The sequence below is a fragment of the Taudactylus pleione genome, unplaced genomic scaffold (genome assembly GCF_031769625.1).
Source record: "Taudactylus pleione unplaced genomic scaffold, aTauple2 ptg000085l, whole genome shotgun sequence".
NCBI lineage: Eukaryota > Metazoa > Chordata > Amphibia > Anura > Myobatrachidae > Taudactylus > Taudactylus pleione.
The window spans coordinates 6,867,124-6,924,658 of NW_028284487.1; the positions used below are offsets into that span (position 1 = coordinate 6,867,124).

A 57,535-nucleotide genomic window follows, 5' to 3' on the forward strand; every position below is an offset into this window, starting at 1 on the left:
ATGACGCTGCTTTGTTAATTATGCACACCCTTAAAACGCCCGTTTTGACCGTTTGGCACGCCTGCGTTCGGATCTCCACTCCCCGTTTTCAAGCACCTTCCCCTGTTACCACCCACAAACGCCTCATTCTGTCACTCAAATTAGCAGGCATTCGCTATTTTGCGAGCACACAATTTCAGACCGCAATGACTGGTTCGTGCATGCGTATTACAACCCATACGCATGCGCAGTTGTGCGAACATCGCTCGGAGCGAACGAGCGGCTCTGAATCAGGCCCTTGATTTCCACAGAAAGTTGTGTCCCTGACAATGTTACCTAGTTCAGCACAGGTGACGGCAATCATACATTAGGTAGGAAGTCCAAGAGCACAGTGTTTTTTACCTAATGGAACAGCTCATGTTGGAGGGTAGGGGGTCTGTGTATGTATGTAACATACATATGTATAGCAGAAGATATTTTCCAACAAACTATGGTAAATATAATCAGACTGTAGAGGGTAAATACATTCCATTGTCAGATTCTTCCTTGTTAATAAAGATTCCGATTAGTTGGCGGAAAAAAAAGTCTACTCTCAGCTTTGTTGTTTCTGAGCGTCCAATCACAATACGGCAGTGGGCGGGTACACATAGGCTAGGGATCTGGAGGTTGCCGTGACAACAGGACAGCGGCCTATCCCTATCTCATTCGCTATATGTATTATTACAGCGTGATGTGAGTGATAAGCCGGAATCATAGGGAAATGCACCTGTAGAATATCACAGAGCCTGCACCATGTCCTCCGCATCAGACAGCGTCCGAGAGGGGTGAGCGGCCGCTCTGTATAGTCAGCGCAGTGTGTGACGTGTGCAGGGGGGGCATACAGTCCTCTCTATCCATGTAGTGTGCCCATCTCTGGCTGCTTAGTAGCTAAATGCAATAAGAACATTATAAGAGGATGGTATATATAACAATTAGGGTGGCTCAGGAACACAGAACACCTTGCACAGACTGATAGACATGCAGTACATCATGCATAATCATTTACATTGTAACAACTGTTATTTGAATTATTAGACCTATGTTACACTATAGATTGGGTATTTTAACTTGCTTGGAATATCTACTAAACTAACTGGGAAGTAAACCCGACAAGCAGTAGAAATCTGCACTGTACGTGATAAATGGTCATCTACCAACAAGCATCTGTCGTGCTCAAAATGTGTCCTATATTACCGATGCACAAGACTGTTTCAGCACTATACAGATAGCTGACATTGGCCCTCATTCAGAGCCGCTCGTTAGCGGCAGTACGCTCGTTCCGAGCGATGTTTGCACATCTGCGCATGCGTACGCGTTTTAGTACGCATGCGCGAACCAGTCAGTGCGGCCGAAAATCCTTTGTACGCTATATAGCGAGTGCCTGCTATTTTGAGTGACAGAATGAGGCGTATGTGGGTGGTAACAGGGGAAGGTGCTTGAAAATGGGGAGTGGAGATCCGAACGCAGGCGTGCTTAAAGGTCAAAACGGGCGTTTTATGGGTGTGTATATTTAAAACAGCAGCGTCATTGACCACGTCACTGGGTTATTTTATAGCCAGAACTGCACGCAAATTTGTGGTAGCAAACACCAACCACAAGAATAGCGAGCAGTTCATACGCTGGTCGATGTACTCGATTAATCTAATAAATAGCGGACATGACGTAGGATGCGAGCGGCCAGGGGGCGTTTTTAAGAAATAAACGAGCGTATGTTTTGCACGCTCGTTCAGACTTAGAGGCGGGAACAGACAGCAATGTGCGTACGGATCATTTGAATAGCCACCCCTTGTTTTTAAACGAACGACCGCAAATAGCGAACGGCTCTGAATGAGGGCCATTATCCATTACATGTATAATATTATATTGTGTGTGTGTGATAATCTAGTACAGATATCTGACATTATCCATTACATGTATAATATAATTAGTGTGTGTGTGTGTGTGTGTGTGTGTGTGTGTGTGTGTGTGTGTGTGTGTGATCTAGTACAGATATCTTGCATTATCCATTACATGTATAAATATAATTATATTGTGTGTATTATAATCTAGCACATATATCTGACATTATCCATTACATGTATAATATAATTATATTGTTGTGTGTGTTATAATCTACTACAGATATCTGACATTATCCATGACATGTATAATATAATTATAGTGTGTGTGATAATCTAGTACAGATATCTGACATTATCCATACATGTATAATATAATTATAGTGTGTGTGATAATCTAGTACAGATATCTGACATTATCCATACATGTATAATATAATTATAGTGTGTGTGATAATTTAGTACAGATATCTGACATTATCCATGACATGTATAATATAATTATAGTGTGTGTGATAATTTAGTACAGATATCTGACATTATCCATGACATGTATAATATAATTATAGTGTGTGTGATAATTTAGTACAGATATCTGACATTATCCATGACATGTATAATATAATTATAGTGTGTGTGTGATAATCTAGTACAGATATCTGACATTATCCATACATGTATAATATAATTATAGTGTGTGTGATAATCTAGTACAGATATCTGACATTATCCATGACATGTATAATATAATTATAGTGTGTGTATGTGATAATCTAGTACAGATAGCTGACATTATCTATTACATGTATAATATAATTATATTGTTGTGTGTTATAATCTAGTACAGATATCTTGCATTATCCATTACATGTATAAATGTAATTATATTGTTGTGTGTGTGTGATAATCTAGTACAGATATCTGACATTATCCATTACATGTATAATATAATTAGTGTGTGTGTGTGTGTGTGATAATCTAGTACAGATATCTTGCATTATCCATTACATGTATAAATATAATTATATTGTGTGTATTAAAATCTAGCACATATATCTGACATTATCCATTACATGTATAATATAATTATATTGTTGTGTGTGTTATAATCTACTACAGATATCTGACATTATCCATGACATGTATAATATAATTATAGTGTGTGTGTGATAATCTAGTACAGATATCTGACATTATCCATACATGTATAATATAATTATAGTGTGTGTGATAATCTAGTACAGATATCTGACATTATCCATACATGTATAATATAATTATAGTGTGTGTGATAATTTAGTACAGATATCTGACATTATCCATGACATGTATAATATAATTATAGTGTGTGTGATAATTTAGTACAGATATCTGACATTATCCATGACATGTATAATATAATTATAGTGTGTGTGATAATTTAGTACAGATATCTGACATTATCCATGACATGTATAATATAATTATAGTGTGTGTGATAATTTAGTACAGATATCTGACATTATCCATGACATGTATAATATAATTATAGTGTGTGTGATAATTTAGTACAGATATCTGACATTATCCATGACATGTATAATATAATTATAGTGTGTGTGTGATAATCTAGTACAGATATCTGACATTATCCATACATGTATAATATAATTATAGTGTGTGTGATAATCTAGTACAGATATCTGACATTATCCATGACATGTATAATATAATTATAGTGTGTGTATGTGATAATCTAGTACAGATATCTGACATTATCCATACATGTATAATATAATTATAGTGTGTGTGATAATCTAGTACAGATATCTGACATTATCCATGACATGTATAATATAATTATAGTGTGTGTGTGATAATCTAGTACAGATATCTGACATTATCCATACATGTATAATATAATTATAGTGTGTGTGATAATCTAGTACAGATATCTGACATTATCCATGACATGTATAATATAATTATAGTGTTTGTATGTGATAATCTAGTACAGATAGCTGACATTATCCATGACATGTATAATATAATTATAGTGTGTGTGTGATAATCTAGTACAGATATCTGACATTATCCATACATGTATAATATAATTATAGTGTGTGATAATCTAGTACAGATATCTGACATTATCCATGACATGTATAATATAATTATAGTGTGTGTATGTGATAATCTAGTACAGATATCTGACATTATCCATACATGTATAATATAATTATAGTGTGTGTGATAATCTAGTACAGATATCTGACATTATCCATGACATGTATAATATAATTATAGTGTGTGTGTGATAATCTAGTACAGATATCTGACATTATCCATACATGTATAATATAATTATAGTGTGTGTGATAATCTAGTACAGATATCTGACATTATCCATGACATGTATAATATAATTATAGTGTGTGTATGTGATAATCTAGTACAGATATCTGACATTATCCATGACATGTATAATATAATTATAGTGTGTGTGTGATAATCTAGTACAGATATCTGACATTATCCATACATGTATAATATAATTATAGTGTGTGTGATAATCTAGTACAGATATCTGACATTATCCATGACATGTATAATATAATTATAGTGTGTGTATGTGATAATCTAGTACAGATATCTGACATTATCCATACATGTATAATATAATTATAGTGTGTGTGATAATCTAGTACAGATATCTGACATTATCCATGACATGTATAATATAATTATAGTGTGTGTGTGATAATCTAGTACAGATATCTGACATTATCCATACATGTATAATATAATTATAGTGTGTGTGATAATCTAGTACAGATATCTGACATTATCCATGACATGTATAATATAATTATAGTGTGTGTATGTGATAATCTAGTACAGATATCTGACATTATCCATGACATGTATAATATAATTATAGTGTGTGTGTGATAATCTAGTACAGATATCTGACATTATCCATACATGTATAATATAATTATAGTGTGTGTGATAATCTAGTACAGATATCTGACATTATCCATGACATGTATAATATAATTATAGTGTGTGTATGTGATAATCTAGTACAGATAGCTGACATTATCCATGACATGTATAATATAATTATAGTGTGTGTGTGATAATCTAGTACAGATATCTGACATTATCCATGACATGTATAATATAATTATAGTGTGTGTATGTGATAATCTAGTACAGATATCTGACATTATCCATGACATGTATAATATAATTATAGTGTGTGTATGTGATAATCTAGTACAGATATCTGACATTATCCATACATGTATAATATAATTATAGTGTGTGTGATAATCTAGTACAGATATCTGACATTATCCATGACATGTATAATATAATTATAGTGTGTGTATGTGATAATCTAGTACAGATATCTGACATTATCCATACATGTATAATATAATTATAGTGTGTGTGATAATCTAGTACAGATATCTGACATTATCCATGACATGTATAATATAATTATAGTGTGTGTGTGATAATCTAGTACAGATATCTGACATTATCCATACATGTATAATATAATTATAGTGTGTGTGATAATCTAGTACAGATATCTGACATTATCCATGACATGTATAATATAATTATAGTGTGTGTATGTGATAATCTAGTACAGATATCTGACATTATCCATGACATGTATAATATAATTATAGTGTGTGTGTGATAATCTAGTACAGATATCTGACATTATCCATACATGTATAATATAATTATAGTGTGTGTGATAATCTAGTACAGATATCTGACATTATCCATGACATGTATAATATAATTATAGTGTGTGTATGTGATAATCTAGTACAGATAGCTGACATTATCCATGACATGTATAATATAATTATAGTGTGTGTGTGATAATCTAGTACAGATATCTGACATTATCCATACATGTATAATATAATTATAGTGTGTGATAATCTAGTACAGATATCTGACATTATCCATGACATGTATAATATAATTATAGTGTGTGTGTGATAATCTAGTACAGATATCTGACATTATCCATACATGTATAATATAATTATAGTGTGTGTGATAATCTAGTACAGATATCTGACATTATCCATGACATGTATAATATAATTATAGTGTGTGTATGTGATAATCTAGTACAGATATCTGACATTATCCATACATGTATAATATAATTATAGTGTGTGTGATAATCTAGTACAGATATCTGACATTATCCATGACATGTATAATATAATTATAGTGTGTGTGTGATAATCTAGTACAGATATCTGACATTATCCATACATGTATAATATAATTATAGTGTGTGTGATAATCTAGTACAGATATCTGACATTATCCATGACATGTATAATATAATTATAGTGTGTGTATGTGATAATCTAGTACAGATATCTGACATTATCCATGACATGTATAATATAATTATAGTGTGTGTGTGATAATCTAGTACAGATATCTGACATTATCCATACATGTATAATATAATTATAGTGTGTGTGATAATCTAGTACAGATATCTGACATTATCCATGACATGTATAATATAATTATAGTGTGTGTATGTGATAATCTAGTACAGATATCTGACATTATCCATACATGTATAATATAATTATAGTGTGTGTGATAATCTAGTACAGATATCTGACATTATCCATGACATGTATAATATAATTATAGTGTGTGTATGTGATAATCTAGTACAGATAGCTGACATTATCTATTACATGTATAATATAATTATATTGTTGTGTGTTATAATCTAGTACAGATATCTTGCATTATCCATTACATGTATAAATGTAATTATATTGTTGTGTGTGTGTTATAATCTAGCACATATATCTGACATTATCCATTACATGTATAATATAATTATATTGTTGTGTGTGTTATAATCTAGTACAGATATCTGACATTATCCATGACATGTATAATATAATTTTAGTGTGTGTATGTGATAATCTAGTACAGATAGCTGACATTATCCATGACATGTATAATATAATTATAGTGTGTGTGATAATCTAGTACAGGTATCTGACATTATCCATACATGTATAATATAATTATAGTGTGTGTGATAATTTAGTACAGATATCTGACATTATCCATGACATGTATAATATAATTATAGTGTGTGTGATAATCTAGTACAGATATCTGACATTATCCATTACATGTATATATAATTATAGTGTGTGTGTGTGTGTGATAATCTAGTACAGATATCTGACATTATCCATGACATGTATAATATCATTATAGTGTGTGATAATCTAGTACAGATATCTGACATTATCCATGACATGTATAATATAATTAGTGTGTGTGATAATCTAGTACAGATATCTGACATTATCCATGACATGTATAATATAATTATAGTGTGTGTGATAATCTAGTACAGATATCTGACATTATCCATGACATGTATAACATAATTATAGTGTGTGTGATCATCTGTTTTATTTTTTATCATATTGAAGTATTGATGGGAAAGATTGCATGACAGTGTTTGACATTATGACTTATGTCTCTTTACTTAGAGAAACCTCAAAATGGTTGGATGCTCATTATGATCCTGTCGCAGGTCTAAATACAGCCTCCTCCTGCATTGGTAAGTACAGTACAGCACACCAAAGGAAAATGATTATTGCAACAATATAGACCAGTATAGGGAATGGATTAAATAGTTTGGAAAATACGTCTAAAATCTGCACTTTAGTAAATATACCCCTAACAGGGCCGGCGCTAGGTGTCTCTGCACCCATCGCCATCCCGTGCTTCCCTTCCGCCCACTCCTTCCCTATGTCTTCTCCTGACCATAATATTATACCTGCAGCAGGTGGGTGGACAGCGGGGGTTTTCTTCAGCCGGACCCTTTGCCCCTGTGTGGCCGCACTGACAAAACGTGTCAGGAGCCGGGCCTGACCCCTAAGCCTCAACCCAAAGAACAACCAGCCAGTGATGTTTTGGTTAAAAACATGGACCAAGATAGGCTGGCGGATTTTTATAGTGTAAGGGATATATATGCGATGTTGGTGGCCCGGAGGTGTCGGTGTCCCAACCATTTCTCCAGCACTTTGCGGCTGTCACTTATAATTGAATTGCATCCGCCCCCTCATTTAGAATGTTTTTTTTTTTTTTTTAAGAATATGGCCATGAATTCAGCCTAATACAGTATTCTCCTCAACCAGATCCGGAGATCAAAACCAGATCTCCCTCCAATCCAACTAACAACATCTGGGATTAGGTGGGACAAGATATTTGAAACAGATTTGTATCTGATCATTTGTATCCACTAAAAGTCGCTATGAAATTTGTGCGACCTGAAATTGTGACACCTTGTTGATCCCCGATCTTATTTTAGGATTTTGTGAGATCAAATAGGGGAGCAACTCCATATTACTGTAAATAGACGAACCTCATAAACTGGCCACTTAGTGTATAAGGAGTAATTATGGAATAAATAGGCCTAAAGCACATGGACCAACTAATACCTCTTTTACTCCAAAAACCAGGGTCCGACCTGGGTTTTCAGACATGGGTCCAACCCAAGTCAGACACCGCTTACACAGCACCATCGATCTGGGTTATTCTCAGGTCAGCCCTGTTCACCCTGAGCCTGGGTCTGCCCTGCTAAACTTGTGAAGTCATAAAAACTGGCAGGTGACTTCTCCACAACCACCAATCAGCTCATTTTAGGCATGACCCAGGTCGGATAACCTGGGTTGCGCCGTTTACACTGCATCATTACCCAGGTCCATCCTGGGTCCGACCCTGGTAGCTACCTGGGTTGGATTGCCTGGTCACCTGACATGGGTTATTTTTCAGGGACCCTTTTACACTGAGCTGTGACCCGGGTAGACCCTGCAATAACCCAGGTTTGTGCTCTGGTGTAAAAGGGGTATAAGATGCACAGGATTTGCGCTATATACTAGCAGCAAAATGTGAGTTGAAAATGCTAGAGATTCACTGATGGAAAACTGTTTATAGGGAGCAATTTGCAAACAAGGACACTTTAAAATGTCCCTTAATAAAGAATAACATTTGAAACACAACTAAATACAAAGGCGAGAACGGTATATTGAGAAAAAGAATGTAAATGCATACAATAACCTGATGACCTATGCTGCCTTCCAATCTCAGATAATATTATCTTGTTTAAATATAATGTCCTTGATATAGCTCAATCTATCGGTTCTCTATAATGTACTTGTTAAGCTCTTTAATTTCCTCCTTAATAATTTATAGCCTATTCCACAATGTAATATCCCTTCCCTGAATTTCTTCTAGTTTTTTATATATAAATGAGTATTATGCCCTCCTATAGAGTGCCAGAATGACCTCCTACTTCCTGCAGCTAATATTCCTCCCAAGTACTTATCATGGACAATAGACAGGACTATGGCAGACTGATTACTGCTGTAAGTTCACAATGTTTTGGGAAGCAGTTCCGTGGATTGATTGTAAGAGGTTGAACCAAGATTGTCATTTGTTTGATACCTCCTCATGGTGTAAGAAGATTTCCAGGGATTATGATAAACTGATTAAAAAGGTTGTTTGTTACAGAGGGCCGTCAGTCTCCTGGGAGGCAGGTCCTCTCTATGCTTCTGTTGTCGTCTTGCTATGAAATTGCCACACTTGCCGGTTTCTTCTCCTCTGATGAGAGAGAGTTACAGACCTCCCTGATGTACTATTACTTTACATGCTGTAAACAGTGTGCTTTCAGGTGATTGATTGAGATATATATATATATATATATATCTCAATCTCAATCAATCAATCAATTTCAGACTTAATATAAGGGCACAACTGTGCCATTATTTTATAATATATGGAGAAACTATATACATAGGGTACGTAGCATATATACATTGTTTCTACTTCAGGGTCCATAGGGGGTCCACAGGGTTGACCTTGGGGGTATAGCTGGATCTGGATCCATGGGCACCACGCAGTTAAAGCTTTAGCTGCTCCCAGGATGCACTTGGGTCCGTCCTCCTCTATACCCCGCCCCCGGCCACAGCACCTCAGTTTGAGTTGGTGCCCGGCCGGAGTCGGGTCACCTGCGCAGGGGGGCTGCAGGAGCAGCTCCCAAAAGCTTTCTATTTTTATTTAAAAAAAAAAAAAAAAGAGCCTGTTAGCTTTTTATTTTAAAACAGAGGCTCTAGTGTGGCAGCGACGGGCTGTCTATGCAGACGCCCACGCTGCCGCTCTCCTTCCCCGCTGGCGCCGCAACGCCAGTACTGCACTGGGGATCGCGGCGGGAGGCCAGAGTCCGTACTAGCCAGACTCTGGGTCCCTCCCTGGACTGCTGCCGGAGTCGCCGGGGACAAGGTAAGCCGCGAGTCGCCGATTAGCGGCGGCTCGCGGGTTTTGCCTGCAGATGCAGTCCTTTGCCCCCGGTCCTAGGGGACAGACCGGGGGCCGCTAGCGGTGGCGGCGGGCTCCCCCTCTGAGGAGGAATAACCCGTGGGACCACTAGACCACCAGGGATATATGGCAAGCGGGATGCCGGCAAGCCCTGGGGTTAATATGCTAGCCAGGGGAGGAAGCCTTCCCTGTTTAGCGGCTCCTCCCCTCAGCTCAGCGCGCCTTTCAGCACGGAGTCTGGCGTCGCTGAGCTGCAGCTACTCGGCCACTCCTCCTCTGAGGTCTCCAGCGGCCATTTTCTCACAGTGGCAGCGCAGATCTTCAGGGAGCACGCGGACCGGTCCCCCTGTGTACCTCTCCCCTGATTAAGGACAGCGTACACAGCACTATAGCCCTCCCAGACACTGAATCTGGGCAGGTTGATTGTAGTGGAAAGGTGCAGTGAGTATATCTTCCTGCATGGTATGTGACTTTTGCTAGTGCTGCCTGTCTGTGCTTATTTTCCGCTTACTGTCAGCTTATACCTATCCCTTTACTTCTCCTACAAGCCCTACAGGTGTGTGGGGGAGGGGCGTTTCTACTGACCTCACTTATATAGATCACGTATTTGTGAGGTCCGTCACATACAGTTGTGTGCTACACAGTGCCGTATTGTGGGCTGTTGTTTAGCACACCGGTGAGTGCATTTTCTTCTGCCCTGTTGCCAGATATATTTTTTGACTATATAATATATTCTGTCATGTCAGACGAGGAGGTTGAGCGCTCAGTGGCTCCGGTGTTGGCCTCCTGCGGACGCTGTTCTGCAGGAGTAGATAGGGAGGATTTGTCACAGGATGGCCTGTGTAGTCGATGCCAGGTGGCTCCTGGCCCATCCAGACCTTCTCTGGCGCAGGAACCACCGTGGGCGATGTTTTCTCAAGTGCTGGTGTCTATTGCGGACCGTCTGTCGGTCCCGACTGCTCTCCCTACTAGGTCGTTGCCCCAGCCGACCATCCCCCATTCCCCGGGTGTCCCGCAGTTATTGCGGAGTCCTCCTGGGTCTCAGTCGGTGGGTCCCTATGCGGGACAGAACAAGTTCACCTACCCCTGAAAAAGTCCCCACATGGGAAGAAACGCGTTGGGACAATACTGATTGATATGCTATTGACCTTATTCCAGACTATATGCAGTACATGTTCTGATTACCTCAGTGTAATGTTATTTTACTATCTGACACCGATTGATGCCCTATTGGGCTAGGTGCAGATTAATAAATTAGTTTTTACCCCTCATCCATATATCCAGTGATCTGTCCGCACACATTGGCTAGCACTTCTTGCCCTTTACACCCATCACCTCTCACTACGCGGAAGGAGGTACACCTGGTGGACCAGCAGAAGTACGTCGGGACCCAGGTGGAGTGGCTGTTATCCAGGACAGAGACCATTTGGAGAAGGGGAGGTTACACCTACCGCGCACACGCCCACCATTACTCTAAGAACTTCAAAAATAACTATCACAACAATTTCACATTAACTTTGTATATACACAGATGAAAATTCCGCCCAAAGTTTTTGCCCACCAGTAAACACCACCAGGACTGCTGTTTTTTAAGAACTACCACCCAACAGCTTCCTTGAGGTGGATTACACCAGGACATTCCATATAAAGTCCCAAAATTTGGGGAGCTCTCAAATCAAACATAGACATTAAAAAAACACGTACAACCCACTCACGTTTTACAACAGATATATCCCACAAACACCCCGTAATTTAGTAACAACACATGACACAATAAGCACCTCAGAGCGCAGACACCATATCGTATTATTAGCATTAATCTATTTAAGAAGGTGGGGTTACCTTCTTGGTGTTCAGCAGCTAGAGGTACTACTCTATAGCGCGAAACCCATAACTATTTTTATCTATCCCTATGCGGGGTTGCCTATGTATATACAGGCTTCCCCTGTGCCGCAGCAGCCTGTGGTACCTTTTCAGGCCCCTATGGTGACTCCTCCACCCTGGGTGGATGTGCTCTCCAACTCCGTGCAAAATTTGGCGGCCGCTTCCTCGGCTTTTCAGTCAATGTTGCAGACTGACATGCCTTCTAGGATTTCAAAACGCCCACTCATGACACGGGCTGCTCAGGTATCGGACTCAGAGGGTTCCTCAGATGATGGGGAGGTCCCTGATGACACTGACTCGGACGCCTCGGTCCAGGAAATGGATACCAAGTCGTCCATTAATGTGCGAGCACTAGTTAGGGCGGTGCGAGCTATTCTTCTTATAGAGGATGAGGCACCGGTTCCTAAGTCGAAGTTTCCTAGTTTCAAAAAAACTAAGGTGGCTTCTGCGGTGTTTCCCCTGTCGGATCAGTTGACGGATCATATGGCGGTAGCTTGGCAGGCGCCCAGTAAGAGATTCCTTCCTCAGAAGCGGTTGGCTTCGAATTACCCCTTCCCTGAGGCACATTGTAAAAAATGGGAAACTCCACCGGCGGTGGATTCCCATGTCACCCGTTTAACTCGGGGCGCCACCTTACCATTACCGTCGATATCCTCGCTAAAGGATCCCACGGACAGGAAAGTTGAGACTTGCTTAAAGTCTATTTACTCCCTCTCCGGGGCGGTGGCCCGACCGTCCATGGCCATCTCCTGGGTGGCCAAGGCCATTGAGGGGTGGGCCAATGCATTGGAAGATACCTTCCCGGACGACGCTCCGGATGTCCAGCGGGCGTTGTTGGGACAAATGAGGGACGCTGCTTCTTACATTGGAGAAGCTTCTTTAGATGCTAGTCTGCTGACCTCGAGGGTATCGGCTGCAGCGGTGTCTGCCCGCCGATCCTTATGGTTGCGGTCCTGGAGAGCGGACTCTGATTCAAAGAAAGGTCTGGAGACCTTACCTTTCAATGGGGAATTACTATTTGGTCCGGACTTGGACAAAATAGTGGACACCCTGGCTAAATCCAAGTCGGCCTTCCTCCCTTCGGCGGCACTGCCTGCTAAGGTTCGGAGTTCGGCTTTTCGTTCCTTTCGGGTTCAGGGCAAGGCGAAAGGTCAGTCCTTCCCGAGACAGTCTGCGAGTAAGACGGCCTCTAAACCCAAGAAGCAAGCCTGGAGTGCTCGGCGCCCTTCTTCCAAGCAGGAAGATAAACCTGCAGCCTGATGGGACGGGCCTCCCTCTGGGGGACCTCAGAGTGGGAGGCCGACTTCTTCTATTTGCCCAGTGCTGGCACAATACCACCACGGATGCCTGGGTTCGAGAAGTGGTCTCCCAGGGGTACGCCCTGTCTTTTCGGCACAGACCACCCCACCAGTTTTTCTGCACAAGTCCTTCTCAGGACAAGACCAAGGCGTTACAGGTTCAGGAGGCTATAGAGTCCTTGCTGAAAGCAGGGGTCATTGTTCCCGTTCCTCTATCACAACGAGGGACGGGGTATTATTCGTCTCTGTTTCTGGTGCAGAAACCCAATGGTTCTCATCGCCCTATCCTCAACTTGAAGTCTCTGAACAAATTCCTCAGAGTTCCCAAGTTCAGGATGGAAACGTTACGTTCCATCATTCTGGCGATGGAACCGGGGGATTACATGGTGTCCCTGGACATCCAGGACGCCTACCTCCATGTTCCAATAGCATCTTCACACCAGCGGTATCTGAGGTTCGCTATCCTTCAACACCACTATCAGTTCCGAGCGCTACCCTTTGGTCTCTCCACGGCACCGAGGGTGTTCACGAAGATTATGGCGGTCATGGCCGCACATCTTCGGAACCAGAATGTACGGCTGCTGCCGTACCTGGACGACCTCCTGTTGCTGGCGAGCTCCCCGGAGGTACTGCTTCAACATCTCCACCTGATGATCGCTTGCCTGCAAGCACACGGGTGGTTGATAAATTGGAAAAAGTCCTCCCTGATTCCATCACAGCGGATGGTTCATTTGGGAGCCCTGCTGGATTCGCGTCAGCAAAGGATCTTCCTGACTCCGGAGAAGGTCGCCTCCCTACAGCTGCGGATACGCAGTTGCCTGAGCCGTTGCCGCCTGTCGGTCCATTCGGCTATGAGAGTTCTGGGGTCCATGGTGTCGACATTCGACATGGTGGAATTTGCCCAGTTCCATTCCCGGCCCCTGCAGGGGCTGATTCTATCAGAATGGAACGGGTTACCTCACCGGATCCGCTCTCAGGTGCTGGTGTTGTCTCCGGACGTTCGGCTATCTTTGGCTTGGTGGCTTCAGACAGCTCATCTGGTCGAGGGGCGCCCATTTTGGATCCCGGACTGGGTCCTGCTCACGACGGATGCCAGTCTCCGGGGTTGGGGGGCAGTGACCGGCTCTTTGTCGCTTCAGGGTCATTGGTCAGCGGAAGAAGCACTTCTCCCCATCAACATCCTGGAACTGCGGGCAGTATACAGGGCCCTGCAGTCGTCCGGCCCCGCTCTTCACGGAAGGGCGGTACAGGTGCAGTCCGACAACGCCACCACTGTGGCGTATATCAATCACCAAGGCGGAACTCGCAGTCAGGCAGCGATGTCGGAGGTGTCTCGTATCCTGACTTGGGCGGAGGGTCACATTCCAGCGATCTCGGCGGTCTTCATCCCCGGAGTCCTCAATTGGGAGGCGGACTTCCTCAGCCGTCACGACGTGCATCCCGGGGAATGGTCGCTTCACCCAGAGGTGTTTCAGCTACTCGTGGACAGGTGGGGACTGCCGGAGCTGGACTTGATGGCCTCCCGTCACAATCACAAGTTGCCCGTTTACGGGTCAAGGACAAGAGACGCAGGTGCAAGTCTGGTGGACGCGCTGTCGGTGAAATGGACGTTTCACCTGGCGTATCTGTTTCCTCCGATATCCCTGCTTCCTCGGGTTCTGCGGAAATTCAAGCAGGACGGCGGCATGCTCGTGCTGGTAGCTCCGGCGTGGCCCAGACGTCCTTGGTACTCCGATCTCAGGAGCCTCTCCATCGACGCTCCGTACCTTCTTCCTCAGCGTCGGGACCTGTTGTCTCAGGGGCCCTGCCTTTACCCGGATCTGGGTCGGCTGTCTTTGACGGCGTGGCTCTTGAGACAGCCGTCTTGAGGTCTCGGGGCTTCTCGGGGTTATTGGTACCAGGCTCAGGGCACGCAAGCCTGCTTCAGCACGGATTTATCACAGAGTGTGGCACACTTACTTTCAGTGGTGTGAGTCCAGACATTATGATCCTCAGGTGTTCCGAGTTTCTAGGATCTTGGAATTTCTTCAGTCAGGATTGGATCTCGGCTTACGCCTTGCATCTCTGAAGGTTCATGTGTCCGCCTTGTCCGTGTGGTTTCAACGGCGGATTGCAATACTACCAGACGTTCACACCTTTTTCCAAGGTGTTCTCAGGATCCAGCCTCCCTTTGTGCCTCCTGTGGCTCCTTGGGACTTGGCGGTGGTGCTACGGATCCTGCAGGGTCCTCCGTTTGAGCCTCTTGAGGCGGTGGAGCTCAAGTGGCTGACATTTAAGACGGTTTTTCTCCTGGCAATTGCTTCGGCCAGGAGGGTGTCTGAATTGGGGGCGCTTTCCTGTCGCCCTCCTTTCCTGATTTTTCACCAGGACAGAGCGGTGCTCCGCACTCGTCCTGAGTTTTTGCCCAAAGTGGTCTCGAAGTTCCATATTAATCAGGAACTTGTTGTGCCAGCTTTTCAGTCCCCTGATCTTTCAGCTGGTGAGACTTCCTTAGATGTGGTCCGGGCGCTTAGAATTTATGTAGACCGGACGGCTTCGGTTAGGAAGTCTGATTCCTTGTTTATCCTCTTTGGTTTTCACAAGAGGGGTTGGCCTGCCAACAAACAAACGTTAGCCCGTTGGCTTCGTTCCGTTATTTGTGAGGCTTATGCACAGGAGGGCTTACCTGTGCCAGCCTCTGTTAAGGCTCATTCCACTCGTTCTGTGGGTCCCTCTTGGGCTGCTAGACGTGGCGCTTCTGCTGTTCAGCTGTGTAAGGCGGCCACTTGGTCTTCAATTCAAACGTTTTTGAGGTTCTATGCGTTTGACACCTTTGCCTCTCAGGATGCATCCTTTGGGCGCCGGGTACTCCTTTCAGCACAGGAGCATCCCCGCCCTTAGTTGTACTGCTTTGGGACATCCCCAAGGTCAACCCTGTGGACCCCCTATGGACCCTGAAGTAGAAAACAAGAGATATGGTAAGAACTTACCTTTGTTATCTCTGTTTCTACGAAGTCCATAGGGTCCACAGGGCGCCCGCCCTGACGCACCTGGCTTCAAATGGGCTGTGTGGCTGGTCACCGGTTTTCCGTCTCCCATTTCTGTGAGTATGGTTTCTTGTGTGTTCCAGTCTTCCTTCTCTCTGTTTAGTCTCCTCCTCCGGCCTTGGCTGCTTACCAACTGCTTAGTTGGTAAGCAGCCAAGGCCGGAGGAGGAGACTAAACAGAGAGAAGGAAGACTGGAACACACAAGAAACCATACTGTGGCCGGGGGCGGGGTATAGAGGAGGACGGACCCAAGTGCATCCTGGGAGCAGCTAAAGCTTTAACTGCGTGGTGCCCATGGATCCAGATCCAGCTATACCCCCAAGGTCAACCCTGTGGACCCTATGGACTTCGTAGAAACAGAGATAACAAAGCTAAGTTCTTACCATATCTCTTGTTATTTAGAAAAGCAAAACCTTGTGAATTTAATTCAGTTATGTGCATTCCAAGTAGGCATTTACTTGAGATTACAGTTTTTACATGTATTCTATAACAAAACAATGTGAAGAGCCCTAATATACACTCTAAGTTCTTTTATTACATATACTCACATTTAATCTGCTCTTTTCCATCCTCAAAGCTCTTGCTGATTTAAATGGAGATGGGGATTTTAAGGTAAGATATCCAGAAGGGAACATACTTCATTGTTGGGCCAGCTGACATGTATTACATATGTCCTATGCAGATAAATATCTTGGTTTTTCATAATAGATGGTGGCTGGTGATATGGGCACTGGGCCATATAACATGAAGCTGAAAGTTTATAAGGGCACAAGTTTGATGTCTGAAAACGCCTTGCTTGATATGCCAACGGGTATTGCAGCCTTCCTGATGGATCAGAATGAGCCGCGCACACCGGCTGTGGCTGTAGCATCTGGGCCATTCATATATGTATACAAGAATTTGAGACCATACTTCAAATTCACTTTGCCAGCACTGGAAATCAACCCCCTGGAGAAGGAAGTGTGGGATCAGGCTAAAGAGGTGAGAGACAATGGAGTTAGAAGAGTAACAAAGAAAACAGGGAAATGGGAATTATTTGTTTTATTTACATTCATTTCAATAGATCTCATTTTCAGCAGCTTTGGTTATCTGCCAGTATACAGAATCCTGGATGGAGACTTCTACTGCAGATCCCTTATTCATTAGTGACACCAATTAACAGCTCATATATCGTTTGCTATTTATTGACCTAAAAAAACAGTGGTTTAAAAATGCATTTGTAACACCAGCCTTATATGTCCTGCTCCTCATTGTGTCTCTTGTAACCTCTCCCCTTTGATTCTGTGTCTTGGTTTACTAGTGATCTCTATTTATCCTGTTATCTTAGGATTGGTTTCGCTTACAGACCGTACTAATGCTGTTTCAAATTTTCATGGCCATAAAATGTTGGGAAGGCCACAAGTAATTGTTTATCGTGGCCAAGTGATTCCAGAGTCCCTACTCTCCCTACTGTATAGTCGTATACTATTTACAGTCCTCTCACATGGATCTGTGACACACATCAGTCCACGGCTCTCTTATTGTGCATAGTGTATGACGTCTTTTGTGCTGTTGTCTGGACTGTGACAATGTACTTATAACATAAGCAGCCATTCCAATGAAAACAATGTGCAGTATTTTCTGATATCATTTGCCCATGGTCTTGATCACCTAACTGGAAGGCTGTGTGTGCCACACATACTGGACTGGCTTTTGTGGGAATGTTATATAAGCTTTTTGTGAGTAAGCCACTTTCAGTGCAGCCAATGATATATTAAATGTAGCTGATTCCTTTGTTTCTTCTGTCACAGGACAAAATAGACCCAGCAACATTAAAAGAGATGTTGGAGGGAATCAGGTAGGACAGGGTTTGTGTAACTGCTGGAATGAAGTAGCTATTCTTATGAAAAATAAAACTAATGGTCCATAATATACTATTTTAATTTTGCAGTCTCATTAATATAGTTTTAGACCTTTTTCAGGTCATATAACCAGTATAATTAGTATCAAGTATGGTTTATACAAATTCAAAATCTATAAATCCTCTGCGGTCTCTACGTTCACAGTGCTTGTGTATGACGGGCGGCTTTGTAGCAGGGAATTACATTTCTGGATGTAAACAATATTTGCAATTTATTTTAGAGTGAGCTATTTCAGACTTTAATAAACAAAATAGTTTGGAAGCTGAAGATAGTTAATTGCTTTATTAGTTGAAATTTTTAGTTGGCCCATTTAAATATCTATAATCTATATCTCTAGAGCACGTATTATCAGGATAATAAATTATATTGTGCTCCTTTATACAGGGATAAAGCAGAGGTTCCCCTCTCAGTGAGGTCACTTTGGTACGTATACATTCTGGAACATCATAGAGCTTAGCAATGACCTTCCATGCAATATGTTCTGCAATTTATAAGTCAGTTACTCACAACCTGCTCACAGTAGCCAGCAGTGATTAACACCTGTCACACGCTCTGTCACAGGTTCCTGATGCTTGACCTACGGGAAACTGAGGCCTTTGTGAACACATATAAACTGTTGCCTTTGAAACGACAGGTAAGTACAAGATTATTGATGTGTGGGTGCAAATGGTTACATTCTAGTGTGTTGCAATGGGGAAATCCTGAAACACACATATATATTAATATTTCCAATAGACCATAAAATACAATGAGAAAGGTGCTCACAAGTCTATCCTATCTTGGGGAAATGTGTGTTTGTATAAACGTACAGTGCATCCGGAAAGTATTCACAGCGCGTCACTTTTTCCACATTTTGTTATGTCACAGCCTTATTCCAAAATGGAATAAATTCATTTTTCTCCTCAAAATTCTACACACAATACCCCATAATGACAACGTGTAAAAGTTTTTTAGAGATTTTTGCAAATTTAATTAAAAAAACAACTAAGAAATCACATGTACATAAGTATTCACAACCTTTGTTCAATACTTTGTTTTTCACCTTTGGCAGCAATTACAGCCTCAAGTCTTTTTGAATATGATGCCACAAGCTTGGCACACCTTTCTTTGGGCAGTTTCGCCCATTCCTCTTTGCAGCACCTCTCTATTTCCATCAGTTCGGATGGGAAGCGTCGGTGCACAGGCATTTTCAGATCTCTCCAGAGATATTCAATCAGATTCAAGTCTGGGCTCTGGCTGGGCCACTCAAGGACATTCACAAAGTTGTCCTGAAGCCACTCCTTTGATATCTTGGCTGTGTGCTTAGGGTCGTTGTCCTGCTGAAAGATGAACCATCGCCCCAGTCTGAGGTCAAGAGCAGGTTTTCATCTAGGATGTCTCTGAACATTGCTGCATTCATCTTTCCCTCTATCCTGACTAGTCTCCCAGTTCCTGCCGCTGAAAAACATCCCCACAACATGATGCTGCCATCACCATGCTTCACTGTGGGGATGTATTGGCCTGGTGATGAGCGTGTCTAGTTTCCTCCAAACATAACGCCTGGAATTCATGCGAAAGAGTTCAATCTTTGTCTCATCAGACTAGAGAATTTTGTCAGGTGCATTTTGGCCAACTCCAGGCGGGCTGCTATGTGCTTTTTACTAAAAAGTGGCTTCCGTCTGGCCACTCTACCATACAGGCCTGATTGGTGGATTGCTGCAGAGATGGTTGTCCTTCTGGAAGGTTCTCCTCTCTCCACAGAGGAATGCTTTAGCTCTGACAGAATGACCATCGGGTTCTTGGTTACCTCCCTGACTAAGGCCCTTCTCCTCCGATCGGTCAGTTTAGACGTCCGGCCAACTCTAGAAAGAGTCCTGGTGGTTCCGAAATTCTTCCATTTACGGATGATGGGAGGCCACTGTGCTCATTGGGACCTTCAAAGCAGCAGATATTTTTCTGTACCCTTCCCCAGGTTTGTGCCTTGAGACAATCCTGTCTCAGAGGTCTACAGACAATTCCTTGGACTTCATGCATGGTTTGTGCTCTGACATGCACTGTCAAGTGTAGGACCTTATATAGACAGGTGTATGCCTTTCAAAATCATGTCCAATCAACTGAATTTACCACAGGTGGACTCCAATTAAGCTGTAGGAACATGTCAAGGATCATCAGTGGAAACAGGATGCACCTGAGCTCAATTTTGAGCTTCATAGCAAAGGCCGTGAATACTTATGTACATGTGATTTCTTAGTTTTTGTTATTAATTTGCAAAAGTCTCAAAAAAAACTTTTTACACGTTGTCATTATGGGGTATTGCGAGTAGAATTTTGAGGACGAAAATGAATTTATTCCATTTTGGAATAAGGCTGTAACATAAGAAAATGTGGAAAAAGTGCCGCACTTTCCGGATGCACTGTATGTGTGTTTTATATACTAGGGAGCTGATTCTGAGTTGGGAACAAAGCAAAAGCAAAAAGCAAGTAACTTTGCACCTTGGTAAAACCATGTTGCACTGCAGGTGGGGCAGATTTTAAATATGTTGGGAGGCGCAAATTTAAATCTAATTTACAATGTAAAAATAAAGTTGTCCAGCATTTGTGACATACTTGCTGAACTTTAGGCGATGAAAGGGGCGTGACGACTTGATCGCTACATCGTTGTCCTGCCCCCACTATACAATGCTGTGATTATTGGCATTGGGAAGCGTGGGGGTTGGGAATGGGTTTGGAGCCACGATGATGCATTTCTACATTTCTACATGTCATCAGCCGCCTGTGAAGCCCATCTCACTCAGGAAGTGGGCAGGCAGCTCTGGAAGACTTGCCCACTCTTCCTGGAGGTCGGGAGTGCCACCCAATGTTCAGGAGCCTCCCGGACGATCTGATAGAGTAGGCAAGTATGTTTTGCGGGCTACAAGCAAAAGCAGCCAGTATTTAACTTGCATTAATAAAATAAAAACGTATTTATATCCCTTACATTGCAGTATGATTTGTCCAGGTGCAAAGTTACTGCTTTGTTTTGTTCGTGCTTTGCTCCCAACTCAGATTAGCCCCCGAATTATTTCACACTTCGGGCTGGGAGCAGAGGCTGAGCAGTTTGTTGTTCACATTTGCTGTACCTAGATCACTTTTCATTTATGTATGTAAACCTTCGTTTGAGATATATATATATATTTTAGACTGTGATTACATGCATGGGAACTCTGAAGAAGAACATGGCAGATGAGGACGCTGTGTGCTGCCTTGTGATAGGCACAGAAAGTGGGGAAATATTTATACTGGATCCAGAAGCATTTACTATTCTGACCCGTGTGAGCATCATTTTCTAACCTTTTGGGATTATGCACTTGCCAATGATTTTCATTTTTGCAGAGAGCTCTCCTTGGGTAATGTCATTGCTAGGACCTGTACATATGTTTTTTCTAAGTGCTGGGAGCAGATGCTCTGATAAGAGTGTAGATGGTTTTGCAGATGTGTCTAACAGATGATCCTTTTAACAGGTCAGTCTTCCCAGTGTGCCGACTATCCTAGATGTGACCGGGCAGTATGACATTGAATACCGTATTACTGTTGCTTGCCGTAATGGCAATGTGTACATTCTGCGCAGGTATATTAGCCTATTCATTTGTATGCATGTATCCATGTTTATATAAGGCTTTGTGGGTTCTCTCTTTATACTGTAAATATATTCCTTTTCTCGTGCCTCATGCATCACTACTGTGGTTTGGGTAAGAGTCAGTACAGGTAGAACACAAATAGATATGACACCCCTCAGATAATACAAAGCAAATCATGTTGCCTTATCACTAAAGTGAGTATACAAGACTAGTATATTTCAATCTGAGGCTCCCTGTAAAATAGATTCCATCTCTTTAGAGACTCCAAGCGGCCTAAGTACTGCATTGAGCTGAGTGCACAGGTGGTGGGATTGGTCCGCGTCCAGAAAAACATCATGATTGGAACCTCCCAAGAGACCCTTCATGGGTATTCGCAAAAGGTAAGTGCCCCTCAAACACTGTTACTTATTGTCACTTGTATATCATCTTTCTTTTGTTTTAAGCATGTTGTGAAATCAAAGGTCTTCTAGTGTATTAGAAATGCAAATACATGTGTACATTATCCGTGTGACAGGGGAAGCGGCTTTGGACACTTACTCTGCCAGCGTCCATCATGACCATGTCTTTGTTGGAGCAGAAGTCACGCAGTATCCAAGCTGTGCTGGTGGGACTAAAGAATCTGGAAGTCCACCTGTACAGAGACAAGAACCTGCTGAGTGTCATATCTACCCCAGTGAGTTTGTATATATATTGCATTTAGTTTCATTTCTACTCACCATTGCTTCATTTTATTATTGATCTATTTATTATTATTTATCTTTTTGTGTTTGCTCTGTACATGGCCTCTTACTTTCCTTGTATAGCACATTCCTGGCACACCTTACGTATGCAGAGATGGAAACACAAGCATGTTTTGTTAGAGCTTTATTTCCAACTACAGGAGGAATTAAATGACAGACAGTAAACCGCAAAATCCCTGTACAAATCCGGATAGTTAGAAAACCGCAGCAGAAAAGCTATTTTGTGGTGTCACATGACTCCTATTTTGTGGTGTCACATGACTCCTATTTGTGGTGCTGTCACATGACTCCTATTTGTGGGCCAAAATGGCAGCGTTGTAGATTTATTAACTTTGTGGCACATTATAAATAAAGGTTACTAATAAAGTGTCCATAGCACCATACCGGGTAAACAATCATGTCACAATAACAGAATGTCAGAGCATATAAACACAACATCTAATAAGTGCTTAGCATGAGGACCAAATACACCTATAATACCACAGACTAGATAGGATAAATAACATAGGCATGGGATGGGCAATTTGCTGAAGCATGAAAGACCAAACCGTGTGAGTTGCTGAAGGGGAGAAGAAGACACAGGAGTGGAGCACTGGTACTATGGATTGTGCTAGAGAAGAATAAATGTGGGGAGGGCCCTGCCTATGAGAACTTACTTACGATGGGGAAGGGGTGAAGAGCTGGAGGAGGAACTGGGAAGGATACGTGGTGGACGGCTAGAAGAGTGTTGAGTACGGAGGGCGGTCAAGTTTGTTTAATAAAAAGGTGTATTTCAAGGGTACTTATAAAGCTTGGGAGATTGGTAGAGAGCCTGGCTAGGCAAAGGTTTCAATTCCAAAGGAAGGGGGCATCTCCAGCAAAGTCTTGGAGGTGAGTGTGAGGGGAGGTGACCAGGGTGGAGGCAGTCTGAGGAGGAGGAGGAGGAGCAGCAGAGAGGATGGAAGGTAATGTGTACATAGATGAGGTTAGAGATATAATGGGAGGAATGGTTTAGGGATTTTTACACCATACTTCCTTTCCAGAGTAGGCACAGATCCAGGGAACAGAACCAAGGACCACTTTGACATGTGCTAGGTGGGTGGACATGCACACTACGGTTCTGCACTTTTTGCTCTTAATGTAAATTACTTGTAGTGTGTTTCTATTTCCTTATATGCAGTTTTGTGGTAAATTTTCACATATTTGCTTTTGATCGTACTGCTTTTCCTATTGCCCCATGTACCATCAGTGTAAAGGTGGGTACACACTATACAGATATATCTGCAAATGATGGTCGTTCATACACACTGAACGGCCATCATTTGTGTCTGGCTGCGGATACCTGCGGCCAGGGGGCCCTCCCACCCCCCTCCCCGCTGCGTGTGTATAGGCTGTCTGCAGACCGCTCGTACACACCTGCCGATGGACAGATATATCTGCAGACATCTGAGTCCAATGACAACGTTCACCGACATATCGCGGGTACACACTGCCCGAGGGGCAGCCGATATATTGGCCGATCAATTGATCGTCCAATATATCTGTCAGTGAGTACCCAGCATAAGTCAAATGTCTCTTTTTTCCTTCAGGACATAGTCACAAGTCTTTGCTTTGGAAGATACGGAAGAGAGGATGACACCCTGATCATGACTACCAAAGGTACATTCCTGAAGGTGCATTACCCTTTATCCTCTCTTCCTTGCTTTGTCCAATGATCATTTATATATTTCCCTCAGGAGGGGGTCTTATTATTAAGATCTTAAAAAGAACGGCTCATTTTGAAGATAAGGACACAGCCCCTGGTCCTCCTACTGGACAAAGCATTAAACTCAATGTCCCCAAGAAAACCAAACTCTATGTAGATCAGACCCTTCGGGAGAGAGAGAACGCAGTGGGTAAGGTGCTTCCCATATATTACAGACCGATGAGAGCTCTAGTATGATTATACATCAAATGAGTGACAAAGACCTTGAGATTTAGTAAGAATAATAATTTTATTTGTATAGCATTTTTCTACAGTAGAACTCAAGGCGCTTGATATTTGAGGATAACCACACATAATGCAGTGAAAGTGAGACAGAATACCATAGATACAGTGAGGAAGTACAACATGTGCAGTAGAGTTATAGTGGTAACAATCAGTAAGACGAAAAAAAACAGTCATCAGCCGCTCCATATCATTCATCCTATCCACACCTGGTGAAGCAGCCGTCCTGGGGAAGCTACAAGGTCCAAGCAGCAGGATAAGCAAAATGTGTAAGTATGATACTTGGATGGAAATACAGAAATCACTTCAGATGCCTAGATCACATCATAGAAAGGTCATCAGTTATGACAGAAGGAAGATAGGATTGTATTACTCCACAGAGTGTCACAGGAAGGAAAATGGCCAGCTATGGCTGTGTTACAGGGCTATGTCTATTTCCCACCAGCCATGCACCGTGTATTTCAAATGGATCTGTATCGCCTCCGTCTTAGTGCTGCTCGAGCGTACGTCAAAGCCCTAGATGCAAGCCTCACTCCAGTGTCATCAACCATGCAGGAACCACTCACTCTGAGTGCTGCTGTGAGTATATACTGCTTTCTGTTTACCTAAGATTTTCCCAACGTCTTCCCCAAACATACTTTCTACTTCAGGGTCCATAGGGGGTCCACAGGGTTGACCTTGGGGTATAGGTTGGGAACCAAATCCGGGCACCACGCAGTTAAAGCTTTTAGCTCCCAGGATGCACTGGGTCCACTCTCCCTATAACCCCACCCCCAAGCCAGAGGCACCTCAGTTTAAGTTGGTGCCCGGCCGGAGTCGGGTCACCGTTAGCGCAGGGGGAGCTGATTAGCAGCCCCTAAGCTTATTTTATTTTTTTAGGGACAAAGTTTTTTCATGGACTTTGGACTCTTCAGAGCGGCAGCGTCGGACTGTCCATAGGACGTCTAAGCTGCCGCTCCGTCACCCCGCTGGCGCTGAGACGCCAGTACAGATCTGGGGATCTCAGCGGGACCCCAGAGTCTGTACTAGCCGGACTCTGCGGGCGCCCAGGACTGCTGCCGGATCCACGGGGAGCAGGTAAGGTCGCGGATCACCGCTTGCGGTGATCCGCGCATTTCAAATGCAGTCCTGTGCCTCCGGTCTCAGGGGACAGACCGGAGGCGCCGGCAGTGGCGGCGGGCCCCCCATACCCCGTGTGTCCACTAGACCACCAGGGACTTAACGATCGGTGCAGGGAGCCGGCGTCCCGGGGGTTAATAGCCGGCCAGGGGAGGCAGCCTTCCCTGTTACAGCGGCTCCTCCCCTCAGCTCAGCGCGCCTTTCAGTATCCATAGTCTGGCGTCGCTGAGCTGCTTCCTCCGCGGGCCACGCTGCTTCTGAGGTCTCCAGCGGCCATTTTATCTCTGTGGTGCAGCAGAAATCTCTGGAGATGGCAGTGAGTCCAGTCCCCCTGCGTACCTCACCATCAGGTCAGTGTACACAGCGCTGTAGCCTTCCCAGACACTGAATCTGGGCAGTTGAATGCAGTGTAATAGTGCAGTATATTATATGACATGTTTATGTATATATGTATATATCTGCATTGTATGTGACTTATGCTAGTGCTGACTGTACTTTATTCTCTCACCTGTCAGTGTATATCTATCCCTTTTCTTTATCTGCCCTAATACAGCTGTACTTAGGGTGGTTCTGAGACCTCACATTTATATACTTGTTAATATTTGTGTGGTTTGTCACATACTGTTGCGTGCTGCACGTTGCCATATTTTAGATGGAACTGTGTGTTGCATACGCTGAAAATGGGTCCCTGCAGCTAATTTTTGGCATCAGTCAGGACCAGTATAGTGCTGCTTAATATTTCCGCCAAGATTGGTCAGATATGTCTGACCAGGAGATAGAGCGTTATACTGCACCCATTTTTACTATCCTGCAAGTCATGTGCTGCAGGTGTTAGTGCGGAGGATTTGACTCATAAAGGGTTCTGTATGTGGCGTCATCTGGTGCCGGCCTCTTTCACGACCCCCTTGGGCGGTTTGTTTTCTCGGGATCCTCTCAATTGCGGATCGCCGGGCGGGCCCCATTGTTGTACCTCACTTGGGGTTACTTCACCATACTGCCCTTTTCATCTCAGGGTATCTCGCAGCTTCTTGCACTCTTCCCCTGTGACACAGACTACCGCTCCCTGCAGGGGTTTTTCGCAGTATATGAATTCCCCCTGGTGCCACAATAGTCTGTCATTCCCCTTGCAGGGATTACCACAACAGCCACCCTGGGTGGATGTCATTTTCTACGAAACGCTAATTGGCGTGGTTGACGCCCTGTGGTTACTTCCCAGTTGGCTCTCCCGTGAACTGGGTACTGTTCGGGGCTCTTTCCCTCTTACACGGGGGGAAGCCTATTTCAGGTATTATTATCCCTGCTTTAGGGCTGGTAGCAGGTCCATTCTGGTTAGAGTGAATGTTGACCTGCACCTGTATCATACACCCTCAGTATTGCGTGCCTTCGGGTTACCTGTTGCTGACTAGCGGGTGGATCGCATAGCGGGACTCTGGCTGTTGCCAGATAGGAGGTGTTACAACAGTGTTTGGTCTCCTGTCCCAAATTCCCTGAGGGTCATCACGAGCCCCTCCTGGGGGGGATGGGCGTGTTACTCGTCTGATTACAGACGTTACTACGCCTCCCATTCCTGCGTGGTCGGATTCTTCGGATCCGTAGGTGGTAACTCTGCCTGAAATCAGTATACTTGCTTTCAGGAGTTGTTACCCATCCTACCATGGCTATAGCATGGTTGGTTAATACTATTGCATATTGGGTTGATGCATTTGTAACGTTTTTTCCCCTCCAACACGTCGGGGGTTCAAATGTATTTGGTCGCTCACGTAATATATGCTGTTGTCATAGGTGGAAATGCCTATATTGGATACCAGTCTCCTAACTTTCAGAGTTCCGGCTGCGACTGTATCCTCCGTAATACCCTATGGCTGCGCTCTGGGAATGCAGAGGTGCAGATACCATCTTTAGGGTTGATATTGTTTGGTCCTGACCTTGACAAGATTGTAGTAACATTGGCAGTATTACTAACGACAAGTTTACCGCTTTCAGCTATGCCCACTACAAGGCCTCAGACTAAGTCTGTTAAGTCTTTTTTGTCCTCTGGGTCAGCCTAAAGGTCTGTTTCTTCGTAGACTGTCGGCATCTACAAGGGCCGACATATCCAGTACCGAGCAGGCCTGGACTGCCAGCCGATCCTGCTTCTGAACCTACGGATATCTCTTCAGTCTGACGGGACAGGCCTACAACTGGGAGATACCGATTTTCTCAGTTCGCCCGGTATTAGTGTCAAGTTGCCGCGGCTACGTGGGTAGGAGGGTACGCCCTCTTTACAAGGGCCTTACAGATCCAGAAAGCTATGCAGTTGTTGCGGTAAGCGGAGCTAATTAGGCCATCCCCACTATCTCAGTGAGGGACTGGTTGTTCTGTTTTCTTTCTGGTGCGGTGGCTGAATGGTCCTCTTTGGCCTATTCTCTGTCTCAATTCCCTGAACCAGTTCCTAAAGCTACCTGGGCTCAGGAGGAAATCCCTATGCTCCATCATACGATGTTTGGAACCTGGGGACTTTAGGGTATCACTGGATATACAGGACGCGTGCCTACGGGTACTTACAGAGACCTTTCCTCAGCATGGGCTGAGGTTTGCTGTATCACAGCAACACTTACAATTTTTCGGGCTCTGCCTGTTGGGACTGTCCTCAGCCCCACAGGGGTTTACCAGCGTTTTGGATTTTCTGACAGTTCTTCTGTTCAGTATATCCCAATGCTCCTGTACCTGGACGGCCTCCTGCTCTTAGCGGGATCACCGGGGTACTTTACGGCCAGATCAGGATGACTGTGGCTTCTTCAGGGTGCAGACGTTTAATCAACGGGGAAAAAGTCCTCCCTGCATCCCTCTCTGGGTATTCTTCATCTAGGATCCCTGCTGGATTCTCAGAATCTGAGAATTCTTCTGGCGTAAGACGGAATCTCCTCTCTTCCATTAGGAGTACATGGTTGTCTGCGCAGTCGACAGATGTCTTTACACTCTGGGATGCATGGTGGAATGGGCTCAGTTCCATTCCAGGCCTTTCCATAATTGGCTCATCTCCAGATGGAATGAGTTTTTTCTGTCGGATAACTGTTCAAACGATGATGCTCTCTCCGGAGGCAAGTCGGTCCCTGTCCGGGTGGCTATGGCCATCTCGTCCAGGGTTTTCTTTGCTAGGGACAGTGTCTGGATCGAATCCTTTTCAGTGCAGTTGGACGTCTGTCGATTCCACCCTGTCAATTAACTTACTCTGGCATAACTCTTGTTTCCCGGTGAACCTGAAAAGGTTCAGTCCGACAGGGTCAGGACAGTGGCTTCCTTTTTAGCAACACTGTTCGTTGGGTGGCAATGACAGGTATGTCACATATTCGGACATAGTCCCAGGGTCTCCTCCCGACCATCTCGGCAGCGTTCATTTCAGGAGCTCTCCATTGGGAAGCGGGAGTCCTCAGCCGTCACGACGTGCATCCCGGGGACTAGTCTCTTCCCCAAGAGAGGTTTCATCTCCTGGTGAGCAGGGGGGGCCCCCCTGAGGTGACCCTCATGGCCTTCTGACTTTATCACACTATGGTGTTACAGTTCAGCTCTGGGGATTCTGAAGCAAACTTCAGCGACTCTTTGTCGGTGAAGTGGTCCTTCCACTTTGTGTACCTGTGTTCTCCGGTCTCCCTTCTTCCTCGAGGTCTTTGGAAGTGTTTTCAATCGAGACGGAGATGCTTTCCTGCTGGTGGCTCCTGATTGCCCCAGATGTCAGGGGTACTTGGATCTTCGGAGTCTCTACATCGATACTCCATCCCTGATGCTTCACTGCCCGGACCTGTTGTCTCAGGGTCCTTGGTTTTGCCTTGGACCTGGGTCGTTTGTCTTTGACTGTGTCCTTACAGTGGTCTTACGGCTTCCCTGGCTTTGTCATCGTTGGAATGATTAGAGCACATGGATCAGCTTTTGCTGGGACCTACCACAAACTGTGGCAGCCATAAATCTTATGGTATTGTACCTGTCGATACAATCCTCCGGTGTCCAGGATTTCCAGATATTCTGGCATTCCTTCCGGCTGGCTTGGGTTTTACACTTGGCCTGGTCTTCCTGACAGTGCGGATCTCTACACTGTCAGTATGGTTAAGATATGGAATTGCTTCACTCTGGTATCCAGTTCATCCTTTGGAGTGTTTTCTTGATTATGCCTCCATTTGTCCTCCCTAGGGACTCCTTGGGAGTAAGTAATGGTTCTTCGTTAGCTCCGGGGACAGTCAATGGAACCGCTGGTTGTGATAGCCATTACATGGTCTATTGCTTAGGCTCTCTCTTTCTCTCAGGGTGTTTATATCAACCAGGAGAGTGTCTGAATTGGGAGCGTTCTCATGTGGCTCCCTCTTCTGGAGGGCATCATGTCAGGGTGGGAGTTGCTCTCGCCCTGTGTTTCTTCTTAGTGGTTTTCAGGTTCCATATTATTCTGGAACTTATGGTACGGCCATTCTGTCCCCAGTCCTCTCAGCTGGTGTGGCCTCATTGACTGTGGTCTGGCCTCTTTGGATTTATGTGATCCGTTCAGGTTCCTTACGGAAATCGGACTCCTTATTGGTGGTCTGAGATTTCTGGTTTTCACAGGAAAGGATGGCCGGCCTATAACCAAATGTTGGCTTGGATGGCCTCGTAGGTCTTCCTCAGGGGCCTACCCATGGGTAGGCCTTCCTGTTGTTGATGCTTGTTTTTTCTCGGGCCTTGTGACCCTCGTGTGCGGCTCGCTGTGGCGCCTCGGCTGTTTTGCCTTACTAGGTGGCCACGTGGTCTTCTGTCCACACCTTTTTAAGGTTCTAGGCATTGGTTTCCTTTGCCTCTCAGGATGCTTCCTATTTGGCGACGGATTCTCCTCTCAGCACAGGAGCGTCCCCACCCTTGGTTGAACTGCTTTGGGACATCCCCAAGGTCAACCCTGTGGACCCCCTATGGACCCTGAAGTAGAAAACAAGAGATATGGTAAGAACTTACCTTTGTTATCTCTGTTTCTACGAAGTCCATAGGGTCCACAGGGCGCCCGCCCTGACGCACCTGGCTTCATATGGGCTGTGTGGCTGGTCACCGGTTTTCCGTCTCCCATTTCGGTGAGTATGGTTATTGAGTGTTCCAGTTTTCTCTCTCTTTTTCTCTCCTCCTCCGGCCTTTGGCTACTTACAAACTGAGGTGCCTCTGGCTTGGGGGTGGGGTTATAGGAAGAGTGGACCCAGTGCATCCTGGGAGCTAAAAGCTTTAACTGCGTGGTGCCCGGATTTGGTTCCCAACCTATACCCCAAGGTCAACCCTGTGGACCCTATGGACTTCGTAGAAACAGAGATAACAAAGGTAAGTTCTTACCATATCTCTTGTTTTACATGATACTGCGATTAGCCCTGATGAAACACTAAGTGGATGTACTGCTACTATAACTAAGATAAAGTAAGTGTGCGATGGTAAGGGGATTGAAACTTTATTAAAGTGCTGGGATCGAGTTTGGAAATCCCCCTTTATACAGATTGGCACTCTGTCCCCTGCCCTGGGATACTGGGCCTGATTCAGACCCGGTCGCAAGCACTGAGCGCTCGCAACCGGGTCGATGGTGGCCGAGCGCATGCGCACGACGGAGCCGGCTCCGTCGTGCGCATGCGCTAGACACGGATAGCAACGGGCAATCCGTCGCTCCGGGTCTCACACCAAAGGGGGTGTGCTGTCGATGTTGAGTGACAGCACGCCCCCTTTGGTGGGCGGGCCGGGGGGGTGGCTGCCCAGACGGAGGCGTTCCCATGAGAACGCCTACTGTTTGGAGGTGGCCCCACTGACATCACAAGTGATGTCAGTGGGAGAGCTTTCGGCTCTGTTTGAGCCGAAAGCTCTCTGGGGCTTGCGGCCACGAGACCCTACCACAAGGGTCTCGTCGGAAGCCCGATGGTCGCGATAGTCTTGACCATCGCGACCATCATCCTGGCCGCTCGCATTAGCTGTGGTGGCAACTCAAAAACAGGCCATTCTCAAAAAAAAAAAAAAAAACCCCGGCCCTGATTCAGAGCGAGCGCTCTGTCAGAGCGTCCGGCTCTAAAGCAGGGCCACTGTTCCCTGGTACTCTTTCCCCTGCCCTGGGATACTGTTCCCTGGTACTCTTTCCCCTGCCCTGGGATACTGTTCCCTGGTACTCTGTCCCCTGCCCTGGGATACTGTTCCCTGGTATTCTGTCCCCTGCCCTTGGATACTGCTCCCTGGCACACTGTCCCCTGCTCTAGGATACTGGTCCCTGGCACTCTGTCCCCTGCTCTAGGATACTGGTCCCTGGCACTCTGTCCCCTGCCCTGGGATACTGGTCCCTGGCACTCTGTCCCCTGCCCTGGAATACTGGTCCCTGGCACACTGTCCTCTGCCCTGGGATACTGTTCCCTGGTACTCTTTCCCCTGCAGCGGGGATTACTGTTCCCTAGCACCCATTCCTCTGCCCTGGGATTCTGGGCCTGATTCAGACCCGCTCGCAAACGGGTCGATGGTGCCCTAGTGCGCATGCGCACGACGGAGGGAGCTCTGTCGTGCGCATGCGCGAGACCCGGGGAGCGACGGGGAAGCCGTCGCTCCAGGTCTCGCACCAAAGGGGGCGTGCTGTCGATGTTGATTCACAGCACGCCCCCTTTGGTGGGCGTGCCGGGTGCGTGGCTGCCAGACGGAGGCCAAAATCACTCCAGGGCTTGCGGTCACCGAGACCCTACCGCAGGGTCTCGTCGCAAGCCCGATGGTCTTGACCATCGCGACCATCATCATGGACGCTCGCATAAGCTGTGGGTGGTAACCCACAGCTATGCGAGCGTCCAAGAGGCCGCTCCAAGTTTAGGTAGGAGGGCCTTGATTCAGAGCGAGCGCTCTGGTCAGAGCGTCCGGCTCTGAATCAGGCCCTCTGTTCCCTGACCTCCTCTCCCCTGTTTAGCATATACAAAAGATAAAACACCAAATTATATGGAGTTTTCCGATATATTATGGTATATTTATTTATACATTAATCCAAAAATACAAAAAAACTAATTATAATAAACAATTAAATCTCAAACCGATAACAGTGAAAACTGGAAACCGTACTTACCGCGTAGTAAGCTTGTTCTGCCTCTGTACTTACTACATTTTGTTTGAATATATTTTCTTACTTTGTTTCTCACTCCTTAAACTGTGTTCCAGTTCATACCATGCAGAAAATATTGAATAACAATTTCTTCTCCCCAGGTGCAGGGTATTGGTCCCCGCTTCAAACTAACTCTGACTTTACAGAACACATCCATAAACCGACCGTCAATGCAGCTTCTGATTAGTTTCCTGTATGATGAACGGCTTTACCATCTCAAGCCAGCCTTTTTTAAGGTCAATCACGAAGCACCTCTTAAGTGTGACTGACATCAGTGTATTCATATGGCAGTCTGAGCTCACAGATTGTAACTGTGTTATAGATGAAGCACGTGCATAGTTATGTTTTATGAATAGAAGCTACAAATCGAAATTTCAGTGTTTATGTAGAGATTTGTTAACCTTTATATACAACATTTAGCTGAGTTTTGCTGCATGACCACCAAAGCTGCAAAAACTATTGCTTGGTTGACTTGCTCTAGTATAATGTCTTTACCAGGGCCACCGAGAAATACTGTGGGCCTGGGTGCAAAGAGGGGCTAAACAATGAGGTGTGGTCACACCTGCTCGCTAAGACTTTGACTAAATTTCTATGCGCGGTGGTGCACACAGAGGAGGGGACATTTATCTTCCAAGGCTGGCAGAGCTGCCAGATGGACCTGGGTAATTAGTTCTCGCCCTTCTCTTCCATTCTCTGCGCTCCTGGTCATTATTCTACATCACAGTTGTGTCATATGACAGTTAGTTGTTTATAACTAACCTGTCAATTCAATGACATATTGACATATGACATAGGTAAGATATTTAGTCATTTTCATTGTCCTACTCCTAAACTGCACATGTGATTCATTGTAAGCGAGTAAACCAAGTGGATAAAAAGTTGTGAAGCAGGTTTGGTGTAACCAGTCATTATATAAACCTTAGAGTTAGATTTATTAAGTTGCTACTTTTATAAGCAGTCGCTTCTTAGTGGTTTTGACCTCGAAAATGGTATTAATAAATGTAAAACCAAATGTGTTTTGCATTTCTTAATATTGATAAAATTTTGGGGTCATAACCATTGAGAATCGTCGGCTTGCAAAAGCCGTCACTTATTAAATCTAGTGCTTGGTTACGACTAATACATTAGGATTGCTAGCCTTGTTTTCTACATATTGAGTGGTTTCATCTATGTATCCTTTCATGTTCTCTTATTAATTCTCCCCATAATCTTATTTCTCAGGTTCCATTACTTGTACCTGGATTAAACTACTCAATAGAGACATTTGTAGAGTGCTGTTCTGACAAAGGAATCTCAGATATTATTAAGGTAATTCTCTGTGAAGATCACTACAAAGATAATTAGTAACACAAATAGCCACCAATAATTCTGTAAGATACACAGCAGTAGGAAAGGTTCCAAACCTTTGCTAACAAAGTAATATTCACGTTTCACTTGTACATAAGACCTTTACAAATACGCAGACTCTTTAGGACCCAGCACTAACTTCCCTCAGTATGATAAGTGATGACAGTATGCTTTGTTGCCCTGTACTCCTAGTTTTACCATGATGCTCCTATTAGTAGATATTGGTAACTATTTTCCACGCATGTAAGCGCGATTTCCCTCCACTCTAGAGTCGGCATGCCCATACTATATTAACTGCAGGCAATCCATACAGCGTTACCCAACCTGCGTATCTGCAGGCTGGTTTGGGACATGTGCAGATTGGGCAAACAACTGTTAGGTACCCCCAATAAACTACATGGCCTGGGGCTCCGACAAAACTTAATCTGGCCCGAAACTGCATTATTGTTTAGCAGTCCGCCAGTCTTGGTCCATATCTGGTTCATCCCTAGCACATATTGATTGGTATTGCTGGTCATTATGGCTCCTCACATACAAAGACTTGCGGCCAAATGTAATAGGGTGAGAGTTTAGAAAAGTGAGAGTTTCTGACACTTTTTAAACTTTGCTAATGTAATAGAGTCCAAAAACAAAGTAACAGAGCGAACTTGCATGTTTTTTTAGATTTAAAAAACACTCACGATTTAAAATCTCATTCAGATGTTTTCCCATTTTGAAGATAAAACTCAACCAATGTGAGAGTTTACTGCTAAACTCTCACATTTTCTAAACTCTCACCCTATTACATTTGGCCCTTGGAGTCTATTTGGTTTGTATCCAGCTGTACAAATCTGTGTGTGTATGAGCGTAATTTAGCATGGTGCTACGAGGATGACTATTAGTGCACTGGCTACTAGAGCGTAAACTACTCGCAGAGTATTTTCTTTCCATCTCCGGTGTTTAATTCAATGCTGAAACCATGATGTACCCTCGCAGAGAGTACCAGTATTTAACCAAAGCATACCTGTTGCAGTAGGTCAGTGGTTCTCAGCTCCAGTCCTCAAATTCCCACCACAGGTTAGATTATGAAGATTGCTGTCTGTGGAAGTAGGTGGGATAATTACTGACCCAGCAAAATAGATTAACTCACCTGTGTGTGATTAAAGAAATCCACAAAACATGGCCTGTTGGTGGTGCCTGAGAACTAGCGTTGAGAACCTCTGCAGTAGGTGAAAGCTGTGAGTTTCTCTTTCTGTGACATGGACAGATTGTAATTCTGCTGTCTTCCTTTTTTGAGTTCCAGTCAATAAAAAAAAGTTGACAATGTCTAGATAGACACCAAATGGTAGACAGTCAATAGGTAGAGAGGACAGACACAAAATGTTCACATTGATGAAGATAGACAGCTATAAAAGGTTGACAGGGTCAAAATGTCGACATTGAAATGGTCGACAAAAAATTAACACCTTTTTTTTTTTCTGTTTGAGGGTTAGACTCTAGGAGGAACAGTTAGGGTTAGGCTCTAGGAGCGGGATGTCTGGAAGCCGACGGTCGAAATGCCGAGTGCCGGCTTCCCGACTGTTATTGCCGAAAGTGGACTAATGATAGGCATCGAAATCCTGACGCCTATCATTATCCGTGTGCCGGGAGGCCGACGCCCGGCATACCGAACGAAGGTAAGGTGGGCGCGGACAGCCGCAGGGAGGAGTGTTAGGTTAGGGGCTTCCAGGGGGGACTTAAGGTTAGGCACCCCCCTTCCCCCCGGGAGGGTTAGGCTAGGGGTATGGGGGGTTAGGGTTAGGCACCCACCCGGGAGAGTTAGGTTTAGGCTGCGGGGACAGGGGGCTTAGGTTTAGGCACTTATGGGGGGGGTTAGGTGCACTAGGAGGGTAGGGTTAGGCACCCCTAAGGGAGGGTTGGGAGGAGAGGGTTAGGTACACTTACTGTACTTCCAATATTCACTGGTGGGGGCCTTCTGGGGTCGGGATTTGAACCACTGGACATAGGTCCGGCGGTCATTCATACCGATCCCCTAGGAGGGACAGTTAGGGTTAGGTTCTAGGAGGGACGGTTAGGGTTAGGCACTAGGAGGGAAAGCTAGGGTTAGGTACTTACCGGAGGTTTAGGGTTAGGCACTAGGGGGGACGGTTAAGGTTAGGCACTAGGAGGGACAGTTAGGCACTTAACGGAGGTTTAGGGTTAGGTACTAGGGGAGACGGTTAGGGTTAGGCACCAGGAGGGAGGATGAGGGTTAGGCACCAAGGGAAGGAGTAGGGTGAAGATTAGTGTTGACCTTATGACCCTGTCAACCTTTTGTCCCTGTCTACCTATTGAGTGTCTACCTTTTGGGGTCTATCTAGACATCGTCTATCTTTTTACTGTAGATCTTTTAAACCAAATCCTCTTTTTTTCAGGTTACAGAGAATTAGACCGTGACTTTATCCCATTTTTGTTTTGAAGACCGGTATTGATGTGAAATGTCTTTTGCACTTTGATACAACCCTCTTTTTAAGCAGTGATACCACCTCCTTCTAGGGCCACCATGTTGAACTTGGCTAGGGAGTGGTCACTGTGCCCAGCACTCCACCAATTCATGACTCTCGGTACAGGATTATGGAGTATATGTATAAAGGTCGTTTTTTCAAAGTCGCATATTCTCGGTGGCTTTGAGGGCTGGATTTAAAAGTGCAACAGTAATACACGCAAACAAGCCTGATTTAGTGTTTATTAATATTATTGTCTCTTAAAATCCAGCACTCAAAGCCAACAAGAATAGTCCGCTTTGAAAAAACTGATCTTTAGGCAATCTAATTGGATGCACCTGAAAAGAACACTCTAATCAGGTGCCGCATTCACTCCGCACCTTCTGTCTTACCAGACTGAGGGGGAAATGTGATGCAGGAATCAGCGAGATTCCGATGTGTCTGCCTTTATGTTTTCCCTTTTAAAATATTGCCGCTTTAAAAAATAAAAGCAAAGACTCGCCGAAATTGCATCTCGCAGGCTATTATATTTCCCCCTAAATCTTGTGGATGTTTTCACTCTTCCGTCAGTCCCGCTCCTCCTACAAAGCTGTCCACCAGATTCTATCAGAGAAGGGTGAGAGCCCCAAGGATAAGCCCCAATGATGAGCTACATTGGGGAAGGGGGAAGTCCGTTTAATATAAATTTTTGTATTTGCCATAATACAGTGGGATAACTTATTTATGGTAGGAAGTTACCAAGGTTCCCTTTTGAGTTGTAACAGTGTTTTATGAGTTAGGCCTTGTTATTTATGTACTGAATTAGCCATATAAATAGACTCATTTCTTTCTCTTCCCAGGTTTTTGTCCTGAGGGAGGGAAAGAGCACACCCCTGCTCACTGCGCACATCAATATGCCAGTCAGCGAGGGCCTGGTGGCTGCGTGACCGGAAGAAGACTGGGAATTTACAGAGATGATGGTTTTATGTAGAGGGGGGGGGGGGCAGTGATGTATTTCCTAACTCCAAAGGAATAATAAGGACCAGGGATTCATTACGCAATAGCTCATTTTAGGAACACTTAATGACATGGAATATCTTTGATGTTACTGCATCTGTACCATTACAGGACACCTCAGTATATGGGTCTGGGACAAGTTTAGACTTGTGTACACAAATGACGTCTAGTGAGCGGTATGCTAGCTTATCTAAGTAAAAGAATCATAGATTTATTTATATTTTATTTTTGGTGCATGTATTTTGGAAAGCACCTTTGTAAAAATGGCACAGGCCAATAGAAACGCAACCAGACACTATTGCAATACTTACACTTATTAGAGAATCATTGGGGCATGTTTTTCAGTAGCTGAAGACCAAGTAACCTCCCAGATTAGGACGGTATGTGCTCTGCACACTATAAATTATGTTCATGCATTTTAGGAACTACTTCTATAATACACACAGGAGATGGTTCTCAAAGTACATTAATAATAGAGAATAAGTTACCTAAGTAAGTTTCTATTTTTCTTATGCAACTATCCACTATTTTTTAATATTTATTTTTAGAACATTATGTACATTTTCTCCAGATAAAATTAAAATCTTCTATAGAAATCATATTTCTTTAACTTCATTCTTTTAGATGTGCTCATTGTGTTGTTCTTTTGTATGTAAAAAAAATAGTTTCTAATACTTTTGAATTTAAACTGATTATTCCCTAAACCAGAGTTTCCCAAACTCTGCCATTGCAGTCCAGGTTTTAAGGAGATCATTGCTTGAGTTCAGATGGTTAAATCAAATTCACTGATGTACTAATTAGTCATCTGTGCTGAAACATGGATGTCCTTAAAACCTGGACTGTAATAGTAGAGTTTGGGAAATTCTGCCCTAAACTCTTAATTGCTTAGTTCTCTTTAAAATATTAAAATATAGATGGGTAATCTTCAGCTTTATTATTTGTTGTGGTACTCTATGCCCCAATATGTGGTTAGCACTGCTGCATGCTGGGACTTGTAGTTTTACAACAGCTGCCCTGCCACAGTTTTGCTTATTCTGCCATGTTAAGTAACTAGATGCCATAATGAGCTTCAACCCAATATAGTCATTTCCTTTTTTATTTACATTGTTAACCTCCTTTACCAGACCCCATTTAGCTATGGGTCGTCCTAGTGACAAGCTGCCTGAGCACTGAATGGCTTTTTACCATCAAGAGTCACTCACATATCTATTATAGGATAATGAGTAGGTGCAATAAACCTATATAGCCTAGGCTGGCATGGCTTTTCCCCTCACCCCACATGTATATGTCTCATTTCTATTTGTATCGGTGCAGTGCACCTGATTTATTAATATATTAAATGTATTTCACCTGTTAATAGAAAAAAAGAAAAAGGTTAAAAATAAAAGTAAACCCTTTACCCTTGTGGTCCAGTGGGCATTGTGACCAATCCAGTGGTGTTAGAGCCAGTTCCTAGAACAAATACAGTGGTGTTGTAGGGTTCCTCATCCCTATAGCTGCAGAGCACCATCACCAAAGACACTCCTCATGGCTGCTGCTGTCTAGGCATGAAACCATGAGCTGCATTACCGCCTTCAAGTTGGAACTATCTTTTAAGAACTATATCTGAGCAAATAAACTTCACTACTCCTAAAGAGATCCTGCTCTGTTCCTGTAAAATACTTATCCCTGCTATGTTCATGTGACCTTTACATAAGAGGTAACATGCTCATCTACCCCAAACATCCTGAGCTAGTACTTTGCCTGCTACCCAGCAGTCCTGATCCATAAGGAAGTGGTCAGGGGGCTCCAGCCTGAGTGAACAACAAAGAGGTGCTGCAGCAGTTACACTACCCAGGTTCCAGGTGCTAATGGCGGTGGCACCTCAGTTAGTGTCTGATGACTAATGATTGATAGTGGCTGAACCAGGGGTTGGGGATATAGTTGAAATCCCGGCTGTCAGGATACCGGCACTCAGAATGCTATGCCAAAATCCCAACACCAGTCAGAATCCCGGTGCCGGCATCCCGATGGTATGTAGTGGGGTTAGGGGAGGGTTAGGTTTAGGCACTAGGGGGGAGGGTTTAGGTTTAGGCACTAGGGTGGGAGGGTTAGGTTTAGGCACTAGGGGGGAGGGTTAGGTTGCAGTTAGGGTTAGGATACTTACCGACCGGATTCTAACTGCCAGGATCCTGAGCACCGGCATCCCATACCCAACCCAGGGGTTAATATATATACTGTGTATATAAATATGTGTATGTGTGTTGCACACTGGGCACTGAGTGAAGGGGGGCCCACACTGCTCACTCTGCATCCATAGACTTACCATTCTGCTGACGCTGCAGAAATGAACGGAGCTATGCACATGCATTGTAGAAAAGTACCCCCCACCTGGATGCACCAGCTCCCACCCAAAACACCCATTCTGCTTTCAATAGAGCAGAGGGATGGACTCTTCTGAGCCAATAAATGCTCCAGACTAAAGCCGCTCATCCACTACCTGATATTAATGAGCGATTGCACGATTACTACATCATAATTGTGCAATCGCTCATTAATTGTGCACAAATCGTGCACTTTAATGTCGGAAATTACCAGTGATGCGCGCTCCCGCTGGGTACGATTACAATGTTGTAATCGTACTATCGTGCCACCGTCGCCTAGTGGATGTGCGGCTTTAGCATGCTCGGAAGAGGCTCCCTCTTGACAGCAGAGTAGTTGTTCATCAAATGGTTCACTGGAAAACCATTGATGGGCGTCATTTGGTGCCCTAGAAGTGCGGTGGGGCACTGAAATGTATGACGAGGGTAGCCTTTAAGACCATGTTATTAAAAAATTGATATAAAACCATCTATTGTCAAAGGCCAAACCTAGAGTGCGGTGGCCCGGAGGGCTCACTCGTCTTCTCACATTTTGTTCTGGTGTACATGTACATTTGTTTAATCAGTAACTGAACTAATACTGTCTTTGGAATACCAATAAATTTGGTAACTGGTCCAGGGCACCTGTAGGCCCTACAAGGCTTTGGGTTATTTTAAGCCACTCTCTGCCCTGACTAAGGCTGGGTACAGACTATACAATTATTATCCCAATCAGTCAATTAACGGTTGATCGGTCCGATATTTGTGTAGTGTGTAGGCATGATGGATTTGCAAAAACGATGAGAAAACTCTTATCACGGTGAGAAATACTTATTGATTATGGGATCGTTCAGAATTCCTGATCTACGTCGGCCACAATGTCACAATATTGTGTAGTGTGTGGGCATTCCTGATAATCTGACCCTATTTCTTCCAATATTTGTGTTTATGTCATCATTCTTGTGGGTGGACATATTCAAATTCACTGGTGAACAATCGATGCGCCAGAAAATCAGGTTTTATCAAAAAACGCTTAAGCCGGGTACACACTGAGCGATCTATACACAGCCGATATTGGAACCTGGCTACACATCAGAACGATGTAATGAATGAAGGAACGATACCTCGTTCCGTCCTTCATTACACTGCATGGTTCCGCATGCGGTATCGTCAGGTTTTATGTGCAGCGCCTCAAACCTGATGACGTTGCATGCGATGGCAGAAGTCTGCATATCGTACATACACACTGCATGATCTGCACCTTTTGTTGTCACAATTTGGCCAAATCGGAATGACATCGTTCCTGTGTGTACCCAGCTTTACTGTGTAGCGCCGATATCGGGTGTTTTCACTGTCAGTAAGATTTTACGGAATATCCAATTGGTAGGAAAGTCGCTCTAGTGTGTAAACAGCTTAATCTTTTAATGATATTTGGCCTCTGATAACATGGTAATATCATACATACAGTATAAGCAGATCTCTATCTCTCTCATATGTATTAAAAAAACAGAAGTGTCGTGACTTTTTTCAGTGTACATTGCAGCAGGGATAAAACATTTTTACATGATTACCCCCACTATTTACTAAATGTAACTTGCAGGGTCAGGTAGCAATAACCGCTGTCCCTGCGAGTTACACACCCTGGGTATCGAGGGAGTTTTTCACATTTTTAACAGACTCCTCCTGGGAATCTGACACATTTGCATGCACACAGTGTTAGAGTGGGTACACATTAGACGATGTGTACTTAGCACGACATCGCTGGCGGCGGCACCCGGCATTGACGAGTACATGCACACTTGTCGATGCCGGTCCGGCAGGGGGAGGGAGGAGTTATTCAGTAGCATGGCAGCGTTAGTGACATCCTCTGTAGGCCCTGCAGCACGGCTGATGTGGGGATGTCGCTAGCGTCCTGCAGGAGCGCATATATCACTAGACAATGTTCCCGTTAATTCGCTGTGATACGTGGGATTGGACGACATATTGTCTTGTGTGTACCCAGCATTAGACCCGGAAGCTGGCTGGAGGCTGTGGGAGAGGGATCGTAAGATCCGTCTACTGAGACAATGCCTCCTTACGCATAAAGCGGTTTATGCCTTATGAGGATGGTGTAAACCAATGGGACCAAACTCCAAAAAGCTTCATTTTCAGAGTTTGGTACATAGGGGTCAGACCGTTGTCTCCATTGATAATAATGGGGACTGCAGTCTGTTGTGGTAGTTAACATTTGCAGGAGATTTAAATGAAATCTCCTGTATTAGGCTTTTGTTACATAACGGTAAAACATGAAATTATGCAGAAACTGCATTTTGGATCGAAAAAAAGAAAAGCATTGGCCTCCCCGTCGGGGAATCGAACCCCGGTCTCCCGCGTGACAGGCGGGGATACTTACCACTATACTAACGAGGACTAGCTGCTGGGCTGCTTTGGAAAATTCTTCTTTTGAGAATGAGCCAGCACTCTGTATGGTAAAGCATTATTGTATTCTAATGGAGCGTACACACGGTCAGATTTGTCAGATGAACGATTTGAACGATTGAACGATTTTTGACTGCATTAAAATGAATGGAATCGTCCAAGTCTGACTGCAAACCCATCAGATGTCAGATATTGTTATCTGACAAACGGGAACGCGCATCGTTGATCGTCCATCGTTCAGGCATGTCAGATATGAACGATTTTCCTTCAGATATGAACGACTGAACGATTTTTAAATCGTTATCGTCCATATCTGAAGAAAAAATCTGATCGTGTGTATGCACCATAAGCAGCTGTCACCTGACACCCACTGCCACACCATAACCACGATGTATCAGTCCAATGCTTTACTTTCTGTTCTTTGGTGTTGGTGAGGGAACATAAAGTGGAACAATATTTCTGCAGCTTTCCACCACAGCATCCATTTCGTGTTTTGCTTAAACGGTGACGCAACCCCCACCCCTTTCTGTCTTCTAGTTTTACACCTCTTCCTGTCTTCCACAGTTTTACATTAGTAATGATGGGAATATTTATCAAAAATAAAATGTAGGTAGTATCTCGCTGCATTTACGAATCCATGAATGGAAAAGCCTAGAATAAGCTAATCCTCGTTAGTATAGTGGTAAGTATCCCCGCCTGTCACGCGGGAGACCGGGGTTCGATTCCCCGACGGGGAGGCCAAAAGTATTTTTCTTCTACCTCTTTCCAAATGTATTTTATGTGTTTTTACGACTTAACAATTTGAGGATTGGCCACTAAAACCTGTAAATTAATTATTGCATATAAGCATCCAGCATAGCAGGAGTGCTGTTTTTAGGGTCTATATAGTTTATCAGAAAAGGCAAATAGGCTCCGGGGTGGAGGTTCATTTTACTTCACTCCTGTAACCCTGTTCCAATACAGGACATTTTCATCCAGCACAAAGGCATTGGAGGAGAGAGGGAGAATAAAAAAAATTTAAAAAATCAGGTCCCACCGAGATTTGAACTCGGATCGCTGGATTCAGAGTCCAGAGTGCTAACCATTACACCATGGAACCTTGCCTCAGCACGCATGGAATCCTGTGCAAGTCATGCAGTTTCTGCACTGTAAGGTATTATTGGTTTGTGATAGATACAACATGGTTAATGAAGCTGTGAGTGTACCTCTATATGGAAGGAGGAGAGTGGCAAAGATTACTCTAAGCCACAGGTTCTCAAACTCGGTCCTCAGGACCCCAAACGGTGCATGTTTTGAAGGTCTCCTGACAGAATCACAAGTGAAATTAGCTCCACCTGTGGATCTTTTTAAATGTGTCAGTGAGTAATGAACACACCTGTGCACCTGCTGGGTGACCTGGAAAACGTGACCTGTGTGAGGTCCTGAGGACCGAGTTTGAGAACCACTGCGCTAAGGAAACGCCTCTCTTTTTTTGGAGATAGCTGAGTTTATAGACAACTTTTCCATGACCTGAAGCTAAGACAGCTACAATGGAACAAACTTTGGGCCTGATTCAGACCCAGTCGCGAGCGTTGAGCGCTCGCAACCGGGTCGATGTTTGCCCACTGGGCATGCGCACGAGCGAGCCGTGCTCTATCGCTCCGGGTCTCGCACCAAAGGGGGCGAGCTGTTGATGGTGATTGACAGCTCGCCCCGTTTGGTAGGCGTGGCCGGGGCGTGGCTTCACAAACGGAAGCGTTCCCAAGCGAACGCCTGCCGTTTGTGGGCTTGACCATCGCGACTATCAACCTGACCGCTCACTATAGCTGTGGGTGGCCACCCACAGCTATGCGAGCGGCCAGGAGGCCGCTCCAAAAAAAATAAAAAATGCCCTGATTCAGAGCGAGCGCTCTTTCAGAGCGTCTGTCTCTGAATCAGGCCCAATGTTTCTCTGTTAGGTCTTATGCCAAAACATTCGGTGCAGTCAATGTGCCGCCCCCATTAAAAATGCTTGGCCCTAAATCAACCACTTCTACAGTGTTGTCCCTTTAAAGTCCATATTCAGAAATAGTGATGATGTTGCCTAAAATATTATCGGGCAACATTGTCACCATTTTTTTTATCAATTATTGACATTTATGGAAGCTATTCAGCAATTTTTTTTGCAGGGATAGCGGTAGCGGTATCACGCTGTCCCTGCGATGTTACAGAAGGAGTTGTTATCAGTTATGGGAAATATTCCCTCTGTCCCTGCAGTTTTCGGAGAATGTAATGTAATTTCTTCATATAACGCCATTGTGAGATGACGTTATATAAAGTAATGATTTTCCAAGTAATTTAACGCTTTTTGCTTTGCTGAATAGCAAAAAGTGTTACAGCACTGTAGAGATCAATGGCTGATCCCTACAGTGCGGTACTCTGTGAGCAGGGAATTAATGGAGAAGATAATTGTGTTATCTTCTCCATTAACCCATTGTTGAATAGTGGATTTACATAAAAAATGAGGAAATTATGATTTCTGCATTTTTTATGTAAAACAATCATTGATGGATAGACCCCTCTGTCTTACTTATAAAACCCAATAATACATTTTGTATAATGGTGAGTTGATATACATTTTAATTGTGCAGATCAGAGCTAAACAATAAACATTTATTAAACACACGTATTATAGGAATAAATAATAAAGTACTTAATATTAAAGAACAAAATAAATGGCACATGCAATCGAAAGCAGGGATCTTATGTATTGTCCTTGACACGTTAGATATTGTGAACTTCTCAATAAGCCCATAAAATGGGCACCACAGTCATATTGGCCAATATTTAATTATTGTGATAGAAGAATTGCAAATGGAGGCCAAATGATATATGCAACAGACCAGTAAATAAGGAAGACGTTACAAGTCCCATAAATGTTGGATGTCAGAGTCCTCTTTAAAGAAGTACTACTTTGTACCTTCGGTGGGTCCCGTAGTTCTCTTGAGGATGGTATTGATGAATATGGAGAAGGATTGTTATGTTCATTGGTTGGCAGTTGATCAAAGGTAAGTCCACTGGCTGTCTTTTGGGTCATTTAACACGTTTCTCTGTCAATAACTTTCTCAGAGGTTTGTTGACCTTATCATAGTATATGCACTTTTACAAATGGCTGATCAGCTGCAGCAGGCTGCAATTAGCACCTGATCACATGGGTATTAAAATTATGCTACCATTATATACGAGGCAAACCTTATATTTCCAATAATTAAACCAAATCAGCACAAATATCATTGTTCTTACAGAGGTTATTTCAAATAAACTCACATTAAGGCCCGTAATCAATTTGGAGAAAAAAAATTCAGAGTCCGGACTTTTTGCCGTCATATAAGGTTTTGCCGGCGAAAAAGTATTGCCCGCGTCCCCGCATATCCCCGGTGAAAAGTTCTGCCAGTTTTGGGGAAATCAGCCTGACACCCCCCTAAAGATGCTCTGACATGGGGGATCACTATGGGTACCCCCGAATAGCCTTGCTAAAGGTAATTGGGTTTTTTAAATGGTCTCAATAGGCGCTATTTTGCGTCATTGAGCAAGTGATGAAGAATACATTTTTGCAATTTTTTTGGGGGGGGAAAATAAGTATTCCCATCAAATTTGGAGTACATGAATATAGGGTGCAAGGCAAGCATAGTTCAAAGTCACTAAAATAAAGCTTTAAAGTGCACAAAAAAACGCACCTTCAGCAAGCACCTGCAATAAAAAAAAAACATCCCCCATACTTCCAGACCCCCCCCCCAGAGGCTATTTTGCTAGTCTTTGAATTTGTACCCCAATTTTTTTTTTTCACCCATTTTTTCAAAGTGATTTTTTGGGGTGTCCTTTGTGTAATTTTTGGCGTTTTTTTTACGCCATTAGTGTCAAGGGGGGTGTAAAAAGGGTTTGGGGCGGTCCCTGCAAGTTTGCACCCCAAAACCCCAATTCTGCACTTTTTTCCGCCGGGCATTAATTGTCAATACTTTTCCGCTGGGTACAATGCGCAAACTTTTTGCACCTGTGAAAAATCGGGGAAATTGAATACGGGGATAAATGAAATCAGCAAAAATGATGTCATCAGCGAAAAAGTTTTGCCGAAAATCGGCTTTTCGCTCCAAATTTAATATGGCCCTAAGACTCTTCCATTCTTCCAGTCGGTGGACTATGTATGCTTTTTAAGTATTTTTATTATTTATTCCTAGGCTAAATTTGTATTAAATAACTCTGATAGACATAATTAGAAATTTTATATCTACTCAACATTATCTAAAATGAATTATTGAGTTCTATAAGACATATACAGGTTGAGTCTCCCATATCCAAAATGCTTGGGACCAGGGGTATTTTGGATATCGGAATATTCCGTATTTTGGAATATTTGCATACCATAATGAGATATCATGGGAATGGGACACAAAGCTAAACACAGAATGCATTTATGATTTATATACACCTTATACACACAGCCTGCAGATAATTTTATACAATAGTTTTAATAATTGTGTGGCTCAAACAAAGTTTGTGTACATACATGAAATTAATTTATGTTTCTTATACACTTTATACACATTGCTTGAAGGTTATTTTATACTATATTTTTAATAATTTGGTGCCTTAAACAAAGTTTGTGTACAATGAACCATCAAAAAGCAAAGGTTTCACTATCTCAGTCATGCTAAAAATATTCCGTATTTCAGAATATTCCATATTTCGGAATATTTGGATATGGGAGACTCAACCTGTACTTTATTGTGGGCTGTATACCATTCTATTTCACTTTTCTATTGGAGTCTAACTCCACTGATGATGCCAAACATGGAAAGAGCCCTAGAGAAGCGCCTGATAGGTTCACCAGATTAATCCTACCACTATACGTGAAATAGTTTGTCCTCACTCATTGACTACCAATAAATAAAAGACATATTATCTATTACTAGCTCATTGAATACTGTGTAACATCGCACACATTCTGGTATTCATTGACATAATGTTCAGTCATGAGCCGAGTGAAGCCATGTCATCGCTGATTTAAATACGAATGCTTACAAAGGTGGATTTAACCATGAACTATAGGCAGCAATCAGGAGATAGGTGTTCGGAAATCTGTGCACACTACATTTAGACATACTGTACTTTCCTACTCTCTCGGCACCCCGCAAGAGTAGGCAAGTCCCCTAGAATGGCAGCCAGCCCCCAGGCGACACCTTTGCGATCACCGCAAAGGTGGGCAGTCCAGGGATGCGATGACGCAAATCGCTTCATCGTAGCCCCGCCCCCTGCTTAATCATGCCGGTAACATCAGTATTATAAAGCAGGGGGCGGGGCCACGATGACAGCTCTTAGGCCAGATTATTGCATAGACTGTACCTAATTTAAGTCTAAACCATAACCATACAATCATACTTACCGACTTTCTGTCCGGAATCCCGACACCAGTCAGAATCCCGGCACTAGCATCCCAACCACCAGCATCCCAATGGTAAGTAGCGGGGTTAGGGGGAGGGTTAAGGGTTAGGATCAGGCACTAGTCGCAGGGTTAGGCTCTGGGTGGGGGATGTTAGGGTTAGGCTGTGGGGGGGGGGCTAAGTTTTGGCAGAGCCGTAACTAGATTTTTGGTGCACTGTGCCAGAAAAAGCATTGGCGCCGCCCGTTTTTCAAATAGGGACAAGCCTTGGTAGGAGAAGCAGGTGGGCTGTGATGGGGGCGGGGCATGACGGGTTACGTAATTAAGCCCTGCCCCCTTTGCAGCAAATTACCGTGAATGCCTTAAATGTAAATAGGGGGCGTGGCTAAATTACACAATTCACTGAGAATCACATCATTAAACCCCGCCCCCTACACTGGGGAATTCTGCCCACTTCACTAGGAAGTGGACAGAATGCGGGAGAAGTACGTACTCTGCAGGGGGTGCGGGGGAGTTACCCTGAAAAATCGTGAGCCTCCCATGAAAACCGGGAGGGTAGGCATGTATGGTATACTTACCTGCAGGTGTCGGCCATGTAACCCAATTAGGATGGCGGCATTGGGATTCTGACTGCCAGGATCCTGAGCGCCGGCATCCCGTACCCAACGTAACAAGGATGTGGCTAAAACGAGACATGGAGATGTGGTGCCTTATGGTAGTGTTGCAGGCGAAAGCTGTAGCATACACAGATAGGAGGCCATACTCAGACGGGGACCTGCCGGAGCAAGTTTGGATGCTGTAACCGTCTAAATATGCACCAATCAGGTAATGCAGCGTCTATAGACGCAGGTGTATCAGTCCTTGCACATTAGGACACACATGTACACCAGGTAAGGGCTTTGTAGTGACATTAGCATAAATGTGCAGACACAACTTCAAGCAATAGATGTAAAGATGGCTGCACCTGCGTCCCACTTAGAACCACTGCCAAAGTCTTTGCTTTCACTGCGCCGAGCCATCTACCCGAAGACGTCACTGGGAAGATAGCATCGCGGAGGAGGGGGTCCTGCTTGCCGGAGCAAGGTAAGTATACTTTGGGTGCAGAGTGTGCAGGGGCCAAGTACACCGCACACCCTGCACCCATTATACATACGCCTAGGACCATGCTGCCCACAGAGCCATGCACAACGGCACTGCTCACACACCCCTAGTTACGGCCGTGGAAGGAAGAATGGAGAATATGATGAGATATATATATAATTGATAGATATCTAGACTATAGGAGACAAATATATAACATGGATATAATGATTTGTAGATAGATCATACTTATTTGCTGCCCATTGTTAACTATTTTTAAGCAAAACAATACTCAAATATACTATCAAAATAAATCACTTTATACTCAGGAGAAAGGGAAAATCTGCACATTTATTTGGGTAAGCTTTGTGATTTAAAACAAACATTTTCCTATTTACTCTATACATAGCACAAAATCATCATTTCCCAGGGTACACTAGGTAAAACATTGCTATTATGGTTGGGTATGACAGTATTTAGTGAAACTAGGAGTGTTCGTAGACCATCGATGGTTTGTAAGCATCGATGATCTATGGCCGATGGCTAGTGTTTTTGCTATTGATGGCATGCTGCAGGAACATCGGCACTAGCAGCCCAATGGTGCAACCATCAATAGTGTATGTGTTTTAAAACCATTGCCCATCGAAAGTAGTGCAATCGATGGTCATCACTAATGAAAGTAAGAGCATATCTAATATTTGAATCATACAGGGAAAAATAGAAAAGATCTGTCAGAAGTGGGATTTGAACCCACGCCTCCATTCGGAGACCAGAACACCCATGTAGGGAAGATATGATCTTGAGTCTGGCGCCTTAGACCACTCGGCCATCCTGACATGTGATGGAGAACGTGTTATAAGTTATAAAACTGCTGTATTTTTTTGTACATGGTAAATGTATGAATAAGGTTTTTCTGTGTTTTTTTCATAGCAACTAGGACTAGGTGAAAAAATGCAGAGCTCTCACCTCTTCGCTTGAACAACAACTCTACCTCTGTAAACTACAGTGAAACATAAGACTGCCCAGCCACAAAAGCATGAAACGTTAACAAACACAGTGGTTACACACACTGAAACCATAAGGTCAGGTTCTCAGAATTCCGCTCTTATAATAGTCGTAAAGCTGTAGTAAAAGTCTGCACAGCGAGAAGAGTTTATCACATGAACACTAGGTGGCAGCAGAGTACTGGGAAGTTTCAGTCTGCGTGACCATTGGAAAGTGTTCCACACGTGGTGTGATTAATTATTGTTGGCCATTAACAATAACAACGCTTTAATGGATCAGTAAATATCCCGGCCCCAATGGAAAGCTGAGAGCTCTATTCATTGACCTCTGGTGTTTGGCTTATGAATATAGAACGTTTCTGACTAACTGAGTGAGAGTATTAGAGCAGTATACATACCTGCCAGATATGGGATTGATGAACATAATAAAACTGCAATATAAAATTACAAATGGAGGGGGTTATACTGCATGTATATGATCATATGTCAGAACAGATTTCTTTTTTATATTTTAATAATACTTGTACATAGCAAATCCCCCTTTCACACAACTGACGCTCTCTGCAGGTGGTATTAGCTGATAGAGAAAATGATTGCATTGAAAACAGAAACATTTATCACGCTTAATAAATATAATTTTTTTGCTACTGGCAATGAGCTCTCTAATAGCTACCAAAAACAAAGTTATGCTACTGTAACCCATTAGTATACTGGGCATTGCTAGCTAATAAACAAAACATTTTTTATTTTTTTGCAAATAGCAGCATTCTAGGCTGTAATATCCTTTCTGCTAGACTTACAGTTATAACAGTGATGGGAAACATGACATACAGTATGTCACTTCCATTCTTCAAAGGGGCCGCAAAGTGCCCTTAGTGAGCGATTCAATTAGCGGCTCATCCCAGAAGTGCTATTCTGGGAATGTCACATTGCAGCCAGCTGTCTAGTTAGGCTGCTATGGAGATGTGACAGCTGTGGCCACCACTGGTCACTATGAGAGAACGACAATGATTTCGGAGGCATGCCTCCCATCCTTCTCCCACCAGGTGGGACAAAATTATAACAAAAACTTTTAAGAATGGAAGCAGCCAGTCATCAGCCTACGGGGAATTCCCCTAGTAAGGCCTATCCACTCCTGCCACCTCATCCTTTTAATAAGGGACACATATGAATTACACAGATTATGTGGCTGACTGACTTCACATCTCCATTTCACCTGGTTTTAATCAACCAGAAAATTAGAGTTATGGTAGACTTCCCTAGATAACCCCTTTTCGTAGAGGTCCATAGGGTCCACAGGGTTACCGTGGGGATATTATGGTTTGAAGACCAGGCACCAAACAGTTAAAGCTTATGCACCCAGAATGCCCCGGGTCCTTCCCCATATATACCCCGCCCCTAGCCATAGGACCTCAGTTTAGATAACAAGCCTCAAGGCAGGAAAAGGAAAGAGGAGAAGGAAGAACAATCATACACCAGAAACACTCTTACATAAGATGAGGGAATCTGTGACTGAAAGAATATAACCCAATGAAGCCAGGTGCGTCAGGGTGGGTGCCCTGTGGACCCTATGAACCTTGAAGAAAACAAGTTATCTAGGTAAGTCTACCATAACTCTAATTTTCTTCTTCGGGGTCCATAGGGATCCACAGGGATACCATGGGGATGTCCTAAAGCAGTTTCCCTAGGGTGGGAAACTCTCCTGAGCAAAAAGGAGAACTCGTTGCCCAAAGGAAGCATCCTGAGAGGCAAAAGTATCAAAGGCATAAAACCTAAGAAAAGTGTGGACAGAAGACCACGTGGCTGCCTTGCACAACTGTCCAGCAGAGGCACCACGACTAAATGCCCACGATGGCCCTACAGACCGAGTAGAATGTGCTGTCACTGTGCTTGGGACAGGAAGATCAGCCTGTGTGTACACCTGAGAGATAATCATACATAGCCAGCTCACCAGAGTCTGTTTATTAGCTGGCCATCTTCGTTTGTGAAAACCATATAATACAAAAAGAGCATCTGATTTTCTAACAGAGTTTGTATGCTCCACATAGATACAGAGAGCACAAACTACATCCAGGTAGGATTCACCTACAGAAAGGTCTGGAGCCTGAAAAGCTGGAACAACAATTTCTTAATTCACATGAAAATGGGACGCTAACTTAGGAAGGTAACCCTCCCTTGTACGAAGAACAGCTTTATCCTGGTGAAAAATCAAAAATGGGGAGCTGCAAGAGAGCGCTGCCAAATCAGAGACTCTGCGAGCAGAAGAAATAGCAAGCAGAAGAAGTGTCTTTGCTGTTGACCACTTCAAATCCACCGAGTCCAAAAGTTCAAATGGGAAAGTTTGCAGTCCCTTGAGAAACAAAGACAAATCCCACGGTGCTACTGGTGGAACAAAAGGAGGCTGAATTCGCAAAACTTCTAACATCTGGTCATGTAGCAATCTTCTTCTGAAATCAGACTGACAGTGCAGAAACCTGCACTCTCAAAGTGGCTAGGCGTAGACCTCTGTCTAATCCCGGATGGAGAGACCACTCTCCGGCGTTTATGTCCTGGCGACTTAGGAAGTCGCCAGGACAGGAAATTGAGTACTCCCGGTATGAATATTGCCGAGATGGCCGGAAGATGTTGTTCTGCCCAAATCAGAACCTTTGTCATTTCTTTCATGGCTGCATAACTTCTTGTGTCTCCCTGATGATTAAGGTAGGCCACTGTAGTGGCATTGTCGAACTGGTTCTGGACCGGCCTGCCCTGGAGCAGGTCCTGTGCCATAACAAAAGCGCTGTATACTGCTTGTAGTTCCAGAATATTTATTGGCAGATGACTTTCTTGATTTGTCCATCTTTCCTGAAAGGTGTGATGACCTGTCACTGCCCCCCATCCACGAAGACTGGCGTCCATGGTGAGAAGCACCCAATTAGGAGTCCAGAACGGAAGCCCTTTGTTAATATGATCCTTTCTCAGCCACCACTGGAGGGAGTGACGAACCTCTGGAGTGAGAAGTATCCTCTGAGACTTTATTCGATGATGCTGTTTTTTCCACCTGGAGAGAATCAATCTTTGTAGAGACCTGGAATGGAACTGAGCATACCCCACCATGTCAAAGGTGGATACCATTGATCCCAGGACCTGCATTGCTAACAGAATGAATACCTTTCTCTTGTGTAGCAGCTTGCGTATTCGCAATGATAGATCCGCAATCTTGTTCTCTGGCAGAAACACTCTTTGTGTCCGAGAATCCAAAAACGGTCCCAGATGTACCATCTGCTGTGTTGGAGAAAATGATGATTTCTTCCAATTGATGATCCAGCCATGCCTTTGTAGGCAGGCTATGGTCATTTGAAGATTGTTTTGTAACATCACCGGAGTCTGTGCCAATATCAGAAGGTCGTCCAGATATGGCAGGATTCTGACTCCCTGACGCCTAAGATAGGCCATCATGACTGCCATTATTTTGGTAAATACCCGGGGAACATGCAGATATGCATCCTGAATGTCCAGAGAAACCATATAGTCTCCCAACTGCATTGCCAAAATAATTGACCAGATTGTATCCATACGAAACTTGGGTACATGGATAAACCTGTTGAGGGTTTTTTGGTTTCTGAACCAGAAACGTATTGGAATAATAACCCTTTCCCTGTTGAGACACAGGAACTGGGATTATTACCCCCTGCCTGCAGCAGGGAGTGAATGGCTTCCTGGAGGACCAAGGTCTTGACCGTATCTGATGGGGGATCTGTGCAAAAAAACTTCTGGTGGGGATGTCTCCTGGACATAACCCTGAGAGACCATTTCTCTGACCCATGCATCTGTAGTTGTCTGATGCCAATAATCCGCAAATTGAAGAAGTTGGCCTCCCACCCTGGGATCCATCAGATCGAGGGCTTATTGTCTGGCTTAGAAGCTGGACTTCTTGCCGCGCCAGACCTTTTAGTTTGTTGCTTAGACTTGAGGAATCTAGTTGGCCTAGAGCAGGGGTGGGGAACCCTTTTTCTGCCGAGGGCCATTTTGATATATATAACATTATTCGTGAGCTCCGCGCAGGCCACACACCCTCGCGTGATGTCACATGGGGGTGTGGCCACAATCGCTGGTCATTAGAGCAATGCCCGGTGCATCCTCAGGAGCTGTAAGGGCAGCAGTGTGACCATCTGAAGCATCCTAAGGACGCTCCAAGCGGCACTGCTGCATAGATTCTAGTTGCAGTGTGCCATTCTAGGCACCATGCTAGCCAGATGAGGCTAGCAGAAAAAAGCTCAGAGGGCCAGACCAAATGATTCCAAGGGCCTGATACGCCCCCGGGCAGGAGGTTCCCCATCCCTGGCCTAGAGGAAGGCTGTTCCATTGCTCATCCCTGAGGACGGAAGGACTGAAAATAAACCTGCCTAGATCTAATCTTTGATGTAGATGGCAGACCTGCAGATTTTGAAGCCGCCAGAGTAGTGACTATATTATCCAACTCTGCTCCAAAAAGTACCTTTCCATAGAAAGGTAGGACTTCCAGCGCCCTCTTTGATCCTGTATCAGCTTTCCAAGATCTTAACCAAAGGGCCCTGCGTGCCACTATTGATGCTGCTGATGCCCTAGAAGCTAAAATTCCAGCATCCACTGCAGCCCTCCCAGATAGGAAGCCGCTTCCTGTATGTGGGAGATATTCATCATCTGCTCTTTGTTAGCATTTGGTAGTGAATCCTCCAATGCCCCAATCTATTCTTCAACAGCTTTGGCTACCCAAGCTCCAGCCATAGCTGGACGAGTAACAGCTCCAGATGACAAAAATATTGCTTTAAGACAGGCTTCAATCTTTTTATCTGTGGAATCCTTCAGAGAAGACGCTGATGGAATAGGCAATGTAGCATTTCTAATTAAAGTGTTACATGAGCATCCACAGTTGGAGGTACCTACCACTTAGTACATATAGAAACTGGGAATGGATACAATTCTGTTATTCTTTTATTCAAATAAAACCATTTATCAGGGTTACCCCATGCCTCCACGATAAGCTCTGTAAGGTGATCAGATACAGGGAACTCCGTTTTGACCACCTTCCGGTGGTGATTAAACATTGGAGCCTTCTTACTTTGAGCTGGTTCATCATCCTGAATATCTAGAACTGATTCAACCAGACGGATGATCCTCCTCCCCAGAGCTAGATCCTGGAGAGAAACCCTGTGCATCATCTGATTCTCCTGATGATGTGTCTGAATCCATATGTTGGGCAGACTGATAAAAAGATAACTTGCATTTAGGCGCTTTGGTCACTACCGGTCTGTTATCAACATCAGATTGTGCCATACTCTGATTAGAATGGCCATAAACATCCTTCCATGAAGGATGCATAGGAGGTGCAAACATAGTATACTGTAGACACCTGATCCAAGGAGGCATCATAGAAGCAGCCATACGATCCACAACCTTCATCATAACCTGGGACAAAGAGGAAACCCAAGATGGTTCTTGTTCAGGGACAGGTAAACTGGATTGGTGAGGTGACTCTATATAACAGACAACACACAAACCATCCTTTACGTCCTGAGAGGACACATAAGTCGTACATGACTTAAATGGAACCAGCACAGGCTGCTCCCTCTCCTGTTTCCCTTTATCTTTTGACATGGTCAATAAAGGAAATAATTGCAATGTTATGTGATAGGCTTCACAAAATCTCAATTGAATGTGAAGTACTCAGAACAAAACCTCCACCCCAAGAGGATGGAGAGAAAACAGAGATAGTTATAACTGACAGATTTATACATAAAAGACCGTGTCAATCAGCAGCTAGCAAACAGTCACAAACAATGCATATGTAATATAATTACAATTGGCTCTAAATCAACTACAGCATCGCAAAGGAGTAGTAGGACATAGAGCACTATATACCTTAACCAAAGGAGAGGTATACAGGGAGACTGACCCAGACCCTTCTGAGACCACAGCTACAGGGCACACCGAGGGGGTCATTCAGACCCGCTCGTGAGCGTCAGGACGCTCGCAAGCGGGTCAATGTTCCCCACTGCGCATGCGCACGACGGAGGGAGCTCCGCCGTGCGCATGCGCGAGACCCTGGGAGCGACGGGCTTTCCATCACTCCGGTCTCGCACCAAAGGGGGCGTGCTGTCGATGTTGATTGACAGCACGCCCCCTTTAGTGGGCGTGCCGGGGGCGTGCCTGCCAGACGGAGGCCCCACTGACATCACTAGTGATGTCAGTGGGAGTGATTTTGGCTCTGATAGAGCCAAAATCACTCCAGGGCGTGTGGCAGGGAGACCCTATCGCAGGGTCTCCGTCGCAAGTCCGATGGTCGCGATGGTCAAGACCATCGCGACCATCTTTTTGGCCGCTCGCATATGCTGTGGGTGGTCACCCACAGCTATACGAGCGGCCAGGAGGCCGCTACATTTTCATGGAGGAGGGCCTTGATTCAGAGCGAGCGCTCTGGTCAGAGCGTTCAGCTCTGAATCAGGCCCTGAGTGTGGACCGTGAGTGTCTCATATACACGTGAAGGGTAGGCGGAGCAACCCAGACGCGCAAAACCCTTCGTAGGGACTGCGTCTGGGTTATAACAGTGGGTGGTGCTATCAAATGGTGCTCCCTATTGGGTCCTTAAGATAGATGACCATGCCTGCCTCTTTACCATGAGTACTGGTACGATAACTCCACAAAAGAAATGCTATGAGATGTCAAAGATACCTGTTTTATGTCTGAGAGTCTCCCTTCTTAAATGAGTTGTTGGTATGCAAACCCAATTCCACTAAAGGGATTTTATATGTGCAAAAAAACCCACCACTGCTGCAATTGCCGTCCTTATAGCCTTTACTGCACGTCGCCCTTATACAAACCCTGTTTGATGTTCTGTCACTGTGTGAGGTAAGATTGTTTGGAGCCGTAACGCCATAATCTTAGCTAAAAGCTTAAAGTCGACATTTAGGAGACTGAAAAGTCTATAAGATGACATCAAATTTGGGTCCTTGTCAGGATTTGGCAGCAGAATTGTGTGTGCTTCATTAAATGTATCATATGGTGTGTTATTATCATGTATTTTTTTGTATAATTCCAACAATGTCGGGGTTATGTGGGTTTGTAATATTCGATAATATTCGCCGGAAAAGCCATCCGGCCCAGGGGATTTGCCCGCAGGGAGCAAAGTTATGGCTTTATTAATTTCTTCCACAGTTATGCTACCTGCTAACGCCTCCCTCTGCTCCACTGTTAGCTTAGGTAAGACGTCATCAGCAAGCAGGGTAGATTGAAGTGCGCCATCAATAGATGTGGAACGAAACATTTCTTCAAAATTAGTTTGAAATTGATTAACAATTTCTTTGGAATCAGTAATTATGTCTCCTGTAGTAGGATTTGTCAGTGTAGTAATTGTATGGCGTTGTCTGTGGGGTTTAGATAGAGATGCTAAAAGCTTGCCTGCCTTGTTCCCCCAACGGTAATATTTGTTTTTAGTATATTCCATTGAATGTTTTGCCTGTGTTAGCAGATAAGTTTCTAATACCTGCCTGGCTTGTTTGTACTGATTCATTTTTTCAGGCGAAGGATCAGTAGTATATTGTTGAAAGGTGTCCTTTACTATATCTTTTAAGGCCTTGTACTCTGCCTTAGCCTCTCGACGTCTGCGTGCC

General features: G+C 44.1%; 1 protein-coding gene and 4 non-coding genes across 8 annotated transcripts; 2 read left to right on the top strand and 3 right to left on the bottom strand.

The window, feature by feature from the left end:
• The first annotated feature begins 624 nt into the window (after window positions 1-624).
• On the top strand, window positions 625-38,286 carry BBS1 (Bardet-Biedl syndrome 1). Of its 4 annotated transcripts, none has more exons than XM_088468337.1 (17): window positions 625-803; window positions 7,421-7,491; window positions 17,036-17,070; window positions 17,167-17,439; window positions 18,249-18,295; window positions 18,744-18,782; window positions 18,921-18,993; window positions 21,517-21,648; window positions 21,838-21,944; window positions 22,214-22,334; window positions 22,469-22,627; window positions 24,263-24,332; window positions 24,410-24,568; window positions 25,106-25,239; window positions 32,974-33,102; window positions 34,088-34,174; window positions 37,515-38,286. In XM_088468337.1, the coding sequence occupies exons 1-17, from the start codon at window positions 772-774 to the stop codon at window positions 37,599-37,601; spliced, it is 1,755 nt and encodes a 584-aa protein (XP_088324463.1). In that variant the 5' UTR covers window positions 625-771; the 3' UTR covers window positions 37,602-38,286. The 4 variants fall into 4 exon arrangements, with proteins under 4 accessions (XP_088324463.1, XP_088324462.1, XP_088324465.1 ...); XM_088468336.1 differs by having other exon boundaries at window positions 32,968-33,102; window positions 37,515-38,285; XM_088468339.1 differs by having other exon boundaries at window positions 625-711; window positions 32,968-33,102; window positions 37,515-38,285.
• A 4,061-nt stretch (window positions 38,287-42,347) lies between these two features.
• On the bottom strand, window positions 42,348-42,419 carry TRNAD-GUC (transfer RNA aspartic acid (anticodon GUC)). The gene has a single exon. It is a non-coding gene; the product is annotated as a tRNA-Asp (tRNA).
• Window positions 42,420-43,093: 674 nt separating this feature from the next.
• Window positions 43,094-43,165, top strand: TRNAD-GUC (transfer RNA aspartic acid (anticodon GUC)). The gene has a single exon. It is a non-coding gene; the product is annotated as a tRNA-Asp (tRNA).
• A 290-nt stretch (window positions 43,166-43,455) lies between these two features.
• Window positions 43,456-43,527, bottom strand: TRNAQ-CUG (transfer RNA glutamine (anticodon CUG)). The gene has a single exon. It is a non-coding gene; the product is annotated as a tRNA-Gln (tRNA).
• A 6,105-nt stretch (window positions 43,528-49,632) lies between these two features.
• TRNAL-CAA (transfer RNA leucine (anticodon CAA)) lies at window positions 49,633-49,739 on the bottom strand. Its single transcript has 2 exons — window positions 49,702-49,739; window positions 49,633-49,678 (listed from the first exon to the last, which is right to left on the bottom strand). It is a non-coding gene; the product is annotated as a tRNA-Leu (tRNA).
• Between the last annotated feature and the right edge of the window lie 7,796 nt (window positions 49,740-57,535).

Bases quoted from the DNA above. Each gene is read 5' to 3' on its own strand.
- BBS1 (XM_088468336.1), top strand. From the start codon at position 772: ATGTCCTCCGCATCAGACAGCGTCCGAGAGGG. The intron at 24,333-24,409 runs GTACATTCCTGA...TATTTCCCTCAG, and splicing joins CCTGATCATGACTACCAAAG to GAGGGGGTCTTATTATTAAG. The intron at 33,103-34,087 runs GTCAATCACGAA...CTTATTTCTCAG, and splicing joins TCAAGCCAGCCTTTTTTAAG to GTTCCATTACTTGTACCTGG.